The sequence below is a fragment of the Engystomops pustulosus genome, chromosome 7, assembly GCF_040894005.1.
Source record: "Engystomops pustulosus chromosome 7, aEngPut4.maternal, whole genome shotgun sequence".
Classification (NCBI taxonomy): domain Eukaryota; kingdom Metazoa; phylum Chordata; class Amphibia; order Anura; family Leptodactylidae; genus Engystomops; species Engystomops pustulosus.
The window spans coordinates 45,410,078-45,482,166 of record NC_092417.1 but is presented as its reverse complement, the minus strand read 5'-3'; the positions used below and the strand labels follow the sequence as shown (position 1 = coordinate 45,482,166).

At 42.5% G+C, this 72,089-nt stretch overlaps 1 protein-coding gene across 3 annotated transcripts; it reads right to left on the bottom strand.

The window, feature by feature from the left end:
• Positions 1-18,292: 18,292 nt before the first annotated feature.
• Positions 18,293-58,865, bottom strand: PELI2 (pellino E3 ubiquitin protein ligase family member 2). Of its 3 annotated transcripts, XM_072115745.1 has the most exons (8): positions 58,427-58,865; positions 36,310-36,439; positions 27,103-27,180; positions 25,095-25,217; positions 23,302-23,403; positions 22,564-22,758; positions 20,463-20,651; positions 18,293-20,031 (listed from the first exon to the last, which is right to left on the bottom strand). In XM_072115745.1, exons 1-8 carry the CDS (start codon positions 58,501-58,503, stop codon positions 19,465-19,467), a joined length of 1,461 nt encoding a protein of 486 aa, XP_071971846.1. In that variant the 5' UTR covers positions 58,504-58,865; the 3' UTR covers positions 18,293-19,464. The 3 variants fall into 3 exon arrangements, with proteins under 3 accessions (XP_071971846.1, XP_071971847.1, XP_071971848.1); XM_072115746.1 differs by lacking the exon at positions 25,095-25,217 and having other exon boundaries at positions 58,427-58,863; XM_072115747.1 differs by lacking the exons at positions 25,095-25,217; positions 27,103-27,180 and having other exon boundaries at positions 58,427-58,862.
• Positions 58,866-72,089: the final 13,224 nt, after the last annotated feature.

Below are 72,089 nucleotides of genomic sequence, written 5' to 3'. Positions count from 1 at the left end.
CGATCCCCGAGGTGCGTTGTCCGATGAGGATTCGGAGCTGCCGCGATTCACTAAGATCGTGCGTCCAATTTCCTGCATGTGTCGCTCCCTGCTCTGGTCTGCCGGAGTTCACCTTCTTCTACCCGGTGCATCCCGCGCGTTGTCCGAATCCATCGGATCGTCCGTCTGCCCCCCCCCCTCAATTTCTGACGCATGGAATTCGGCGCGTGCCCCACAATTAGCTTTTAAATGCGGCGCAAAACAGTAATTGTTGGAATATCCTACGTTTGTGCGGTCTGCGGACCCTTAGTAAATGTGCCCCATTGCCTTTAACTGAAATACACTGCGAGGCAATCATGATCATATTTGTGTGAATGCGTTTAATAGAAATTCAATCCTCCATCCAGCAGACTCAGCTTTCTAAGGTCACCTCGAAAGACAAGTCAATAGAGCTTTCTTATTGCAGATATAATAAATCCTGGTACAGGGACAGAACAATTTTATGTACAAATCCTGTGCCTTATGCTCGCTCATTTCAAGCATGCAAGATTTAAAGATGTCAGATCAAAGACGGCCAAGTGAGCTCAGAATCAGCTGGGAATGAATCTCACCACCTGAACCTTCCTGTGTTAATGTCATTTATCTTTCTTTATAAGCACAATTCTGTGAAAGTGACGTGTGTGCCAGCTTCCTAGGGCAACGAGATCAGAGCCCTCTGGGTGATAGCTGGAAAAGGGTTAATTCTTGTGTTGTATCCCTTGTGTGTAATAATTATATCTGTCCTTAAAGGGATAGTTTCATGTATAATATTTATGACAAATATTGTCCTTTCCGTGACTTGAGAATCGGGACCACTGACCCCTCTCCCACACACCGGCTGATTAGAGAGTCACAAGTGCAGGTAGCTATATCTGTAGGCTATATCTTCATCCATTTCTATATCTTCATCCCTTGGGGAAATTTATCATCAAGTTTCTCAGGTAAAACTGTCCTAGTTGCCCATGGAAACCAATCAGAGCTTAGCTGTGAAAAAATGAAATCTGAGCTCTGATTGGTTGCCATGGGCAACTAGAACAGTTCTGCTCTAAGAGACCTATGATAAATCTCCCCCTATGTCTATCTTCATCCCTCCAATAGGCATGAATGGAGAGTGGCCGTGCATGTGCTGCAAACTCTCTATTCAGCTCAGCTGGGAAAGGGGGTCAGAGGATTCCCTTCTCGGGATAGGTCATGGGAGAATAGCCACAGGAAGAGGGGGGGTTCACCTACCTACACATATCCATTTATCATATATTTATGACATTTTCTATCCATGTCTTAAATATTACACAAGAGGATATGGACCTTCAGAGGCCTTATTTGAAATGTTTGAGAGTGTGAGTAAAAGTATCTACAGAGAATATAAGACAGCACGGTGGCTCAGTGGTTAGCATTACAGCCTTGCAGCGCTGAGGACCTAGGTTCAAGTCCCAGGGTCAACATCTGCAAAGAGTTTGTATGTTCTCTCTGTGTTTGCGTGGGTTTCCTCCCACACTCCAAAACATACTGGTAGGGTGATTAGATTGTGAGCCCCATTGGAGATGGGGAAGGATTTGGCAAACTCTGTGCATCGCTGCGTAATCTGTGTGCGCTATAAAAATAAAGAATTATTATTATTTTTTCGCCAGCGCCAACCATTATAAAGGTCTATACTTGTGTACACACTACTATAGGTTAGGAAGTTGGAGGTGTGTAGTGCAAACTTTATCTGCACCTTATGGTCCATGTAATCCAGCCAGTGCATGGTCCTTGTTTCACAGAGGACCACAGGCGAGTGCTTCCTGCCTTAATCCCAGCATCAATGGTTCGGCGTCCTCTGCTAGTTTTTATTTGCTTCCCTATAGTGAGGACGTCATATACATCTTAGTGACAGCAAATCACTGGCCTGAGCAGTCTTGTTCCATACATGATCAGTCATGATCCCTACAGTAGAGACGATGAAGCATAACATGTCGACTAGTTTAATGATTAGGTAAGATTGTAATTCATGGATGGCCAAATCTTGGATCAAAAGGTTGTACTGAACATGGGGAGCCCCTATCTATTACATTCATATGCTGTAATAGGGCATAGCTAGACTAGCGGTGCCAAACTCAATCCATTTTGTGACATTATATATACTGTTTTGTACTACTTTATAAGACACATTCAGTGATAGAAACATTTTATGTTACCAAGATAAACAGGAAAGGAAATCATTTGCAAGTGAAATCTGCTTCTCCTCAGTAGATGTTGTGCTGGAGTCTGATGATAAAGTGCGGGTTACACCGCTCTGCCAAATAAAATTATTCAGTGTGATAAATAATGTAAGAAAAATCAGAGGTAAAGACTGTAAAGTATGTGACATGGGTAAGGCTGGGGACTGACTACAGAGACTCTGCCCTTGTTTGGGTGGGATTTTCCGTCTATGACTCTGGGGGATGTCATTTTGCCCGAACTTGGTTATAACCACATTTAGTGATATGTTTTTCATTGTCTCTTCTGCCGTGACCCTCCCTGTCTTATCTGTAATGTAAATGAGGTTATTGCTGAAATCATAGCAGCTTAGACAGAATAAATCAATACATAGTAGAAATAGACAGGATAGGGTTGAATAAAGAGACAGGTCCATCAAATCCAACCTATGGTCCTTGTGCTGATCCAGAAGAAGACAATAAATCCCATAGGGCTGATGCCGATTGGCCCATGGTAGGAAAAAATTCCTTCCTGACCCCAAATATGGCAGTCAGAATAGATCCTTGGATTAACGTCCCATCTTTATAATCCAGTTCCCATGAAATGTGATATATTTCCAATGAAGACCCCTCTTGATCTTGTGTAGGGTCTCAAGCATCACATCTTATTACTCATACAGGAAGGGATCCCCATAATTCCTCTAGATGAAGTAAATGTCTCATCATTATAGTTTTGGCTGTAAAATGATTATTAGAAAGATCTCTGTGCTGGAATCTATGTATTTGTCCGTTGTAATGGTAATGATGCTCACTGCCATATCGAATAACTCCTTGGTATTTTGCACCTGTTCTACTTCCGCATTGTCCTTCTTACACAGGAGCCTGAAAGGTATTGGCCAATAATAAATAATACTTTAACTATAGGTCCTGAATTGGGTCTCCCATATTGTACTTATACAGGTAAAGTGCATCCTGTAGACCAAGGAAACGCTGTTCAGAGTACAGGACATTTGCCCGCCCCTCCTATCAATAATGTTAGAGTGGTTTTTCCAAGAGGGGGTGTGCAAACACTAATGACTACACCACCCCCTCCATCCACTGGAAGTCAGCAGGGCATGGGACATCAGAGGAAGTCTACAGGAAAACTTTACTGGGTTAAATACAGCACGGATACTAAACTTACCCTGGTAAAGTTTGCTATTAGTGGACCACCCCTTTAAATTGTATGTAATACTTAATATGTGGTCTGACTATTGATTTACATAAGAGCAAAACAATGTTCAGCTCATAACCATTTATCTACAACAAAATTAATTCACCATTTCTGTGCCCATTCCTCCAACTTCCACAAATCCCTCTGTAAAATTATACAATCCTCCTCTGCGTTACTTACTTTACAGAGCTTAGTATCATCTTCAAACACATTTATTACAATTCTACTGTTTGTATTATAAGGCATAATGGCTAAAAGAATTGCAGGATGTAGTGTTTTCATTGAGTGTTAATAGTCATCAAAAAGTATAAAAAATGTCTTAAATAACAGTCTAGTTAGAAAAGGGCGCTTTGCCTTTAGCACAACTGAATCATAAGAAATTGAACTGAATGTATTTTTTTTTACTTTACAGGTAAAATCTTTTAACCTCTTTCCTGTGTAAAAAAAGTCCTGCTTTTATTTCTGTGTAGGGTTACTATATTATAACAGCAAAATCTGAACTATATGGTCAAATATATGTTAAAGGATATCTTTTTAGTATAAACATGTCCATTACATTCTGTGTGCATGAACAGCATGTGCATCCGGAGAATTTTTACGTAAATATTCTGATAGTAGTTAGTGGGAATTTAGCCAAAATATGACCCTCCAGAATTTATTTTCCCATAGAAGACACCATCTGGTCATACTTCAGCCCATTACTAGTAAAATACAATTAGATGAGATCAGCTTGGAGCTGCATGGGGTACAGGGATTGTAGCTGTAATGCAGACCCTAAAATGTATCCGAAGTTAATGGGTCCTGGTTTAGGAATGACTCCTGGTTTAGGAATGACAAACTAGCATCACCACTTGTTTGTGGTAATAAAATGTTCTTTTTTTCATTCAGTTGGGGTTATACAGAGGAAATGATAAGTGGTATATGTTTGGTGTATGCGCTCTTATACCTCGTATATCATAAGTGGTAGTTGTCCCTGATTGGGTCTTCTGGTAGATGCTCTCATTAGGCCACCCATGCTTTCCTATGTTTCCGGGCTGCACGGTGGAAGAGACGCCAGCTGCGTTCTCCCGAAGAACCATGTTGTCTTTTCACAGTCACTTTGTGTAATGGTAGAAATGTAACAGATGGCACTTGGTGAACCAGAGGAGACCTTGTGCTCACGCTGTAATCTGTTTGATTTGTTTCCATCTATCTAACCATTGTCAGCATCACGAGGCCATTATTACGTCCTTAATTCTGAGCCAAGTGGCATCTACTGTGCGGACGAACAATCCCAGGGGGGTGGAGTAATGTGACTGATGGGAGAGGCAGAAAACAATCATTGTCTTCACAATTTGTTAAGTACCCGCGGACGCAAAGTGTAAGATTAAATATTTATAGCATTTACATAAATCACAGAAAGTAAAGGTTAGGCACCGCCAGACATCAAGCCGCCACTTTATATGGTAAATTAAATCTGAGACTATTAAATAGAACAAAAAAAATGTAAAAGTAAATAACTAACACTTTACTTTTTGTTGTCAGTAATAAAAAGTATTATTAGATTTTATTTGTCTTGTTTGTTGTGTTAATTTTTTTGCACCCAACACCCGGCGAAGCCAACAGCGCAGGTAATTGCTGGCGACGCATGGACACCACCTTCTTGGGTCTGATCATCGCTTCCTGTAACATCATAGGGTAGTGACGATTTATTCCCATGACAGCCAGGATCTGGAGTGTCACCTGGTACAAATCTACCACTTTACCAACACCAAAGCCCCCCCCCAGACCATCACATGACCTCCACCATGGTGACAGATGGTGTCAAGCATCTTCCAGCATATTTTCAGCTGTTCTACATCTCACAAATGTTCTTCTGTGTGTTTTTTTCTTCTGTGTGTCTTTTATTGTCCAGTCTCAGATTGTCTCAGATTGTCTCTTGCCCATGTATTAATTAACTGTCTGCGCCAGTCACAGCTGCACTTTGCCCGACAAGACAGAAAAAATGTGCACCTAAAGGAGTGTTAGTGCTTAGTTCCACAATTCTATCTGACGTGCGCCACAATTCTGCAAAGAAAATGCCGGAGATGTGCAGGGGGCTCCCGATTCATGAAGAACGTGCACCACAATTCATGAATCAGGCGCACTACACAGGCAAACTGCACATAGTACAGACTGGAGGAAGAGTAAAGAAATCAGGCAATACCTTTATAAGGCTAACTGAGTATATTCGATGGTGATCTTTTGAGAATACTAGTTCTCTTCGTCAGACATGATGTTATGCCTGAAACTGAAAATTCACAGCATTTCATACACACTAAACAGTGATCATCAAAGGATATTAAAAAAATCTTTAAAACAACAGATTGATAAATACAGGGACATCTTATGACAGGACAACAATAAACACACAAAAAATCTGAGAGAGCTGGCAATGCACCATTCTTTTTTGGTGCACTTTGTTCATGCTCCAGAATTGTGGCGCACGATCCGACTAAGCACTAACACATCCCGTTAGGTGCACATTTTATCTGTCTTTTCAGACACAGAGCAGCCGCGACACAGAACTGGCGCAGACACTTTATAAATACGTGTACAAGCAGATTGCACATTATTTTTTGTGCAGAGTCAGACGGAAAACTGGTGCAAACGCTATTGTATCTGCAAAGCAGAAATATCTGTGTCTGACAATTAGTTCAGTCCCTTGATAGCTTGCTAAATAGTGGGAGTGAAAGCCCCGATTATAGAATTTGGATATCAAACTACAAGTATGCAGCCTGCAGCTATGTATCTACACATGTCCATCCATACTCGCAGCTTCACTTCCAGTATCATCCTTTCCATGGAAGGAATGAAAATGCTTAACCGAGCCGTATGATCCCAACACGCCTCATCCGTGTGATGTCCAGGTCATGGTGAATCACGGCACTGCCGCAGGCACCTCCTGTTCTGGCTTTACATGAACAGGATAAAGATTTTCTCTTCCAAAGCCTTAGGCATTATCCATATCACAGGATCTAGATATTTTCCCCAGGCATTGCAGCAGCTGATCCCACTCCATGACCCTTTAAATGGTTTACTTCCCTTTGATATCAACATTAAAAGGGATGTGTGTAATTAGAAATAAAAGACAAAAAAAAAATGGCGGCTTTCTTTCCCAAACAGCGCCAATCTTGGCAGTAGACTGTGCTACTAATTCCTATTAACCTGTCCTATTAACTAATTCCTATGACCTTGTTATAAGTCACTGGTGACTATGATTCCAGGCTCCTGCACAGCGCTCTGTCCAATAAACATGGCCGAACCTAAAATCTGTATTTTTACAGCTTGTCTGTGTAAGCCCTGCTCACAAAGGGTTTATCTATGAGGATACTCATATAATAGACCCTCACATCTTTTCCCCCCTGCAGAAACATTATAAAACATAGAGAAAGGCTTCAACTCTCTCTAAGAGATCAAAATACTGCAAAATATCTGAGCATCTCCTATAAACAATCCATGAAAAATGCATAGCATCCCTATATGGGGAATAAAGTAGTGGGCACATTATGGAGACAATTATAAATGGGAGAGGCACAATAGGGGACAATTATAAGTGGGAGCATTATATAGTGCGAGGACTCACTAGGCAATAAACAGTGTGGGGGGCATTATACAATGTAGTCCCTCTTTACTTCTTCTTAAAGGGGTTTTCTCATTAAAGAAAGTTTAAATCCCCTAGTGATATTGACGCAGCAAAGCAAATTTTTTAACCCATTACTTTACACTTTTACTCAGTTTTATTGCTGTTTTAGCTCCTATCTTGTGACGGTCAGTGTGGACAAAGACTCTCTAAGCAGATACTTCATGATTCTTTTGTTCTATGAAATGCTGTGTGCTGACAATGTGCTTGGATTATCAGGGTACAAGGTTTATCTACACTTTAATTTAGCTTCTGAACATTCTACTAGTATCTGACACATAGAAAAAGAGAGATGAGACAGATCAATGATGAGATCCATGAGATGCATATAACGCACAATGACACACTTTAACCCTGCTACATCTGAGCTATAACAAACACTGTCAGCTCTGCTACATCTGAGCTATAACACACAGGGGCAAATTTACTTACCCGTCCCATTCGCGATCCAGCAGCGCGTTCTCTGCTCTGGATTCGGGTCCGGCCGGGATTTAAGAAGGTAGTTCCTCCGCCGTCCACCAGGTGGCGCTGCTGCGCTGAAAGTCATCTCATCGTGCCGGAATGCACCACCTCGGACCAGGTGAAGGTAAGCGCTCCCCAAGCGACACTTTTTCGGTTTTTAAATGCGGCGGTTTTTCCGAATACGTCGGGTTTTCGTTCGGCCACGCCCCCCGATTTCCGTCGCGCGCATGCCGGCGCCGATGCGCCACAATCCGATCGCGTGCGCCACAATCCCGGGGCAATTCAGGTACAATCGGCGCAAATCGGAAATATTCGGGTAACACGTCGGGAAAACGCGAATCGGGCCCTTAGTAAATGACCCCCACAGTGTCTACCCCCCTGAATAAAGATCTTATCTTGCCTGTAGCTTGTAGAGTAAACTCTGCAGAATGCTGCTTGCGGGAAGTGTCTGTTTGTGAGCTTGTGTTGTAATGGATGGGAAAAGAGAACTGCAGCATGCAAACAGGAGAAGCTATTCATGAGCAGAATCTGCCATGCCCAACCCTAATCAGAAGATTTACAGTTGGATCAATTGGCCCCAGCAGGCACAGCCTCAGGTAATAGTGCATGTCATTAGTTTCTTACTCAAAGACCATGTTTGTACAACCTTTAAGGAATGGTCCACTTTCATAAAATAACTGATAATGTTTGTGTATTGAAAAGTAAGACAATTTTCCAATATATGATCAATTCCTCCTGGTTTTCTAGATCTCCGCTTGCTGTCTTTCTATAGGTGCACAGCTCGGTGCACAGAGCTGCATGTTATAACAAGCTGTGCACCTGTGTGACATCACATGATCAGGGACCGGCGGTCATTTTTTTTTTATGTGCATTTCCCTTTAAAGTTAAATTTTAATTGCATTAAAGTTTAGTTGGCTGCTGTACAATAGACGACCTGAGCGTCTCTCGCCGCTAATTCCTATCTCTGGTAAATGCGTTTTTATTTTACAGCTTGGGGAAATAATTGCAGTTCTCACATCATTTCTTATGAATAATATTAAGACAACATAATCATATCAGCGGATCACAGAGTGAATTCCAATGAGCGGCGTTCTATTGCCATGTATCTCGAGCTGTCTGCCGGCGGAATACATGGAGAAGAGGAGAAGTCTCGTTTGTTTACCAGCAGACTTGAAGCGCTCATAATATTAGGATCTAATGACAGGCTGGGAGGTAATTGAATTTCCAGGGAGGACTCTTAGAGAAATAGGTGTCATGTTTGTTTTTGTGTTATTTATTTTATCGGTCACAGAGCTGCATGAGAAAATCTATTCCTGTCTGCCGAAGTCAGTGGAATGTGTGCAGATAAAACGGGGAGCCTCCTCCCATGCTAATAAGCCTCCTGAGACCAGCCGGAGCCCATTCCTTAATTTCAATATTCACACACCATAACGCATTCCAAACACTTCCATGAGCATTGTTATGCTTAGTGCAGGACCTAAAGGGGCGAAGCATGACACAGCACCAGATATATGTCATGCCACGCCTCCTCAGGTCCTGCATTTACTAAGGGTTGCGCTACTCACTTTCGTTGGACTTTGCACCTTTTTCGGGGTTTGCACGGCTTGGACAGGTATTTAACAGGTGTTTGCACTGGGATTGAGTCGCACGGGGTTGATTTCTGTCACTGCTGCGCTGGCTTTCATGCAACACAAATCGGGGGGCGTGCCATCGGACGATCCAACTGATTCGGACTAAGGGCAGGATTTAACTGTTAAATTGTGTTGCAAGACAATGCACTTGCATGCACCAGGAAGAAGAAGGTGAACTCCGGCAGACCTGAGCGGGGAAGAGACACATGCAGGACATTGGACGCACGGTCTTAGTGAATCGCGGCAGACTGCATTTTCGTCGGACAACGCACATGAACTCCACGAACCAGGTACGTAAATGTGCCCCTATGTGTTGCGTCAGTACGGTCCCTTGCCCAGAATTCTCGTAAGAACTTTCCTTTTCTTTCTTTTTTGAGACTTTTTTTGTGCCTTTTAGGGACATTTTGAAATGAAATTTGTTTATCAACAGTAAGACACATTTATCTTCTATTCCAGATGTTTAAAATGTTGCAAATGACATTTATCTTTTCAGGTAGTTTAAGGAAAATTTAGAAAATGCAAACAAATGACTTGAGCCATTTATGCCACATTTTTGAGACATTTGTAACAAATGTCTCAAAAAGAGATCTGAAAAGAAAACCCATTTAACACAAGGAAAAAGTGAGATTGTTAAATTACCAAAGTAGCAGATGGAAAAAAGACAGGCAAAAATAAACAGAGATAAGATAAATGACCCCCATTGATAGTCTATTGGACTTTACACATGTTACATTTTTTTCATGGTCTGTCGATCCAATCCAATGAGAATCGCAGCATGTGCTACTCTGATGTGAGTCCTGCATGATATTTGCGTACTGGAGTCAAAAGGTGTGCGTGTGTGAAAGGACAACATACAGCGCTCTACGCCATTCCAAGGAAGAAGCTCAATAATGTGAAAATTAGAGACAACTAAGATGACACTGAAACTACAAAACTGGATGTTTGGATGGCATTTGGACTGATTGTCACCAACCAAAATTGTATGATTCCACACTCGCTTCATGGGAACTGGCCTCAATAACAAGTAGAAGGATTGCTAGGAATAGATCCATGATATGGCACCTGTTGGATCCAATGGTAGATATGTGAAAATAACAATGGCTCCAGACACTTGGCTTGTGTAATGCACAGTTTAAGGATTTTCCAACCTCAAATTGCTGTTGTTTTTATCCACGACACACACTCAATATAGTTTAATTTTGCTTTGTTTCACATGTGTGATACTATATTGAGTGGTGGATTACCATTGTCCATTATATCCAACAATATCCATCATGAAGTCAAATCGCATCTGTAAAGCCCCATTCATGCGGCCGTATACTAGGCGTGTGAACAGCAACTAGCATACGCCACCATATAAGTGCATTGTGCACGGCACAGTATGGTGAGCACACACGTGTGTCACCCTACTGTGCCATAGCCAGAAAAAAGATAGAGCACACCATCCTATGGAGAGGGGAGGGGATGTCGAGTGCTCACCGCTCCAGCCGAACGTATGGTGCATGGGGAAGCAGGGACTCCTTGTATCACATGTACATATGTATCTCATGATCAACAATGCTTGCTTTTTTTACGTGGTCAGTCCATGAAATCTGGCCATTGCAGGTCTGTGATACACAGACCGACTACGGCCATCTGACACCCTAACACGGTCCAGGTTGTTCCAATATTCCATCTCAGCCACATTCGAGTGAATCGTGTTGTGGTACTGGATACATTACAGCAAAATGCCTTGTGTGATGGTGAAATCTGTTTCTTTGAGCAAGAGTTGGGACATTTCCTGGAGTACATACTGAAGCAGCCATGTTTCCTGTTTGTATACTTCAGCTATTCTCAGAAAACAAACTGCTAAGACCTCCCAGTGATAAATTATATGAGGTCTCATTCACCAGAACATAATGGGGGCTGCAATGTGGTCGCTGTGTGGAGAGCACATGGTGTCTCACTGCACTGTACAGAGAAGGCGTCCGGCAAAATATAGAAGAGAGGGGAGGTGTAAGGAGAGCTCACCCCTCTCCCTTCTCTACCGGGCCCTGTGCTTCCCCTGGATCCAGTCCTAATGACCACGCAGCCATGTAATTAAGGCCTTATATGGTAAAGGTTCAAACTACGAGATCTATCCCTTCACCGGACACAAAACAAACAAGTACTCATTACTTTTAGGCTACCTTCACGCAAACCACAGATCTCTTGTCTGTTTCATTGCCATTGTGTCTAATATCCTATATCAGTATCTTTATTATACCTGTCCTGTGACATCACAGTGTATAATATCCTTTTATTATGGTTAATATCTACCCCATTCTCAGCCCTGTGTCCCTTTTGTAAAAGGGTTTAAAGAACTCAAATACTGAGGGGCCACCATTGACACCTGCCAATTATTTTAGTATACAATGTAAGCCCAGATATACAGAAAGAGGAAAATATGGCACATGAACATAATGTATTTCATGTATTTCCGTGCTCATGCCCATATTTTCCTGTATCTGAGATGTAAATTTTGAAGCAGGTCCTATTCCTGCCCATATTTGCATCTTGTTCCTTCCCATAGAAGTCTATGGAGCTGTGAAAAGTACTGATGTCATCCGCATGCGGTCCACATTTGTGCATCAGTTTCTGAATAACACAATCAAAGGACCAGAACAAACCTATTACATCATTTGCCAGCCTTCTGGAATTTTTCTGCGGTCCGCAAATATGTTTGACATAAGGAACGTATTTGCATCCTTAGGACTCAACTTCTGAACACACAATGGAGAAAAATACGGACACAGACCCATTGTTACTGTCCTGTAAAAAAAACCCAAAACTACGGGTATATGCAGTGTGCAAGTAGCCTCATGCAGAGATGTTACAGTTTACCATAGTTTTCTCCACTGTTGATGTTACAGAAATGGCTACATACAGGTGTAAAATCTCTAAATTAGGCCTCATTTACATGGCCATAGTATCATAGTATAATATATAAGGCTGGAAAAAGATACCGTGATATTTTTGCTCTCCAGAAAGTCATCCAGGCCTCTCTTGAACATGTACATAGAGTCCGCCATAACAACCTCCTGCGGCAGAGAGTTCCATAGTCTCACTGCTCTTACAGTAAAGAACCTTTGTCTATGGTGATGGTAAAATCGCCTCTCCTCTAAGCGTAGAGGATGCCCCCTTGTCCTGGTCACAGGCCGAGGTATAAAAAGATCTTTGGAGAGATCCTTGTACTGTCCGTTCAGGTATTTGTACATTGTAATGAGGTCTCCCCTCAGTCGTCTTTTTTCTAAACTGAATAATCCCAAATTTTTTAATCTGTCAGTGTATTCTAGTTCCCCCATTCCCCTAATAATCCTGGTTGCTCTCCTCTGCACCCGTTCCAGCTCTACTATATCCTTTTTATACATTGGTGCCCAAAACTGTACACAATATTCCATGTGTGGTCTGACCAGGGATTTGTATAAGGGCAAAACTATGTCTTTATCATGAGAATCTATTCCTCTCTTGATACATCCCATAATTTTATTTGCTTTAGCAGCAGCCGCCTGGCTCTGGTCACTAAAATTAAGTTTACCATCCACCAATACCCCAAAGTCCTTTTCAGCTCCAGTTTTACTAAGTAATTGACCATTTAGAACATAATTGTACTTTTTGTTTCCATGGCCCAAGTGCATAACTTTACATTTATCTACATTAAACCTCATCAACCATTTCTCTGCCCATCCCTCAAGCTTCCACAAATCCCTCTGTAATGCTAGACTATCGACCTCAGTATCTATTACTTTACACAGCTTAGTATCATCTGCAAATATTGAAACTTGACTGTGTAAACCCACTACAAGGTCATTAATAAAAATATTAAAAAGAAGTGGCCCCAATACTGACCCCTGTGGCACTCCACTGGTAACATCAACCCAATCTGAGAATGTGCCATTAATGACCACCCTCTGTTTTCTATCACTAAGCCAATTACTTACCCAAATACACAGATTTTCTCCTATTCCCAGCAGTCTCATTTTATATACCAACCTTTTATGTGGCACAGTGTCAAATGCCTTTGAAAAGTCCAGATATACAACATCCACAGCGTCTCCCAGATCCAGTCTTGAACTTACCTACTCGTAAAAACCAATCAGATTAGTCTATCAGGACCGATCTCTCATAAACCCATGCTGACGCAGGGTTATAAGGTTGTGCACAGTGAGATACTCCAGGATAGCATCTCTAACAAACCCCTCAAATATTTTCCCCACCACAGCAGTTAGACTCACGGGTCTGCAGTTTCCAGGATCGCTATTTGATCCTTTTTTGTATATTGGTACCACATTTGTATTGCGCCAGTCCTGTGGAACATAACCAGTCTCTCTCTCTGTCTATAATCCTGTAATGCCTCATCGCTACCTTGACGTTTTAGCACCTTAAACGATTTATCTTTCTCGCTTATTGCTTTCCTTACAAGACTAGTTAGCCACATTGGCTTTTTCTTGTTCCTTTTATGCTTTTTCCCATAAGGTATGTGTTTCTCACAGGACTTCTTTAGAATATATGAGAAAAAGTCCCATTTTGGGGGGGGGGGGGGGGGGGCTTTTGTCTTTGAGAACATTATCTCAGTCTATGCCTTTAAGGTCTTCCCTTAGTTTCTGAAAATTTGCCCTCCTGAAGTTTAGAGTGTTGGTTTCCCCTTCACTAACGCTCTTAGTAAAGCCTAATACAAAATCAATGATATTATGATCACTATTACCCAGGTTCCCCCCAACCTGTAGTTTTGATACCCTATCAGGTCTGTTGGTTAGGATAAGGTCCTGCAGTCCCCCCCCCCCCCCCCCCCCCTCTTGTTGGCTCCAGGACTAGTTGCGACAGGTAATTGTCTTTTGTTGTTGACAAGAACCTGCTGCCTTTGAAGGACCTGCAGGTTTCTGCCCCCGTCAATATCTGGCCCAGACCAGATCCCAGGGCGTAGCACATGGCTGGGTGGAGACAGGAGGGGGAGTGAGTGCTCACCACCCCTCCCCTCTCCATTGAAAGCTGAGAGCCCGCTCAACAAATCTGGCAAAAAAAGGACATGTCCTATATTTTGTGGCACCATGACCGGAGTGCCATAGACTTCTATGGTGGCCGTGATTTGACCACACTTTGAGCGAACAGATCACAGCCACATTTACGACCGTGTGAATGAGGCCTTAGATCATGATGCTTCAAACTGCTCTTGGCAATTCCAAAGAGTCAGAATGCCCCTGTTCTTTGAATAGGTGTCTTACCCTAAAATATCAGGTGCATATGGCATTTTCCTTTGATGTGGAATTCTGATTTAAACATGTTCAAGGAATATCTTTGGAGTTGGGAATTTAGAAGGATCCCTTCCCCCTTTATTGCTGCATCATACAGTCAATTATCCTGTATATGATCAATCCAAGCACCAGAGACAAAAGCTAAGAATATCTGAGCAGTAAGAATAGAGGCGAGCGGTGATAGCATCTCTCCTGCTACACAGAATTGTTTAACTCTTGAGTCTCCGCGGCATCTTCCACTTTAACAAGTTCGCCTTTTAAAGAGCAGCTGACAAGAAAATTAAGTTTGGTTTTGAGGGTACATAAATATATCTCATATGGTCCCTGTATCTGGAGTATGGTTGACTTAAAGAACCCAGGTGGTCACTGAATCCAATCAATGGCCTCAGCAGTCCATTGCCATTCATGTGGCTTTCTACCACTGAGGCCACTGATTGGTAGCAAAGGTAATTAGACAGAAAAAAAAAAACTAATCAGGAACCACCAGAGCCTCATAGATATAAGCATGCACCGCCAGGATACACATGTAGACAGTTTGTAAGTTTTTTGTCTTCCTGCAAGTTGTTCTTCCTCCCTGCATTAGTGGTGCATTGTCCATGGACGAGGTTTATTTGCCAATCTTTTGAATTGTAAGAGCTAAATGTTTATAGTGCAGTGTAACAAAAGTTAAAAGCTATGGTTAATAAGAGAAAAAAAACGTACCGTATAAATTATGTTATGAGAAAAATGTCTCCATCTCCTGCTTTCAGCCCTCTCCTGCCTGCTAAACTGCTCAGTCTTTAGTGAGGAGCTACAGACACAGACCTCTGGGAGATCATCTGAAGACATCTGTTGCACCAGGGCATCAATTTAATCTTTGGAATAGTTTAAAACCTCCAGAAAACTGTTAAACACTTATTGTTCTCTGGTGCAGCATGTGCAAGGTCTCTTCTCCATCCTCCAAAAATGATAATGCCGAGCAATAAATGGAGCAGATTAGCAAGCAGGATGAAGTTAGTATGTTTAAAAAAAAAAAAAAAAAATTATATTGTCACCACAACTAGTTATTTCCTTTTGCTCACGTTAAGGTGATCATTCACTTGCCAAATCTGTCAGGTACACTGCCTGAAAAAAAATAAAGGGAACACCAAACACAATGCAACTCCAAGTCAAGTCCAATTATGAATCAAAACCGATAGTGAATCAATATCTCCTGCTGTTGTGCAAATGGAACAGGTAGAAATGATAAGGCAATTAACAAGGCAACCCTTATAGAGGAGTGGTTCTGTAGGTGGTGACCACAGACCATTACTACTGTTTTGATCCTGGGCAGCACGGTGGCTTAGTATGTAACCCACCAGCCTTGCAGCCCCGGGTTCAAGTCCCAAAGAGGTCAACATCTGCAAAGAGTTTGTATGTTCTCTCTATGCGTTTGCGAGGGTTTCCACCCACACTCCATAATACATTGGTGGATTGATAAGATTGTGAGCCCCATTGGGACAGGGACCGATTTGGCAAGCTCTGTGCAGCGCTGCATACAATTATTATTTTGTCTGTTTTGGTCACTTTTACATTTTGTCACTGCTATCCGCTATAGAGGTGTCTAAACCCACAGAGGTTGCTCAATTAGGGCAGCATGTCAATGCGAGCTGTGACAATAAGGTTATCTGTGTCTGGATAGCCGCGTCTGTCAGATACCAGGAGACAGGGCAGTACACCAGGAGATGTGGGGTGGGGGGGGGATTTAGGAGGGCAACAACCTAGCAGCAGAATTGCTACCCTCTCCTTTGTACAAGTGCAATAGCCCTGCAGAATGACTTCCAGCAGGCCCCTGTCCAAGAAACAGAATCCACAAGGTTGGTGTGAGGGTCCAATGCACACAAGTTGGAGTTTAGTTACAGATCATGGAGAACATTCTGGTGGCTGAAACATCCTTCAGCAAGACCGGTTTGGCAGTGAGTCAGTAATTATGTAAAGAAGCATTTCACCGGAGGACCGCACAGTCCTCCATGTACTGGCCAGAGGTAGCCTGACAGCCATTAGGTCCCATGATGAGCTCCCCAGACCATATGCAGGTGCAGTAGGCCCTGGAATCCTTCTGATGCATGACAATGCTTGGCCTTGTATGGGTGTAGTGCGTTAGACTATCCAGGAGTTGACTGATGCTTCAATCCACGTCTGGTAGAACAGCCGCTGCCTCTTCACTCAACAATAAAAATTTACCAATATAATTTCTGTATCAATTCCTCATGGTTTTCTAGCTCTCCGCTTGCTGTCATTCTAGAAGAAGCATCATTGTCTACTTCCTGTGGTCATGTGATGTCACACAGGTGCACCGCTCGTTATATCACAGATCAGAGCTGTGTGTTATAATAAGCCTTGCATCTGTGTGACATCACATGACCAGGGAATGTTTAATTTTTTTTAACCACAGGAAGTAAACAATGAAGCTTCCTATAGAATGACAGCAAGCAGAGATCTAGAAAACTGTGAGGAATAGATACAGAAAGTATATCTGGATACAGATCAAAATCTCTCCTGGTCATGTGATGGAAAGCTTTTCCTGGGTGACGTGTTCTGCACATGCATCCCAAGTCCAGGACAGATTGTCATGTATTGCATGAGCGTAAATTATTGCATTTAGAAGGGAACGGAAGACATCAAACATAATTCTGCAGAAGTAGTGACCTACAGATTCCATGCATGATCTGATGGTAAGCACAGCCCAGACTTTATTTGGAAACTATATGGATTGCAGCGTAACAGATGCAGAGGAATCATACAGGTACATTCAGAGAGCGAGGACGTGGTAATGAAGACAAGAGAATTCATGGGAAGGGTGACATCAACTTATTATGGAGTCATTGCATTTTGTTGCTTTTAGCCCTTGCACTGTGATGCTGTCTGAACAGTAAGGACGTGTGCCCCCGAGGAGTACCTGAGACGCCATCGCTGAAGACATAACGTGGCAAAACATGAAGGATGCAAAGAATTTTAAAAATCCAGAGTTCCAAGCAGATATTAACCCGCAAAAAAAAAACGTACATTTTTTTAACAAAAGGATAATCAGAGGGAAAATTTGTCCTCAAAGTAACAAGTTGTGAGAAATCCTGAGTCGCCTGGAGACATAATGTTCTATGGCCGACGCGCCCCCAACTAAGTGGTAGGAGACTATGGACAATTTTATTCTAAACCGTTCCCCTACCGTCCATAGGCTGCAAGTTGTAGATTGGTCTCGGTCCAACTTAGCTATTTGACAGGAGGAAATCCACCCACAATGCAAATTTGTGCAGGGAAGCTAGAAGACGTAATCTAGGGACAGTTTACACAAAGTTCTAATTCTTTTTTTTAAAGGAAATCTACCACCAGGATGAAGGAGTGTATACCAAGCACACTGACATACTGGTGTGTGCCCCCTCTGGCAGGATCTTAGCTTTCTTTGCCCTTGTTTTTAAGAAAAAAAAAAAGGCTTTTAAAGTTATGCAAATGAGCCTGAGGGGCTCTGGACTCCATAGATGTTAAAGGAGCCTGGAACCCCTCAGGCTCATTTGCAGCATTTTCAAAGCCATTTTTTCTTAAAAATAAGGGCATGGGAAGCTAAGAGAAGAACAGATTCTGCCAGAGGGGGCACACACCAGTATGTCAGTGTGCTTGGTTTACAATCCTTCATCCTGGTGGTAGATGTCCTTTAAATCTCTATGTTTATTTCTGCTGCAGATTCGGACCATGGATTTTACTCTTCTATTGTAGAAGGGCGAAATCTGCAGCAAAATCTCTACCCTACTGGATTTCTGACAAATACCTGTGGGCCACTAAACTGAGGGCACATACACATGACAGCCGACGTGCTTTCACAGGTAGGAATCAGCCGGTGTGTGCTTGGCTTTTTTTTTTTTTTGTGATCTGTTTACTTCAATTGGGTCCATGAAATCAGAACTCTATATCCGCTCTGCCAAAAAATAGCGTATAACAAATATAATATATATGTGCAGAATCATATCAATGCCCACAGTGAATTTATTTAAGGTCCAATTGTATTAGATTTTGAACAATTTATGCAAGAGTCAGGGTCCCATAGAAATTAACAGAGGTAGCGTGCCAGCACAACCGTCCCTCCGTTCAAGGGATCCACCGCTCTAGTGGTCGCACCTTTACCAATCTACAACTTATCCCCCCTCAGCTGTGGAGAGAGAATATGTTTTATTAGTGGTCAAATCCCTTTAACATTGAAGGAAAGACACCCAAGAAACTAACCACCGCCAATAGGATTGTTCCGGGGTCACAGAAAATAGTCTACATCATCTTGGCAAACCCCATCCGCAGACTACACAGAAAAGAATTTCTATTAAAGGCCTGGGCTATACTGCAACTTTTTATAGAGCCGAGTGACAGCTGTGTCCCCCTGTGTTACATACAATTTAAAGGGGTTTCCCAGAGATTGATCAACATGGCTGTTTTCTTCCCAAAACAGCTCCTCTCCTGACTATGGATCGTGCGTTGTATTGCAGCTAAGCTGCATTCATCTCTACACGGGCGACATACAACACAGTCATAAGCTATGGTCAGGCGTGACCCTGTTTTGGAAAAAAAGCAGCCATGTTTTCCAACCCCTTTAAGTAGTGGTAGCTGTACAATAAGCTGAAGTATGATCCTCACCTTTAAGAAAGGCTATCACCAAAAACCTCTGCCAATGAATTAGACAATTCCTTGCATCAGCAAGGGAGAAAAATATTTACCAGAGCTTGGGAAAAAAAAAAAATCCTCTTTCGAGCAAAGAGTTTGCAACAAAACAGATGTACACATATTAAAAAATTATATCCGTTTTTAAGTTGCTGGTGTACATGCCAAAAGTATTGACATCCGATCAATCGGAGGACACAAAAATGTCAGGTATCTGAGCCCCTTTAATAAAATAAAAAAAAAGAAAAAAAAAAAAAAGAAAAAGAAAGAAATTTCTAGTATTAGTGGTGAAAATTTCACAGTATTTTTCTTTTGTTTTTTTTTTGTTTATTTTTTCTTTTATTAACAAAATGTTAATCTCTTGTTATAAATAGCATCAGTCAATGGGGCCCTGGAAAATAAGTTTTACGCAGCTTTCTTCGCCAGTCAGTTGTGTTGCACAGAAAGGACAGGCGGCGTGAAACGCATGGGTACCGTGAGGAAGTGGGATCTGTGACCAATATTTGGCAGATTTTTCTGAGCAGACGTGTCCACAAGGACTAAAAGCGTGCGTAGGAGGGCCAGCGTCTACATAAAATCCAGCTTCACACCCGAGCCAGAGAGGCACATATGGACCAACAGTTCTGCACATAGGGCACTCCCGCTCGTTGGCCTCGGTGTCACTTCGATGACCCCAGTTGTGATATCCGTGCACATGGCCACAGGTAAGGTAAGCCCAAGGTTGCTTCTCCTCCACTACATCCTTGCGGTTAATACTTGGAAAAGCTAGAGTGTTTAATCCAACCGGACACTGAGGCCGGGCAGCGTTAATCTCCTGTCTCAAGGCTTCAATGTGTTTTTGGGTCGGTGTATGAAACAAGCCATCTGCTGTTCTCCACAGGAGGGTGGCTCCACACAAGTCAATGAGAGATCCATCCTGAAGAACGTTGGTTTCATTCTCCACCTAGTAAGAAAGTCAGAAATAGATGAGCAATTTCATACTTCAATGGACAATAGAGGTGGCCCCCATGACCAGCATATGTTACAAAAACAAAATCTACATTTTTGAAGTCACAAGGAAACAAATTTTCAAGCCAAAACAAGATTAGGAAACGACAATAAAAGTTCTGGCTAATATTTAAATGTATTCATCAACGGTGATACTAGGAATTTTCCACCAATAACACTAACACTAGTGAAACGTCCACCATTCAGACTCTTCTCCCCTAATTTTAAGGGGATTCTCTAAATCTAAATTGAAGGATTTGTTTAAAGGACACGTAGAAATGTCTGAACGGTGTCCATATTTTTATTTGGACCCCTACTGGTTATTAGAGACAAATTAGTATGTTTAAGCTTAAGACACCAAAAAATATAAAATAAATAAAAATTTACCAGTTTTCCTCTCTGCTGAGCCGACCTGGTTTCTCGAAGTGTATAGACATCACCACATACAGAGATCTCCCTCCAAACGCCAGGTTTGGATTCTTCAGTAAAACCCCCTTTCGGATGCATTACCAGAACTCCATTGGTGGTTAATCCATCCATGTGACCATCGGGATTCTTCCATTTCGCGGCTTTCTCCTACAGAAGAAGCAAAACTCCAGTCAATGTCTGTCAAGATAACAGTTATATTCCTGATACAATTCTTGATTAAAGGCGTTAGCAATAATTAGGAAGGTGTTTTCCCACAAAAGAAAATTCTCACATTTCAATCTCCTAGTGATGTTAACACAATAAAGATTATTTTTACAATGTTACTCAGTTTCATTGCCATTTTAGCTCCCATCTCTCCCTCGGCTTCTGACATTGTACGAGCTCTGCTACATCTCCCAGATATGTGCCTGCCTCTCCCTTCCCCCGAGTCACTTATCTCCTTGTAGTTTGCAGCCTTGGCACTTACAATCTCCTGGCATAAAGTGATCAGTGCTGTCTGCCTGTAGCCCCGCCCCCTGCACGGAGCTCAGAGATTCTCAGAGACAGAAATCTCATCTGCACGATCTCGCACAAAAATCTAAGTTGGAGACCCGACCCCAAGTCAAAAGTTACAGGATCGTGTCTAGGGGCAACTGAAATTGTGTACAACAGGACTGATATAGACTGATATCTGTGAAACGTTGCATTTTTGTTAATAACAATGAATTAGAGAAAGTGTTATTTTGTTATCCTGTGTACATCTAAGAAACTTGTCTTTGTGGGAATACCCCTTTATTAAGGCAAGTATAAGACCTTAATAGGGTCACCCATTCTATACTTACTCAGAAGTAGGACTCGGGACTTCCTATAACATCCCATGTCCTTCTAGCTTCCATCTAATGGTGGGGGCAGTGTAGACATTACAGTCTCCCTTCCGTAATAACCACTCCCATCTTAGTTGCGGGAGGGGCAAGCCAAGGACATTGACACATTCCTTCAACCACTGACATGGGAGTTTTGATTCTCCCTGCTCTGCGATCATGACAACAAGGCCCTCTCCGTCTCCCAAAAGACAGCAGTACACATGACGTCTCAAAAAGTCGTGAGCTCTGCAGTTTGGCTCCTGGGCAACTATAAAATGGGTGAACCTATTAGGAAGCTTTACCAGGGTTAGTGTAAGTGGCATTTTACTGGGAACCATTGGGATGCCCCATACGGACAACCATGGACATGGTTACGAGAACGACTGAATATTATTGTAAGAAGTATATGAAGTCATATTTGTAAATGAAGCTTTTCCAACAATAGATGACGATCAAGTCCTAGATCCACGGTAGGTTTTCCAAAAGATGCATTTGTGACATAATGGCTAGCAATGTTACATGGTCTGTGGTATAGATAAACTCCTCTGGAAAGATTCCACGTGGCCAATTATCTCAGAGACGACAGCTGCCCCACAACCATGATCAATAATTCAGTCAATGTACAGCAAGGGTTCAGCGCAGGCAGTAAGGGGTGGCTGCTGGAGGGATCAATTTCTCTGTCAGCCCAGAGACTGGATTACCAACACGGAGCATACAACAGATACCTCCTGTACAGGAAATACCAGGTTCACACACACAATATTCAACCCACCACAAAGAGATCCCCAAATATAATAATAGCCATGGGTAAGGCTTATGGTGCCATTTTTGATTGCAGGTTCCCTTTTAACTGTTTAAACCCTGATCTGCTCTGGCGTTGTGGGCCTGGTCTGTCCAGTTAGCTTAACGGAAGTTCCATACCGGTGAAAAGAGCACAAGATGGCGCTCTGTCCTGTGTTCCACTGACTTCTATGGGACTTCCGGATCGGCTTACAGTATGACTGAAATGCGAAAGTCCACGCGCCATGAAGCAGATCAAGGAAAAATTCTGCTAAATTGTGGGAGGGATGGGTTGTCCAAAAGCAGACCATACATTTGTCCCTCATCTATTATTCAATTATTATTATTATTATTCTTCTATTACAAAAACCCTTTAGGGCCTCCTATACTTTCCCCATAAGCTTCCATACAGAATTCAATGTCTGATCAATACTTACACCAAGAAAGATATTTTTAGAGGAGTCGAATCCTGCTGCAAAGATCCTTGCGGTGTATGGCGGATTCCGATCGCAGACAATCCTGCAGGCAAACCTGGAGATAGTACTTTGTGTTATCTGACTCTCATCATTCTGGTTCCCGGATATTGTGTCCGTCACAACAAAGTCAATCGGGCTTTCTGTTGACCTTCCGATCTGGAAAAACAAACAGCCTTGGATTTACACAAGACAAAAAGGAACATGTACATTTCTACAGCAGTGAGATTAAGGCTACATTCACACTAACGTATGGGGGACGTATATACGGCCGACGTATATACGGCCGATATACGTCCCCCATACACTTCTATGGGCGCACGGCACCGTACCGTTCCGTACCCGGGAAAAAGATAGGACCTGTCCTATCTTTTCCCGTAATACGGCGCCGTGCGCCATAGGTTGCTATGGAGAGGGGCGGGGGTGAGCTGCGCTCACCTCCTCCTCCTCTCCCCGTACACTGCCGTTGCCCGCTCCGGTACGGTACGGGCGGGCAACGGCAGTGTGAATATAACCTAAGTACAGAAGATCTCAAGCTTTCAATCCTTGTACTGGGGTAACTCAAAGGGATTGTGGATCTCATACAAGGAGTCCTTGTGTGGGGGTCTGATGCCTTGATGAATTTCCGTAAAGAACTTATTTTAATCTAGACTTTTGTTTTTTGTTTTTTAGAAAAAAAAAAAAAAAAAGATTCCTATTCACCTGAAACATATCTGTGTCTTTGTCATGAGTGTACTCCACGACGACAGTCTGGTTTCTGGAGAGCGTGTAGGAGATGCTGTGTTGACCTCTAGTGCTGATCGCCTGCCAAGAGGAAAAGAAGGGAAAATATAAATAAGTTTATTGATCTCAGACACTTAATGAGGCGATTTCTCAGTAAATGTCTTCATTCCCACAGTTAACTTCACACAACGAGTCTACCAGGAGGGAGGGGGAAGGAAACAAACTGGTTTAAGTGCGGCTGCTGCTATATATCACAACACAAGAAATGAGACCAAGTTGCAATACCATGTATGGACAACAGTGGTGCTCTTTCTAGAAAAAATAACTAGATCCTTTTCTAATCTCCACCACCCCTTTAAGAAAGGCTTATGTTGCCGGTTGCCCATGTTGCATGTATGTAATCCATAACCGATGGATCACTTTTTTTTCTTTCCTTCTTCACTGAATGTTTTCTCTTCAGATCGTTTTAATGACCTGGAAAGTTCACTTGCCACGAATCAATGGAGTATGAAAACATTGTAGCTTTCCTCTCCCTCCCAGTTTAGGAGCTGAACTTGGAACACCGTATGGAATAGCTAACCCTGTGTAGTGCGAGTGTAATTCCATCTTTTATATCATTTCCCAATTATAAAAAGGACAGGATCTACAGCCACCTAATCCTGCTGCCCATTGTAGAACAATACCTTTCCATTACATAGGCGCACACTTACCCCCAACATGGCTTATCCTGAATTATATGACCAGTATATACTATGTAACAGTGAACCTTTTAGAATGCCCAAACTACAACTAAAAACCCACTTATTAATCACAAAGTGCCGATACAGCAATTTAGTCAGCAACTTCTTGCTCCCTGCTCTGCAACAACTTTCAATCATTTCGGGGTCTTGAGGACTGCAGTAGTGTTAAGTGAAGGAGGGGAGATTCGGATTAACATCCCCTTGAAGAGGAAGAATCGGGAGGTAGGATAATCCAGGCCTCTCCAAATCTCCTTCCTTTTCCTGCAGTCCAGGACGTGTTGCTTTAAGATAGCGCTGAACCCAAGCTACTCAGGACTGCAGGAGGATGCCGAGGGGCACTAAACCTGTCTAGGAGTGTTGGGTCACCGGTCAACATATCCCGCTGTATAAGCGTAAAGTGGCCACACTCCAAAACATACTGGTAGCGTGATTAGATTGTGAGCCCCATGGGGACAGGGACTGATCTGTGCAGCGCTGTGTAATCTGTGCGCTATATAAATAATTATTACGTTTGTGCCATAGGTTGTAGGGACACGTTGGCAACCCGCCCAATGTATCCATACAACATATGGCAAAATCAAGTTGTGAACCCAGCCTCGTCCCATCAACTTCACCATCTTGAAAGCTTAGCCTCACTATAATCCTGGGCACACGGATAAGCCTGTATCTGTAGGTCACGGAAGCCATACAATCCCGATGGCATTGGATAAGGTTTTTCTCCAGTCCCCAGTGTTCACGCAATGCATAACAGTTTCAGCACCATAAATATGCTCCCTACTGTCAGCTAGCCGACGAGGGCCACCCACTTGACACTATAGGGTCCAATAAGTCCTTTATTATAAATGTTTAAAATTTGGTCAAGAGGGCTGAAATACACTCGAGACAGAAGGTACCCCAGGATAGATAAATAGAGCTCTGCCATCTGGTTATCATATATAGATCATTGATGTTACAAGTGAACGTTATCCAGCAAGAGGAGGAAACCACTAAATATATTAACAAGATTTCCAAATGAAAACTATAACTGCATACGAGAGCTGCAGAGTGACTGTAGAGCTGCTCACAACGCGTTGTCCCTCCGTGTAGAGGCTCTATAAGACCGCTATTATCAGCGTTAAGTACAACCTCCATGGCTCCACGCGGCAGCCGGCTAATCTGGAAAGCAGATGAAATTAACCAAATGAAATGCCTAGGAGAGATAGCGCTCGCTTTGTAAATAATATTTATGGCTAAACGATTCTCCGTAACTGAATCCTTCATAAATTATGTACCATCCGCTCAAACCCACAATGGGAATTAATGAATGCGAAGGCGATGGAGAGAAAATCGATTACAATGTTAATCTTGATGGAGAAAAGGAATCTGTGGGAATAAGGCACCGTAACATTTATTAGTAATATTAATTACTTATCCTGGGAGGGACCAGTGATGCGATAGTATAAACCTGTAACATGTCCACTATTGGGGCAGAGAGAGGTCACACAGGTCAGATATGCACCTCCTCTAAAGGACTCTGAAGACATCTGTTCTCACGGGAGGTGAGCTGCCATTAGGTTTCTGGTAGCAACTTACATCTCTTCTCCCCAGACACAACACATGAATGCACAGACTGACATGACCGAGTGTGCATGTGTACAAGGAAGATGGGAGGTGAAGCTGATGTCAAAGTGTGCTGACAGCTTGTGATACAAGGGAACCAACCTTTCCTAGCCAACAGAGCTAGAAAGTGAAGGCTACCTAGCAAATCCGGTCCAACCTTGCTTGCTTGCTTCAGCTAGGGACATGGCAACCTACATTTAGGAGCTTTGTTAATACAGATGCTTAATATAGAACTATATTAATATATAATTGCACGTTATTTAAAAAAAAAAAAAAAAAAAAAAATGTACCTATGAGAAAATAATTTCCAATAAAATTTAGTTACCGTATTTTCCGGACTATAAGGCGCACATAAAAGCCTAGGATTTCCTTAGAAATCCAAAGTGCGCCTTATAGTCCGGTGCGCCCTATGTATGGCGCAGGGCAGCGGACCATACTTACATAGGTCCCCGCTACCGGAGACCGGAGACAGCAGATCTGCTGCGTGAACTGCAGACCGACGCGGCAGAAGTTGTTCGTGCCGCGTCGGTCTGCAGTTCACACAGGAGATCTGCTGTCTCCGGTAGCGGGGATCTATGTAAGTATGGTCCGCTGCCATCCTCCCCCCTGAAAGGACCCCCTTCCATGCTCACCTCTCCTGTCGCTCCATCTCCGCTCTGCCACGCCCCCGGAACTCCGCCACGCCCCCGGCCACCCTGTGCCTTATAGTCCGATGCGCCTTATATATGGAATAATTCCATATATAAGGCACATAAGACCGATGCGCCTTATATTTCGGTGCGCCCAATGGCCCGGAAAATACGGTAGGTTGTCCCTTAAAAGGGATAGTTGTCCTTGGATACGACCACCTCTACATTCATCAAGCAGTGGACAGCTCTGCCCGACCACCTGGATTCAGAGAACTTGTCCCTTGCACAGACGCACTAGTAACCTGTGGGCTGTGCAAGGGACAAGTTCTCATGCATACGCTATATTTCCAGGAAGCCGGGTGACTTTACCAGTTGTTTGGGCATAGTTTGGGACAGAGGGGTGAATAATAAGCAGCCGAGTGACGTGCATAATCGTGGAGCGGCAGAGCCATGAGGCGCTCAGGTGACGTGAGCCTGCACCTCAGACTCATTTACATATTTTTATCATGTCTTTTTCACAGATATACGTGACCATTAGCTGCAATCTGTGCCATCATCCACTAGAGGTAAGGAGCAGGCATAGGAGGACAGTCTATCGGTAATCTGGTGGTAGATGTCCTTTAAGTGTACCATTTTAAATAGGCCATGGTTTTGTCCATTCCTATTAGCTACATCATCATGAATTTTAACTCAAACAGACATTATTAATATTGGAGAAACACATTGATTGTTATTTAGTCTAGTTATTACTACTACTACTACACTAAACAGGACTAAAATATTCTTATTATAAGCTCTATATCCTGTCTCACCTCCTCCTCAGGACTGGGTGAGATTGCACAAGCCTGACAACTACCAGCTCTGCTTCCTTCCTCCTGTGTACAAGGATCCTGTGAGCCAAAAATGGAAAAAATTAATCTGTGTTAAGGAAACCTAGGAATCTAGAGCCATCTACACTGATTATCTAGCAGTAAACCTACATGAAAAGCTACATCAAATCTGGTTTTTATGCGTTTCATTGATGCAGATTTTTTTACCTCTTTATGTCACCTAATCTGGTATCATGGTATAGATTTGATTCACATCATCACATTCCTATAGACTTCAATGAAAAAAAAAAAACACACACACACACGTAAAAAGTGAGTGGATGTACAGAAGGAACCAGGTGATTGATGCGCTGCCTTAGGGCTCATTCACATGGCTGTCTGCGGGGACGTACATGCGGCCCCATAGACTGCAATAGCGGCGCGGCGCAGATACGGTGCCACACATGTGCTTGCTCTATCTTTCGGCGTGTGTGCGGCCGTGCGCTGCTATTCTCTATGGAGGGAGGAGGGGCCACCTCCTCCTCCTCAGCGCACGGCGGGCATACCGCGTGTGAATGAACCCTTAATTCGACTAGTTACAGCGTCCTGCCAGCATTCTGTGATGGTTCAACTGGAATATATAAGTAATATACTTTCTGTTCCCATCTTTTCCCTCTGCCTTTCTTCCTTATTTAAGCAGTTTGTGTAAATCAGCTTTCTGTCCTGTATCCACTTACAGCTGAGAGATAAAGGAACCTGATAAAGTGTCTAATTACTTACTCTTTACAGACAGTCTCTAGATAGTCTCATCTCTTTAGAGATGATTAATCAAGGTAAATATTGTCCAAGTCTGGAAAAAGTAAATCATTAGCCTCCTTATCTACCTGAAGTGCATAAACCTCAAGGCTTTCAGATTTACTGCTCGCTGCAGGAGTAAGAAGCAGAATAAAGCAACAGAAAAGCTGCTTCACTTGATGAAGTATGGTATGCTACAATGTTTACTATTATCACCTGCTATAGTCATTACTTATGCTTAACAAATGCTAAATCTAATGCTGAACAGTATTATATTCTTGAGTATTCTTTGCACGTAAACAAAAAAGTTTTATATCATAAATATGTGTTCCTATATTTTGTGGCATAAGCCTGTTGTGCATCCAATAGCAACATGGGTAAAATAAATTAAAAAAAAAAAACATCTGATATACACTTACATACATAAAAACTGAAAAGGGGGGAAAATTTGCTCAACATTTAAATCCTCGTAAACACAAATGTGGACATTCCTTTCCCAGTAGGACCAGGAGCAGTACGAGTTTTATAGGTCCAAGCTAAAATGAGCTTCCCACAGAGAAAATAGACTTTACTGAACACAGACAGCCCGTCATTTACTGACCACAAAGTAACACAAAGACGTCTATAATGCTTCATGGTCATAAAAAGGTGATAAAACACAACACAAGCAACTGAAAAATCTTTATTGAGGAAGCTTCAGATTTTGTCAAGACTTATCCTCTTTTTTTTCCAAGTTGTTCTGAATTCTCGTAATTTTAGAAGGAGCAGAGTGACAACCAATGTGAAGGAGACGACATGAGCTGGGAGGTAAAATCCACCAAACCATGGATATAATGCAGCCACACCATCACGGTACCAGCACAGAACTAGGTCTAAAGGGAGCCGGTCGTCATATAAATGTTGTGCTATCTGCACGTAGTATACAGGCGGTCCCCTACTAACAGACCACTTTTTTCCATAATTTACTGTACTTTAGCCCTAGGATAAAATAAACAGCTATAACAGTTATCAATGGTGTATGTAATTAAGCTTTATTGTTAACCCTGGTTCGTATGACAATCCAACATTTTTAAAATCCAATAGTCATACACACCCAAAAAACGTAGCCTGAAGCTACAATTATAAAGTGGATGCTATTTTCCATTACGGGATTGAACTCATATGTGGTAAATACAAAGAAGGGGCCTGGTGAAGGATTGGGGAATCCAATTTGGCAGGTGGTTTGTAGGGCAAAGTGGTTGTTGTGGGGTGGAGGCACAGGTGGATTTGGGATCACCCATATGAGAGCTGTCCGGGGGCCACATTTACACTTGCCGCTGTCCACAGCGCTCATCACCTGCACGACGTGGCCAGTGATGCAGCATAGCACCCGGTTACATTGTGCATAGGGTGCTTACTGTGGGGTTGTCCTGGCATCACTGGATGCCTTGTGTAGGTGATGAGCACTTCAGATACAGGCAAGTATATATGTGGCCACAGACAGCGGTCATACCGGGGGATTTGGGACACTAAAGCACAAGTATTTATAGTTTGTTTAGTGTCCAGAAGCCAGCTGACAGGACCTCTGTAAGTGCACAGCTCTGTGTGAGCAGCCCCAGCAGCTCCTGACCTCTCATCTATGCTGCAGTAGGCTCCATTCTGTGAGCTGCCTCACTCCTCGTTCTGTTTCCACTGTTACCCGGGCTGAAGAGGAGGAGGGGCCGGCACTGATCGGCTACTACTGTCTGTGCAACACTATATTCTGCCTGGCCAGAGCTCCAATAATTAACTTTGCCAAGGCAGGGGAGATGGTACGCGTGCCTCCAGAGAGGGCTCTGTGTGCCATCGGTTCGCCACCACTGCTCTATAATATAGAGCATGTTATAGAGCAGGTGGTGGTTAACAGATTATAACATAGGAGACTATGTACAGAGCATGAGGAGGTGAACAGAGTGAACAAGGTGGCCTATCTGCAGGAAGCATGTTATAGCGCATGGGGGATCTGGTAGAAATTCACTATATAAATCAGAATAAACATTGCATCCTGTTATAATACAATCATCTCATACTTTATAACTGTAGATAGGACACTATGTACAATCACCTCAGTTACTCCTGCTCTATAACATGCTGCCTGCTGAAAGAACACTATGTACAGAGCAGATGCTATGCATAAAGTGTTATAGAGCAGCAGGAACTGAGAAGAGTAGTGGATAAATAACATTACTACAGAAACAGCATCACCCCTTCCCACTAGCATGGCTGCTGCAATCTATACTTCAGCTGCAGGGGTCACGTATATGTATGCGACTCCATCATTACTGGACAAGTTTAGACAGTTTTTATGATTTTAGAAATGTATATTATAAAATATAATATATTAATATATAATACAAGAGAATGGATAGGAATGATGATAGATCCTACAACAGCTGCAAGGCCACATCTCAGCAATATGGAATTATCTGGACAAGAGGAGAAAATATAGAATTATCACTTTGTAGAACACCAAATAATATCCTTCACTTCTTGCCCCTGGGAAGCGGAGGCATTCAAGGTTATATGTGATCAAGGCAGAAGGATCCCTTACATAGCAGAGCTCAATCATAATCTCCTTTGATGGTAATACCTCCAGAAGAACACACCTTTCACAGAGTATTATGTAAAGCCGCAGAGGCTTAGAAGAAAGTCTTGGGGTCTAAGAAAGGTTAAGAACAGGGTGTGTGTGTTCTGGGGATTCAGCGCAGAAGTCTACAAGTTGTGGAAGTTATGCCGGCGGTTGGGAGAACTCCTACTCATGTTCCCTTGCCTTGGCCGAGAACCATAAAAACAATGCAGTATTGTTTAGTAGAGGCAAACACCACTAAACACTGCTGCAGATCTGTTTCATGTAAAACGTCAGCGCACACCCCGAAATGTATCCAGAGTGTCGCCAGGAAAGTTTAACACGCGAGGACATATTCTGAAGCATCTCTATTTAAAAGATCCAGACAACAAAGCCATTAAAGGGATGCAAATTCCAATGCATTTTAAAGGGAACCTGTCAGTTACACTAATCCACGATAACTAAACATATCATTGAAAACTGCTAATACACAGCAGTACAACCATCCCTATATTTTTACCCCCCATAGCTGAAAAATGGCACAGGTCTTTAATTAGGATGACTCGCCATCCATGCACATGGCTCCATGTAAATCTGTCCATTGTCTCTCCTCTAAGCAGAGTCTGGCATATTCATGTTCTTCAAGTTCAGCTGCACCTTCAACCTTCTCTCAGGAAAGGGAGGGACGTGGGCTATGTCGACTCACTGAAGAGAATTCTCAAGGGAGGGGCGAGCCACACACACTGCCACTCACTCACACCTGAGGGAGGGGGAATGAAGTAGCCGAGCTGAGTCACACTAGGCTGAAGAGAAAGTAGGTCCTTTGTCAATCAGGAACCTGGAGGCACGGCTGAGTTACAAGAACATGAATTGGGCAGCACGGTGGCTTAGTGATTAGCATTACAGCCTTGCAGTGCTGGGAACCTGGGTTCAAGTCCCAGGGTCAACATCTGCATGTTCTCTCCATGTTTGCATGGGTTTCTTCTGGGTCTTCCAGTTTCTTCCCACACTCCAGAACATACTGGTAGGTTGATTAGATAGATTGTGAGCCCCATTGGGGGCTCTGGAAAGCTCTGTGTAGCGCTGCATAATTTATGTGCACTATATAAAGGAATTATTATTATTATTATTATGCATAGATGATGTTTTAAAGTCCCAGTGTCTGTTCCTAAATTTTCAGGTACAAGAAGAAACAAAATGGGGATAGTTCCTAACAGAACACAGTGTGGCACATTTACTTACCCGTCCTGCTTGATCCCTGAAAGTGCACATCTGCCACAATTCACGAAGATCACGCGCCAGAGATCCTGCATGTGTCGCTTCCCCGCTCAGGTCCGCCAAAGGTCACCTTTTTCCTGGTGTATGTAAGTGCATTGTCTTGCTACACAAATTGAAACTTAAATCCTGCGCTCAGTCCGACGGCCCACCCCCCAGATTTCTGTCGAATGAAAGCCACAATCCCATCTTGTGCGACACAATCCCCAATTAAATACCCGTCACAGCTGCGCAAATCCTGAATATTTCGAAAATCCGACGAAAGTGCGATCCGCAGTCCGTTAGTAAATAAGCCCCAGTGTGTTCCTAAATTTAGCAAAGTATCTATGCATATTCATGTTCTTCAAGCCTAGCCACGCCTCCAGCTTCCTGATTGACAAGGGGCATGCTTTTTCTTTAGTCTAGTGTGACTCAGCTCAGCTACATCAATCCCCCCTCCCTCAGGAGTGAGAGACATGCTGCTTTTTTAAAGGAGGCGTTTAGTTAGTGTGGGTTAGTTTAACGGACAGGTTCCCTTTAAGACAATTACTCAGTTTTTCCTGAGCAGAACCAGTACCCCCTGTTATTTCTCCTCTGGAGAGGGTCTACCTAATATTCTTCAATAGGATTACCACATGATCACTGTGTTATCACTTATCTCTTCACAAAGAACAGCGACAGGCATCTTATAAGAAGCTTTGCGCTTTCTACTTGGATGACCAGAGGAATTAATCTCCAGTTAACGGTTCTGCCTAATTGTTTTGTCATCTTCTGGAAAAATAAAAACAGAGCCCAATTAATCTCATTGCCGAGTCTCTCGCTGTCTAACATATCCTCATTTTCCAGACAATAAGGAGGCTAATGAGATATTGAGAGGACTCTTTCCAGGGATGATTGTGTAAAGGACAACTCAATGATCACATTATTTTGAGTTTACAAAGCAGATTTGGAGAACGGATGCCATCATGGTTCAAGTGTATAAATCTATATGATAATCCAGCCCCGTATTACCTCTGGAGACGTCAGGTTAGTTAGCAAAACGTGTAGGATGGGCGGGTGGGGAACTAGAATAAGTTTTTAGTTCTGTGCCACCACTAGTGTAGGTATAGTGCCTGATATAGAGTGATTACAGGGAGCTGTGTGATTGGGTGAACTTCAGTTACCTTTAGGCATTTAGTTGTATTGTTATCGGTGTGTGTCTCATCTGGTGTTACTCAATACCTTATGTCATGGAGACAGAATTAAAGGGAAACAAGATCCCTATTAGTAAGCAGTAGTAAGACAACTAGTGATGCAAGTAGGATTTTTAAAGAGAACACAAATTTTAATTTGTACACTGGTAACGTTTTTTCCCCCATCTAAAAGCTGAAATCAAGTTTTACCACTTTGGAAATAAGTCATAAGGTCGATGTTAGGGTTTTAATCTGTAAGTACTTTACAAGCAGCACCCATACACAGAAGTTCGGCCATGGCTGGTACTTCTGCTCAGATCACTTGAATTGGATTCTGGTACATCAGCCCTGCATGGACAATGACGAGAGACTTTTATTCTGCTGCTAGGGATTTCACGGATAGGACCAAACACAAACATTGATGGCTTTTCCTGCAGGGAGGGTTAGCCTAAAATTCCCAATTCCAACACTAACTTTTTTTTAACAGTTTTGTCAGGGTTCATAAAGAGTAGTGTCCTCATATGTGTAAGGCCATCTGCACACAAACATTGAGCAAGGACAAGCCCAGTTTGGGTCTCAAAACGTGTATCATTTTAACATCTATATATGATTTTTAATATATGTTTTTAATACTTCTTTTAAATAAAATGCTTTTAATTTGTCCATGACCTGGAGCATCCAAATAGATTTAATGTAAATCATACAGAAATATTATGCAAGGAATCCCATGAACAGTAAAAACTAACAGTAGCAGTGTTTAAGTTCTGCTGGCAGACTGGGAGTCCTTGCATCCTATTTCGGGATGGTGCAAGTTCTCCTATCAAGTGCCATGTGAGGTCCGTGAGATTGGATTCACAAGTGGTTTGTGCAGAAAATTTCTCTTAAGCATTAATGTCTGTGTGAGTAAGGCCTAAACAGTCTAGGTACGGTTTTTGGGACCATTACCTCAGGAGACCCCTGGCCAAGCAATGCCGAATATACGCTTGTTACACACAATTTATCTTCCCATGTAACAAGACCCTTGGACACATAATATACATGAGATACCTTATAACACCTCACCATGAGGTGGTCTTAGGTGATCTGTGTCTTTACACATCTGTGTAGTGTAACAAAAGATCACAGACTATGCGAGTGACGTAAGGAGCTGACCTTATATCTAAGGTATGTTAAAAGGTTAGAAGATCGCCTTCACTGCTTAGGTGCCAGCTCTGGTCTCTTCTCCTATAACAGATGCTTTGTAATCAATGAAACACATTGTGACCGTGCCAATATGTCACCTGAACTACCCAAGGGGACAAGACACTGTCTAGACTAGACAACTTGGCTGTACCTAGGTCTAGGACTGCGGCTCCTCAATATTGTTAGAGCATGGTGCCCTCCAATTAGAACAGAATCCAGGGACTGATCAAGAAAAATGTACCCGAGTCTTATAGTTCGAAGTCAGAAGGATCCAGCATTGCCAGACCCTTCTGAAAGCTGCCCTGGAGATTGGGTGAAGCGCTGGCAAAGTGTTTTCCCTATTCCTGAGAGATCAGAGCCACCACGCTGCTCTCATCATCTGTCTTGAAATGACACCAACATAAACACACACACACACACACACACACCCCATATACATATACATTTTTTTCATTCCTGTTTTATCCAGACTTCTAAATATACATGGCAAAATTTAATTGCCAGGAATTAACTTCAACATCGGGCATTACTAGGTGCCGATCTGCAAACAATAGGGATAAGTAGTAAAACACACAGTGATTGAGACAAAAGATGCGCCAGACATATAGGGCCATTAATATTGGATGAGGAAAATATAGATTTTTTTTTTTTGTTCCTGGCAAATGAATCAGACCTTCCAATAAACTCAATTATGCATAAGCTTCTTGCGACCTCAGAAATGTCTTTTAATGAGAATGTAATGCAGGTCCCATCTCCAAGGGGGCGGTTCGGACTTCCTCACATTATCCACAGATGTTTGGGTGGAATTCACATGTGCAAGTGTTCAGATCACATTCCAAATATAGCATTAGAAACAACTGGAACAAAATGTTCATGTACAAATCCTGGACAGCAGCAGAAACAAACAGAACGCAGTCCTGCATCATGTCCTGGGCTGTGTCAGCGTCCAATAACTTTCTCAAACGCACAACCACTCCTAATACAAGTGAGAGCAATCAGGAGGAGAAACTGCTTCACAGAGGCACGGTCTGCTCTCCCGACTGGCACCAATCATAGCACCACATTATAACCATCATCTTTCTAGGAATCCAAAAATTATGCCAAATGTATATCCAGCGCAAATGGGTTGTCCCAAGATTCCCCTGCCCATATTGGTTATCCAACAACAAGTATTTACACACAATCTTTATACTGACATTTTTGGCATATTTCATCAATCACACATTGTTGTGTACAAGCATGTACAAGTCGAGATGAACAAAGTGACCAACAATCTCAAAACAGAACAAGTACAAACGTAAAACAATAAATCTAATGTTGTCCAGCACCCAATTTCTCCAGTGCCAACCTGAGTATGGAGCGGTTATTGTACTAGTTTATTATCTGTAGCCAGGCCACCAGGGAATGATGGGTGTTATAGTACCCCCACAGCATATCAGGTTAGAGAGCACTGAAAAGGGTTTCCACTCTTTGGGACTGGTCAAGATTGGGAAAAAAAAAACAAAAAAAAACAACAAATCCCTAGTTTCTGTTTTAAAACCGGTCCAGAAGAGTGGCACGGCGGCAGGCATAGCCATCGGGTCGGGCTTAGATCCTGACCGTGGTGCCATCTGGAAGCTGTTTGAATGTGGATTTCCTTCATGCACTTCAGTTTCCTCCCACAGACCAGAAACATATTGGCAGGTTAATTCGGACTACATTTTTATAACTGCTTAGAGTAGATGTCGGCGAGTGCAGCCAACAGCATATGGCGGTCTATTTCTCCGGAGAAGGTCTGAGTATCCGGGTAGTATTATCTATTCGGCATCTACTCAAACACAGGGTGCATCTGGATGTCATATATTTCCAGTGTTTGAAACTCAAAAGTATTTATTGCAAATAATATAGTAATTGACTATGGGCAACCACTACATGGAGCACTAATGTAGAGCTCCAGCACAGCTGACTTCACTCCTTCACAGAAATATTGAGATGGCCGCTTTACATTACATTTACCTACAAGCCATCTGCAACCTCAGCATCCGGGGCGCTGAAGGAGGCACCAGATACCCTCGCTGATCCCATTCATAGGATTGTTGCAGGACCAGGTGTAAAATAGAAAAGGTTCCACGCTATAAAACCATTGTTGGTAATAAAGTGATCGTAAGGAAAACCTTTAACATTACACGGGTCCATATTGGAATGCATTCATCTCATGCTTCCAAGTAACAAAATCTCACCCACCTTAGAGGCCTGTGGAGTGGAGATCACGTGAACGCTGCTGGCTCTGACACCATTAGATTTAGGCCGCTTATACAGTGCAAATCTGCTTTTCCTTCTGCCTCTGTCTCCATTAGGAAGGCAGCCATTGTACCTAAAACAAGAAAGGCAAAATAGGGGTTAAAAACTTTGGGCGATTGAGGGGTTTCTGGAAATTGTGCAGTCTCCTGTCCCGAATAGGCAGAGGCGTTTACATACAGTACAGCTGACAGAGAACAGAATTTTTTATAATTAATCTTGTTAAATAGAAGGCAATATGAAAAGTAATATTTCACTTAAAGGAGAGCTCTAGTCATAATAACAAAAATGTATGGACCGAATGGTTGTTATAAAAGAGATAAAATGTATCCAAATAATCCTCCATGACCCGAGTAGCTAGAGCATCGAAACAGAAGTTTGCTGCAATGTAAAAGCAAAAGTAACTGATACATTGTTAGGGCATTGTTTTCTCCTCCCTTTATTCAAATGACCCAATTCTTTCCATCATTCCACACATCGGAGTGCTATATCAACTTAAAAAGGCTTTCCCACAAACCAAATTAGGCCCTATCCACAGGTACGGAGCTCAGCATCTCAGTCAGCTCCATAGAGATGTCTAGGGCAGCCCGGGCATTCTCAAGGTCATCAAGGTGTGCGACGGATATATTGGCCCGCCGTTCTCGTGATCTGTGGGGGGTCCCATTACCGAGACCCCCACGATCACCAAACTATGCAAATTTGTCCCAGGGAATAAAAAAATTAGGGTTCCATTTAAGATTTTAAAGCCTCCCCCACAGCACCCCTCCCTAGGAAGAGTAGAGTTTGGCATCATTGGATAGATTTATAAAAAAATATTTGACACATTTAATTTTAGTTCTTCGTACCCAATGTGTATTTTGTGAGATATTCCATTGTCCCAACCTTTTTGTTACAATATATATTATATATATATAGCCCAAATATTCCAAAGCTCAAGCAACAAGGACTACAAAAACATTGCAGTCATCTGCCATCTATACATCAGCCCTATTTAGTCGGAATTGACTTGATGCGGAGGTAAAATCCTGGTCACCATTTCTGTATGAGCTGTAACATCATTCTAATTTCATTGGCGGCATCTTTACAATATTCATTTACTCTTCCAACCCTATGTTTCTATAATGGAGTCAAGATAAACACATATTTGTAGGACTAGAAAGAGGAGTCACTCTGGATTCTAGAACAGCCTTAACATCTCATACATGGAAATGGGAATGGCTTCTCAACGAAAAAACAAAAAACGAGGCCTATTTTAAGAAAAGTATTTTGGCTCTGGTAATTCCGGGCCTATTCTTCAGGTGAGAGCTGACAAGACTTGTTTCACTTGAAGAATGAAAAAGGACAAGGTACATTAGTCTTCTGCTCCAGAGTTACTGATCCATGACGTAGACGAAGAAAATGAATGGAAAGCGTTTGTCTTTCGTGTATGGGGGTTTTGACGTGGAAGATTTAGAAGTCTAAACACACATTTTGGGAATTCCTCTGCCACACACACAGCTTAAGCGCCATAATAAAACAAAGCGTGTTCTGACAAAGGAAGACCTGGAGCGCGAGCACAAAGGAGCCATTGATGTTGAGAACGTTTCATCCTCCAGTCAGATTTTCGGGAGTGATCAGACGGGCTGCTCAGAACATGTCAGGAGGAAGACTTCCTCGGTGTGCGTTCACATGAACAGCTGTGCTACAGAGGAAACAGTCATTAACCTTTATTCATGTGACCGCATGTTCCCCAATCCTCCCCATCATTCCACACAGCCCTCCCCAGTCATCTGTGAGCAGAGTTCCCATGAGTCCTAGAAAGGTCCCATCACACAACTTGAAATTTAATCCTTGACAGATTTCTCCGTATTATTTAGAACTGTGTTTTTTGTGGAGCCTATGTTGTGTAAGTAACAAAGGAGATCACGTGTGTATTTCTAAACCCCTACTAGGAAGACAGATGCAAAAGGGGTTCCCACGACTTTACATTTGAAAAATATATCAGATTGATAGGAGGCCAAAAAAATAAAAAATCAGTGGGGGTCTAACCATCAATAATAAGAGGGTCCCATTCTCCAATATCAATTTTGATGCAACCTGCATTTCCAGTAGAGCCATAGGGTATGAACGTAGGGTCAGGGAGCATGCACAACATGTCTTGTTTGGGAGGACAGAACCACAAGCCGATCTCCATCCTATTATTTTATCCTTCAGCTTGTGGATGGAGGATAACCTGGAGCTAACACAAGTGAGAAAAATCCTTGTAAACAGCATTCACATCTTCCCGACTGAGTAGTGTAAGGCAGCATTCACACATTAAGTTTGGATTGTGTTAAAAAAATGCAATTCAAGCAGAACAGGGATGGGCTTAACCCGATCGCCAATTGCGTTACAACTAAAACGCTTGCAATCAATAAGGAACTCCACGTGTTTTGAATTGCTTACATGCAAAACACAAGAGGCTTGTAACCAATTGCATATGTGTTTCAATTAAAACACATATGCGATTGGGCCAATCCCCTCCCCATTACGGTTGAATTGCATTTCTAAATGCAAACACGATCTAAGGCCACAGGGACAATGAGCATGTATATCCTAGAAAATACTCCTGAAGTACATGTCAGACATATCCATAGATTTGTACGTATGGGATACCAAGAAGAATGTAACGGCAGATTACAAGTTCCACGTACACGTCGTGAATTCTAAGGCCACAAGAGTCCAGAAATATTTCAGTCCAGATGAACATAGGTAGAAATATTACTTTTGCTCAGATACTTCATTTTGGTTATTGCTAGAGTTTACACAAAACTCTCCAAAGTAAGAGGCAGTCTCCCCCTCACAGGGGCCCATGCCTGTATAACACACAGGTGTCGCAGCCCTTGGAGATCCCCGCAGCAGTTTGTCGCACGTTCAGCTGCGGCGCCTGCCAGAATCTCTTTTTGCTAACTCTGCCATTTACATCCTCTTTGGATTGTCACGAGAGCCGGAGCCAAAATCTTTTCAGCATGTTTTGGGATAAGTGGCTTAGGCACAGGCTAGATATCCAGTTGGCTCAATGAAGATTATGCATTCAATGTTAATTAACACACCGGCTCTTACTTACATCATTTCCCCCACGTTTCCAATCCTTTCGTTTCTTTGTGACCCAAGAAAACACGAGCAGCACAGGATAGTATCACGTCAGGGGGCTGTATGAGTCAATGGCCGGGCCTTCTGCAGGAAACTAACTAAGACAGGCCTGCAAGCAACAGAGCTCTCCTTATGTGGGTTCTGCACATTTTCTAAATGTTTTGCTCCTGGATGATAGCCCCCAGCCATAGATAAAGAGGTCTTCCTCAGAACAGAAGATCACACTTTTAAGATTTGGCAGAAATTAAAAAAAAAAAAAAAAAAAAAAATATTATCTAAACCCTACACTCTCAACAGGCAGTACCCAGGTACAAGGGCTACTACCTATAACCCTTGCTGACGATGATACACCAAATTAACTACAGGCATTCCCTGGGTTACGTACAAGATAGGGTCTGTAGGTTTGTTCTTAAGTAGAATTTGTATGCAAGTCAGAACTGTATATTTTATCATTGTAATCCCAACCAAATTTTTTGGTCTCTGTGACAATTGGATTTTAAAAATGTTGGGTTGTCATAAGAACCAGGATTAACAATAAAGCTTCATTACAGACACCTGTGATAACTGTTATAGCTGGTTATTGTAGCCTAGGGCTAAAGTACAATAAATTACCAAAATCCAGAGGTCCGTTTGCAACTAGGGGTCGTATGTAAGTCAGGTGTTCTTAAGTAGGGGACCACCTGTATAAGGGTTTATCCACATAGGACAGTGATGGCAAACGTTTTAGAGGCCGAGTGCCCAAACTATAACAAAGACCCACTTATTTATCACAAAGTGCCAACAAAGAAATTTAATTTGTGATTTATACTCCCTTCTCTGTGACAGTTTTCATTGATACCAGCACCCTGAGGACACCAATAAAGCAGAAAATAGTCCCAGGTAGAGCTGTCACTTTAATATAGCTCTGTGCACAGCAAGTCCTGGGCTGTCTGGGACTGCAGGAAGATACCTGGAGCCATCTCTGGTGATGGCCTGAGTGCCCACAGAAAGGGCTCTGAGTGCCACCTCTGGCACCAGTGCCATAGGTTAGCCATCACTGACATAGGACATACGGTCACAGATGCGTTGCAAAATTGTTACATTATGCAAATAGGCAATGTATTTATCTATACGTGAAAAAGAGCAAAGATCTGCCTTGTCGCAGGTCAATATCTGCTGAGTATGGATGAGACTTTTTTCATCCTAATTTTCCATCCTAAATAGTGTGGTGGGAAAACTGCAGCACATACACGAAGCCTAACTGGATACAGCATGGTTTGGGTTTTTTTGCAATTAAAATAAAATTAAAAAAAAGTAATGTAACACAAGAAAACTGCATGCAAATCCGATTAAGAAATGCACTGCGCACATAACATATCCTTATGCACTTAGTGTAGATTAAGGTCGGCTGTCGACGAACATGTGTACCCCATGGAAACAGATCCGTATACTGGTCAGATACCACTGAGCACACACAGTGCACAGGACAGGAGTCCTTGTATATATGCCAGGACTACCTGTCTGGTGGCCAACCTACAGCACTGGTATTGTATTTACTGTTGAAGGGAACCCGTCATCAAGAACATCACTCATACTTGAAGACTGGTTCCGATGACCTATGGCATGTTAAATTCCAAAATGCCTGCGTCAGCAAAATGAATAAATCCAGTGCTTTTTAAAACGAGTAATTTTTACATTACCTGGCTCCCTACCAGCAGTGTGTGGAGAGTCCCTGGGAAGAGGGTGCCATATACCCTTGTGTCCATAAGGGCAAAGGGCATTTTATTTTTAGAGGACCACAGACCCAGGGGCCAGTTAGCCACATGCAAGCAGCAAAAACAGGTTGAACAATCACAGCAAAGCTTTGTTTCACAAGCACCCTAAAAAAAAAACCAAAAAAAAAAAAAACCACGATAGCTGTTGTTATGGGCAACAAAGGCCGGTTTTTAGCCACAGCTCCACAGCAGTTTGGTGGTAAGCTTTGTGTGGCACACTACCATCCCATTGCTGCCGTATGGAAACATGGCATAGTATTCTTCCAGAAAATTAGCACGTCTGCCTCCATAATAACTATACAAACCCCGTTATACACAGCTCTGATATTAATGTCCAGCATACAGATCCTAGACAGGAAGTCTGAATATGGGAACCTCACATTTCGGGTAGTAACCGAGTTTATGACAGGAAGGACCTCTAAATATGTTAGAAGGATAAGAAACAACCACCAAGAGCTGTAATCTCCTGTTGTGGGGTGGAAACTATTGCAAACTCCAAGAAATAAAAACACATTCTATTCTAGTCCCGAAAATCATATGTAATTTTAAGTACAAAGAAGATCCTGCGGAGCGCAACCACCAGGGAAAACAAGGAAGCCAATTGTCTAACAATTCAGGTTATTTCACCGGGATCAAAGGAAACAAATGCTCATCGAGACAGAAGAGGTCTTAGAAGAGAAAACACGAATTAGTAGCGTTTATGTGCTCATTACTGAGGTATTTATGCTCCTCTTCTTCCTCACACTTGATGTAAACAGTATAACAAATGTCCTCTCACTAGCCCACCCAATAGTCTCAGGGCGATACACCAGTATTCCCGGAAATGAATGGGTCACAACTACAAAGCAATCTGGAACCAAACACACAAGTGAAGAAACAAAATACTTTGATTATTGGCGGCAACTCATTTTATGACACACCTTGGATCATTTATGCTTTGTTTTTACAATAAATCTTTAGATTGATGTGGGACCCCTAACCAATAAGCTGCTTTCAGAGTTAAAGGGGTTGGAAAACACGGCTCCTCTCCTAAAGCTGTGCATGGTATTGTGACCAAGTCCCACTGCTTTGTATACAGCTGAGCTGCAATACCAGTATAAGTTATGATCAGGTTTTTGGAAGCCATGTTTTTCAACCTCTAGACAACCTTTAATGCACACAGTAAAGGCAAACTACACAATGATATGAATCCCTTCCTGACCCACATCCATGGCATCCAGATCCTTCACTGCTGATGAGATAGAATACATTTTAACTGTGCCGTCTACAGCTAGCCGTCTATTCCTCGTGGAGTAGGACTTACTGGTTTTACTATAATCCCAGGTCATGTCCATAGGCTTCTTGAAAGTCTAACACTGATGTAAAAGGCAGCTGCCTTATTTAAGTGGAGAGATCGCTTTGCCTTTAGCGCAGTGGAAAATATATTTGCGTAATCTATACACAGAGAAAGGGACAGGAAGTAAAACATCTCTGTAGACAAGAGTCATTCAGCCGATCAGCGATCCGGTATGGCCAGTACATAGAGAATGGAGCATCTACTGTTCCAATCTATGGATGTAAATTGCCAAAACCTGCTGATCTTTCCTATTTCCTATTCTAACATAGGTAATCAATAACTTTCATTCAGATAACCCTTTAAGAGATTACTGTATTAAGGGGAACTTGTAAGGGCATTTTGAGAAATTAACAACCCATAGGTCCTTATGTTGTCCCAAATTGTACTATGAAAATAATTACATCACATAACTCCAAATATGAATGTAATGTCTATGATTGCTACTATTCCTGGCACACTTCTTTAGTAAGGCCAGAGCAGTACCAGACCTATAGGTGCAAATCCCAAAATTTAGTGAACCCCCACACCAACGGGGCTTATCAGACTAATCACATTAGGGCCCGTGGCTGCTGTTGCACAAAGCGATTTTCTGCTATTTACGGATAAATCACTGTAAACACTGGCGCCGTTGGCCCGACATGCCAAGCGCAGTTCAGTAATCCTAAATTCAGAATCACGGGGGTCCCAATTGTCAGACCCTCAATGATCTGCTGTGGATAAATAACAACTTGGGACAATGCCTTTAAAACACAGATTTGCAGTGATTTGACAGTAAATGAGGGCTACGGGGAATTCATCAAGGCCATCGCTACGTGCTAACTTGTACACAGAGGTTACAGGTGCAAGGAAGGAAACTTTTTATGCTAATTATTTTGTTTAAAGCAATGGAACAGTGAATGTGAAAATTGCGCCCAAAACATAATCTGCTTGGAAATAGATATGCAGAAAATGTTTTGGAATTAAAAAAAAAAAAAAATAAATATATATATATATATATATATATATATATATATATATATATATATTAAATATTATTATTATTAAGGTGCTCGTAGACATCTAACAGCCAACTATTCCCTCTACATTATACATGCATGCTCAGTTCAGGCGAGCATGCACAGGTGGTGAATGAGGAAAGGGGACTGAGCCTAGAGGCGCTGCCGAAATAGTGCGTAAACGATGATGTGTACATGGAACGTCAGAGTTATTTCATTACTGACAACAGTGGCGTCTGACTGCCATGAACTACATATTTCGCCAAGTTGTCCATCACGTATGTATCGATTCACAATCCTTCCCCAGCACATCGAAGCCTTCATCAATCCCAGACGCGGGCAGGGAAACCACAACTGATCTCATGATATACATCAGCGCTGCAGGCTAAAAACAACATTTAGCCAAAACATTTCAGAGACGTCCGATTTCAGCTCAAGAGACTAATGAGCATAAGGAATAATCTCGGTTTCATCGCAACAAAGCTAAAAATTCTACCGACAGCCACCACATGTCCCCGATTTTGAAGCAGTAACAAAAAAACCTGGTTGATCAAGATGTGAAAAAGCCAAAATGAACACGGCTCAGTATCAAGCGGTAGCCAGTAATGGATATTTGAGAACGGGAAGTAATGCAAAACATCCCACATTTCCCAGCAGCTTTCAACAAGTCATTTGTCAAGTTACAAAGCAGGTGCACAACTACATTAGGAGAATTTCATGGTGGTTAAAAACCAAAAACAGATTTGCACATGAGCACCTAGGACACTATCCGGGCAATTCGCTGGGTTACTGAGAAGATTACATTTACAGGGCAAGGGTTAATCATAAAACCTAGTGACAAACCAATGCTAAAACACTGGTGCCTTCAAAAATAAAAGCTCAAACATGTCCCATAATGATCCAGGTTAGTAAACTTGTGGCAGGGTGGTGACGGCAGTGTAGCAGTTTACCCTCCTGGTAAGAACATCTTCACCATTAAACGGGTTTTCCCAAGGAGATTGCCAAATATGGCACTCGGTAATCTCCGCTAGTTCCATAGAGATGAATAGGGCAACCCGGCCGCAAATCTCGGAGAGATTGAAGGAGATGAAAGGGCCCATCGAGGGTACATTGGACCGCTCCCCCTTCACCGTTCTCGTGATCTATGTGGGGGTTGTGTCTCATCACTGAAGATTTTTTATCCGATGTTTGATAAACTCACTCCACTTTTCCCTTCAGACAACTTACATCAAGTGAATCCAGATGTGGTAGACAAATTTATGGGGCGCGACTTTTCAAATGTCACAAATGAAGGTGCAAATCCACTCCAGTCCTTCAGTGGAATAGGAAACTCTTTAGGAACTAGTAGTAACAAATGAGCGCATTGAACAATAAAGGTGCATATCCACTGCAGACATTAACACCTCATGTGCCACACTTAGCAAGCTGTGTAAGCCACTACCATAGCTTTGACCTGCAAGAGACATCTAAAGGGCTCCTAAGAGTGGACTAGGATCCAGCCCAATGTGATCTGCCCCATAGTGTAAATGTATCATGATGGGAAATTTGATTCTGTTTTGCTGGCGTTTTTGTTAAACACCAAAATTATATAAAAGTGTTATATAAAGACCTAAAAAGTCACCAGTTTCTTCACCTCCCCCTTACTGGAGCGAGATTGTAATACATTTACAACTTGCACAGTTGCCTTTCCAAAACTACTTCATAGTTTAATGGGGGGTGTAACCCAACGTTTCTGGGAAGCGTTGAAAAAAAGGCAAAAGCTAACTGCACGTGTGAACGCATCTCGAAACACACAAGGATCATTAGAGCAGTAAAAAATATTTAAGAGGATGTAATAAAAATGCTCTAAATAATAAACTATGAAAAGAAAGGTTACAGAATTATTTGAGTAGCACAGAAGGTCCCCATTCCAGCTGAGCTACAATAGCTGACCCTTAACCTAATGTCATAAAGCCCATTGGGATATTCTCCAATATGGCAGCACATGGAGCAGAAACAGAAAATTTCATTGGGGGGGGGGGGGGGGGGATTTGTTACACACAGTCACCATGTATAACAATACCCACTTTGATGAGGCTATCTGGTTCTGTGCTAACGCGATATTGGAAGTGTGAGCATGTAGGAGTTTGAGTTGTCCTGACATGACTTTGTTTCTAATCAAAACCTTTGTTTCCATAGAAACGGAGAATTTTGCAGCAGATCGGGAACTACTTGGCCCACCTAGTCTACCCCTCTCCCTACCTGCAATTTTAAGATCCAGTGAATTCAGGTCTCACTACTATTTTGGTCTTAACAAGCAGACATCCTTGAAAGTAAATGAAAGCAGCCGATGCTTTATAAAAGTGCTAAAAGTTGGATCAAGTAGCTTCACACAAGGTCCCGATGTACCAGGTTATACAGGAATACTGTTCTAACATACAGATGGGGGAGATCACATGGTAAAACAAAAACTTATTATGTACTTATTATGGTGAAAGTGTAGTGGTTACTTATGTACCTCTATTTCAGACCTGCAATGAAACCCTAACCATGAAATTATTAAAGCGTAACTGTAAAACTATAGTGAATTTTTAACAAATTATTATATGCAATTCCCCTTTTGATGTCTATTTTGTGCTGCTCATCCTTTTCTTTCCAAAGTTATGACATTTTCTCTTCTGAAAATGTTTGACAAATCTCTCAGAGATAAAGTGGGCGGAGATTAATGCCTGTCAGTCTGTGCCCTCAAGCTGAGGCCAGTTAGTTTGCCCACAGATCCCATGATGCCTTGTGTTCTCACTCAAAGTAATTTAGCATTAAATCCATTTATTTTCCCCTCTAAATCCACTGTGCAGTGTTAGTTTAAATCCACTGAACCCTGTACAATGCACATACAGGATGTATATGTAATATACATGTAATAAGTGGTACAAATCATTAGTACATGAGGTCTATAGTCTGTGCTGTGTGAGCACAAAGGGTTAATAGTTTATCTGGTCAGAGGCGATACTGCCAATGGCAAGGGGAGGGAAGTGAGCATTGACAAGAGCAGAGACAGAGAAACTTCTGTAGAATCACAGACTAAGATGGAGGGATTGATAGGGAACAGGGAGATCTTGTAACTCACTATTCTGTGCAGGAGACATCTGCATTCACTATTCTGCATGCTTCCAGCTCTGGTACATTCACCGAAACACGACCTCCTCCCCTGTGTGCAGGGAGCAGCAGCTCCTCCCCTCCCAGAAACAAAGTGTAAACAACATACTGATTCATAAGGCTCATCAGCACATGGAGAGGAGGCAGCCATTGCAGCAATGAGGTAATCTTAGGACTATAGCAAGGAAACTACTGCATATAGGTAATAAAGAGAATAGGCAAACTTATTTTACATCCTAAGAGCTATTGATTTATGAAAAATAAAAAACCTTTACAGTTATTCTTTAATGGAATACTCCAGCATATTGCACATAATACATATTAATAGAGATAAAATCATCAAGGGAAATATTAGGTAGGGATGGAAAGAATTTATCCTTGGCCTCCTTATCTGTCTGAAAAGGACAGAGCTCAGAAGGCTTTTAGAAACACTGCTCACTTTAGGAGAAAGAAGCAGAAAAAGGCACAGACAAATGACTACTATCCCTTCTTGGATAAATAAAAAATGCTGCTAGTCTGATCTCCCTTGATCCTTTATTCGGGAATTCCACTTAAAACTCTGCCTTAATAAACAGATTTCTCAGGCGTCCCTTTAAGAACACTCAGGTTTACTAAGAGTCAAACTCCTGCCTTATAATGGAAAATACTGTTCCCTGTTGGATGGAAAATGCTGCTGAACATTCCAGCTACAGAAGGAATCACACATCATCTACACCGCTGGATAACAACGTCACAGGGAAGCGAGAATTACAAAGCTGGGGTGGGCTTTTATTATTAGAAGGACTGAAAAAAGACCCCTGGCCACAAAATTAGTCATCTACATTTCATAATTTGGAGAATTCTGAAATCTCCACATACAGGGCATTCAATATAACAGATTTAGGGGGGGGGGGATGGTTACATAGTTAAAGAAGGGGTACTGTGAATACACAATAAGTCAAATAGGAGACATACAAATTCCTTTATCTGTAGAAATAACGTTTGCCATGAGACCTCTTGCAGACGGACCCTCTCGCTTAATCACATTTCTTTTATCCTCTTAGACATCTGGGTTGTGTTTAGGAAACATGTTAGGGCCAAGAGTCATGAACACATTTCACATTTTTAAGAGAATCCGTCACCAGCACAGGCTCCTGGAATATAAGAGACTATGTAAAACCTTGTAATGAAGCACAACAAAATGTTCTCTAGGTGTGGGGTTCACGATGTAATATACAAGTCCCAATCACTTAAAGGAAATCATCAAAATCAGGAATGATAAACCAGGGACAATTACTCATAGATCCAGGCATTGTGACTGTGGTAATTCTTATATTTCTTATGCATGGCCTGCTTCCTTCAACTTGTAAAAATATGCTAACAAGCCTTAAGGGATATTGGAGGGGAGGGGGGTCTTAACACAGCCCCTCAGTGCTACAGCTTCACAGGCAGTTACACTGTGTAAGAGCACTTCTCCCTCCCACTGCCTGCTGTAATCTCCCATGTGGTGGGGGGGATGGCTTCAGCACAGTGTAGCGGCCTATGAAACTGCAGCATGGAGGGGCTCCGGCATTGGCCCCCCAGAGCCGTTCAGACTCATTAGCACAAATATTCTGGATTTTGCTTGTTCCTATAATTAAAGGAGATCTACAACTTGCTAAATTTTTGTTAAATTATGGTGCACAATGTCGCAGCTTCTGCTCTTTCTATGGATCATGTCCATTTTCCTGGTAGGACAATTGTTAAAAAGTTATTAGAACACTTAATAATTGAGATATACAGAAAGCAGGACAATATTTTTTGGTGCAAATAACTCAAAAATCATGTCACATGTTATATAGAAAATCTGCCCCTGCATTGAACCTATGTGTGAGCATCACATGGTCAAGATAAGAAATCTTTGTTCCGGATGCTCATCTGGTAGCCAGCGCCAGAAGTGCCAAATTTATATTAAACATAAAGTGTGTGCGTATGTTTGTATATGCATATGTGTGTATATGTAATATGTGTGTGTATATACACACACACACACACACACATATTATACATACATACACTATTTGTTTTGCAGGACCAGAAAACGACAAAGTCTGGTGTCTCTCCGAAACGCGCTCATCCAGATGTAAAACACAGCAAACTGACCGGCTACTGAACTCTTATGTGTCAGCAGAATAGCGAGCAGTGTACATAAAGGGTTTGTCTTTCTATTACACAGACCAACAGAGAAAAGGGGGGTGAAAAAAAACGGTGCACATTGACCTCCAGGCTGCCTGCAGATGTCTGACAATCTGTGTTTCTGAGTCTACTCTGGTAAATTCTGGTCCTTGCAATAGACACACAGATGGGACGGAAAACTCTGTGGATACAAAGACACAGAAGGGGCCAAATGCCAATATTCAAATCCACCGACTCATTGTTTGCTTTAGGACACAGGAATTAAAATTAAAAAAAAAAAAAACATGGGATATAAATCACTAAGACCAGTCTAAACTAGTAATATTATGTCAATGGATAAAAAACAACAACATTCTCAATATTGCAGTGTACCTGTTATTTCATGCCTTATGACACCAGCGCCATTTCTGACCATCATATTGGAAGCCTCACACTGCATGTTACCGCTGTATCCTCTCATACAAGTACTGCGGAGCCGAGGCAAAATCACCACCAAAATAAGGAATATAAACTCCACCTGCCTCACAACGTATGAAATTTTTTCCAACTCTGCAGACATTGGAGGAGATAGAAAAGTCTCTTCCTCCATCACTTGCTCTCTATAGACTTCTATGGGAAGCATTTCGTTCCTCTGTGAGTGGACAGATCATTTTGTATCCCAAGATAAGATTTGGCCACATTCAGACATCTTACGTGTAGCACATTATGGCTGCAAATGATGTCAATTTCTTCTTTCCTGGGTGAATTGTTCCCGAGTACATTAACCAGTTAAATGGGTTGGCCACTTTCAGTAAATATTATTTGTGAATTAAAAAGTTATAAAATTTTTAAATTTACTTTTTGTATCAATTCCTCATAGTTATCTAGATCTCTGCTTGCTGTCCTGCTATAGAAAGCTTCTCTGTTTACTTCCAGTGGATAGAATCTGTCTATGGTGATATGATGGACACACAGGTGCATGAGCCGTTATAATCACTGAGAGTTATAGGAGTTGTGTGATCACGCCTTGAGCACCTGTGTGTCTATCATACGACCATGGACAGATTACATCCACTGGAAGTAAATAGAGAAGCAAAGCAAGCAGAGACCTAGAAAACGGTGAGGAATTGATACAGAAAGTATATTGAAAAAAAATTGTATAACTTTACCTTACACAAACAATATCAATTATTTGGTGAAAGTGAACAACCCCTTTAAGGACCGGCCCATTTTCAGATATTGCATTTCCATTTTTTACTTCCTGTATTTCAAAAGCCAAAAACTTTTATATTTTTCTATTTAGAAAGCTGTAAGATGGTTGTTATCCGCAGGACAAATTATACTCAGAGGCACCATCCTATACTCCTTGGAATCTACTGGGAAAAAACAAAAAAAAAAAAAAACACACAGTTGCGTCATTTTGGATTTACGACTTAACTACGCTCAGTACGATCATGAGGATGCAGAATTTTTTAAACTTTTTTAATACTTCGGTCTATTGAACTGTTTAGAATGTCATTTGTGGCGGAATGAGACGTTTTCATTGATGCTATTCTGAGAAATGTACCACCTTTTATATCACCTTTTCATTTACATTTTTATGGGTCTTCTGAAGGTTTTTTTTTCCAGTTACCAGGATCACCACAGCAATAAACTCACTAAATAAAAAAATAATTAAGTATTTTTGGACGTGTGGACACACAACACGTTCATGATTTTGTTTTTCAATTTATTTGTATATGCGTTGTACGGAAAGGCGGAGTGGGTAATTAAAATTTTGAAAAAAAATTTTTTTTATATTTTTAAAACCCATTCTAATTTTTTATTCTGATTTCTCATGCAATAATATGGTATTGCAATATATTGTAAATATACAATACTTTTATCACAACTTACCTCCACCTGGTTATAATAGCGAGTGTTAAATGGCAGCCAAAGGCACCTCCTATAGGCTGCCAGATGTCATGGCCACCAATCAGCAACTCGTGAAGATGCTGATGGGCTGCTGATTGGCAGCCCCCATGTGAAGCCACTATTTAGATAAAATGGCCGTCCTTGACCACAGCACCTAACAGGTTGACTGCCGTGATTGTTGCCCACAGCGAACGGGGCAATTAGTGCCACGTGGGGGCTTACATGCAGCGTTTGGGGGTTTGGTGTGTTCTCCGTTTTGCGGTATGAGGTGAAAAACCTTTATCGAGACTTTAATTTCTGAAAACTATTCTGAGTAAATATGTCTAGGGTGAGCAGAGAAACTAGCAACCACTCGTGTGACAGCTGAGCCGATACCTGTATAAGCAAGGATATGCTGCAACAGTAAGAAAACCATATGTGCCCACATGACTCCTCTATGGTTATTTTGATACATCCCTTGTCAAATATTGCACAGAAAATTGAGTCAAACTTGGTAGAGAAGTTTGTGATTGCCAACATTGATCATTTTGATAGGATGGAGAATGCAGCCAATGTCTAGGGGGCTCTTCAAACTACAGGTTAATGGCAGAAGTCCAAAGACATATAGCTTTCATCTGCCCCATGTTGTGCCACCAGCTTTATTCCTCTGCCAGTTCAGTGCATTGGCCACGAGTCCATGGGTGCTAGACTTTCATCAAGAGACCTTGATAGTCATATGTCCATTGAACCTACCAGAGAATAAGGAACACATCAATGCAAAGTCTGGGACAAAGTTAGACCATCCGCCACAGAGCATATGGACATAGGGAACTTCATTCAGAAATTGGTCAACAATGTTGACTTGATGGCACCAAGAGCTACATCATCTTGGAGATTCCCTTAATTTTTTTCCAGACACGACAACCCAATACACAAGGTTTTCTGGGCAATTTTATATCTACGCAAGAATAATTAAGATAAAACTGGCTGGCAGCCAATCAGGTTCTTAGATTTTTACCAGTCTGGGGAAGTCAAAAAGTTGTTTGGTGGTCTAAGATTTACACCAAATTACAGCTCCAGTTCTCACGTAGACTAGTACATGTGAGAAAGTCACTAGTATCTAGAGTTTCTGAAGGCCAATCCATTAAAATTAAAAAAAAAAAAAAAAACGCTTATTGGCTTTTTTAGATTGTAGCCAATAAAAGGCATTCATAGAGCAAAACCAATGTCATAAAACGCATTCGCCTACCTAGACCAGCCTCCTAGCAGTGAAGCTGTTAACAAGTCTCTCCCAGGAACAATTTGGAGCCTTATTAGCTCCCAACTGTATTATTTACACTGATAATTATAAAATTGGCCCAACATCACGCTCAATTACTATGATACTTCTGGGCCATAAAACAAAGTCAATTACCTTAATCCTCAGAGAATATGATTATCCTGTTGAAAACCAAAACGTCTTGAAGGTTTTAGGTAGATTACGATTTCTTGTGCTCTCCCTTTTGGCACAATCAATCATCGACAGACATAGATTGACCGATCTCTTTGGTCTCGTCATACACATGCTGTCACAAACTTACAACTCCCAGCATGCTCAAGCTATGCTGGGCGCTGTAGTCCTGCAACTTCTCCCAAAAAGCCATAACCCTATGTTGTCCTCAACTGCACTGGAGATGAATCAGTCGAAGCCCCTCCGCCAACCCCAAACTGGTCGGGTTAGAGGGAGCCAGGTTGGATACTATTCAAATATATTTATATAGTGATTCCGTATAGACACATATGTATGAAGAGATGCCAGCCATAATCTAGGAACTCGGCAGAGATAAATATATCAAAACCGCCCCCAACAACAGATCTACTGCGTAGAACGGCAATTCTGATCCTCGCTGTTGCTATATCGACAGACAACAACTACAGCAAACACAGCTGACTTATAGATGAAAAGGGAAGGATATCTATAGAGAAGACTACAGATTATGCAGGGCTACCCATCACTCCCAGCTATCAGCCCAGTATGTACAGCAGCCACCAGACTGGTTCATGGTAAAAGTTATCAGTCCATGTTACCTATGGAGATAGAGCCCCCAGACCTAACCACTGATCTCACGCAATGCAAATGTGAACAGGGCCTTAACAACTTGCTCACATGGCCTGGAGGTTGTCAGATCAGGGTGTACCTGCCTCTAAACAAACGGGCACAGCACCCACATATGTGTGGCTCAGAACTAAGGAAGCACCAGAGTAGGTAAGCATAATTCTTTTTGTTTGTTTTTTTTTTAACCCCAGACCACCTGTATATTTTTTTTAAACACACAGACCACCCCTTTAAAACACTGCAAGTTGTCTACACAAACCATGGAGGTCATTTAAAAAAAAAAAGTTAAGTACAAAAATAACAACCTAAAACCACAGGTGCAAAACCATGTGTGGTCTACAAAAAAAAATGAAGTGTGCTATTCTCTTTTTTCAAAAGTAGTCTTGGGGATACATTAAAAATAAAAATGTGCAGATGAAGTCTAGGCTGCCCAACTGGGAACCCACCAAGACTAAGCGAAAAGGTCCATAAAGAAGCACTAGGAAAATTGGTAGACAATATAATTCCTAAGTGTCATATACAGCCCTCCTCAGGTGCTGAGGTAAGATACAACAGAGTATAGCATTGCTATATCCCCATGTAGCCTTTTAAAAATGCCTTTGTCAGCATTCTGAAGCATTTCAGCACTTTATAAAACTATTTCACATTACCTGGCTCCCGGCCAGAAGTGTGTGCCGAGTCCCAGGGGTTTGGTTGGGGGAAATTAAGTACTGAAATGATTAAGAATGAAGACAAAGGCAGCTAAAAAACACAATTAAGTTTTTCTAGATGGGACATCTACCACATCTCTTTTGCTACCTTGGCAACAGCCTTACCATCAAGCATGACTTTCAGGAAGCCTAAAGATACAATGTGGGATTAAAGCCAAAGCGGTATACCTATTCCAGAAGGAATACATTTGCCACTGTAGACAGAACTGTTCCTACGTGGTTGTGTCTCTTCAGGACAGTGTAAGAAACTGGTTTGAGGCTTTTGTCTGGGATCAGGGAATAAGAGTTCTCCAAACGTTCCATAAACGACTAATGTGTTTATATGCTCATTCAATAGAGCTATAGTCTAACTATAGAGGATCCGTTATAACAGCTGGACAATCACCTTTAAAAAGGAACCAAGTCACCAGGTTTGGCACCTTTATATTTATAATCTATTGCTGTTGAGGTTTAGGACCCCAAATACAAGAACACCTCTTTGATTCATAGTAACAAACAGTTTTATAACCATAAGACCTGCACCTGAATGTGCGCTTTTCACGGGCCACAAAAAAAAAAAACCGTTTCAGCCAGCGTGTCATCGGCGTGTGAGGTCCGCAAGTCCAAGCCGCAAACACAGACAAGAATAGGACCTGCTCTATAATTTGGAGCAGTCAGTTCACACATGGGGCTGTCGAAATAAGTCCATAGAAATACACAGGGCAGTGCGGTAGCCACTTATGTGCAAGGGGCCGATAGGAGACAAAAGGGTTCAAGACTTCGAGCACGGACAATGTAGCTTCACCGGAGCATGCGCATGTATCAGGGTCATCTTCCACAGGTAATAAATCGCCAAATGGCTCAGTAGACAAAAGGTCACCTGGTGACGTCCTGCCCCCGAGGGTGGGGTAACACAGTGAGTTCACACTTACAGAAATGATTCAAACCAGCCAAACGCCTTTTTAAAAGCATGCGTTTTTGTAATGACTCTTACAATGCGTTTTGAAACCTACAGTGTGAACGCATCCTAAGGCGAATGATTCTGAGCAGACTATTCTATGGATTTTATATCCCATGGCGCTCTTCAGCTGGGGTTACGTTATTGCACCAAGTATGTCCTGACATCATAGGTGGGGTATACATCTGGATCATCATGGTGACTATATAGGGCTGTACTATATAGTAACACTGCCGCGAGTATACATGGTTTGTGACCTCAGCCCGTGGTGCTATAACACTACCCTGTATCCCAGGATGCCCATGTCACAGAGCATTTTGGGAATACACAGGAACCACGTTCTCCATGTTACCGTCATCAACACAAGCACCATACCTCTTCATCTAGAAGCTCAAACTTTCCAGGAGGCTGCAAAACTTCTCAAAAAAATTTTACTTGCTATAAAATCCTCATTTCTAACCATATCCAGGAGGAAGCAAAGATGCAGATCAGCAGACGCCAATCTGTAAGGAAGTGTGAGCGTACCAGCATGTGGGCATTGGAGGGAGTGCCACACAGACGCCCAGCTACCACACATTTCTGCAGACGAGGATGTGAACAATGCAGCCATCTGCGGCGTTATTTATGACCAGCGTTGCTCCACGCTATTTTTACACGTACATTTATAAACACGACTAGATTTAGCGTAAAGCGAGCGGTGCCAACCACTTGACTGTGCTCGCACAGACGGGCAGCTCTATATTTGGTCATTTCAGTAGCAGCTCTGTAATATTTACTCGATGCCCGTTCTGGACTGGCACAGAATGCAGAAATTCTAGGAATTATAGACTGGTATAATTATTGTACAGAAATGGAATCAATGGGACTCCAAAATCTGACAAACAAACCCTATAAAAATAAACCCTTGACTAAGGGGGATGTATTTGTCCCCTGCAGCTTTCCCTAAAAACTAATATATTTTACGTCAGATGAATTTTCCTGTGGACCAATATATTTCAAGGCAGGACTGGGGTCTTTGTAGGATACAGTGTGCAGCCCCAAATGCTGCAGCTGAAAGCTACTATTTCGTAGAACCCCCTTAGCGACGTGCCAATGAATTTAAAGGAAAATCTACCATCAAAATCCAGGAACTTATAGTACCAGGCCCTATGACTATCAGTCATAGAAGGGCTCCTGGGAGTGTTACCAGAGCCCCTCCATGCTGTGGCTTCACAGGCTGTTACATTGTTTTATCCTGCCCCTCCTCCCTCTGTCTGATGTAATCTCACCGCAGCAGAGGAAGTTTCAGCACACAATGTGGGGTAGGGGGTTCTGCTCCGGCTCACTGTAACAGCATGTGAATCTACATCATAGAGGGTCTCTGGTACTGCCTCCAGGGACCTCACTTATTAGCATAATTTTAAAAACTCGATTTTAGGAGGAAGGAAGCAATGGATAACAAATTTAAGTAGATTACTACAGTCACAGAGTCTGGACCTATGAGTGTTACTGCTTTATCCTGCTTGAAGATTTCCTTTAAAGGGGTTGTCCAGCTCATACAATTGACTGCTGTAAAATAACAAACGAAGGCATGCATACCCGGGTAGTCATCCAAACTCTATTCTGGCTTCCACTGATCATGTGATGGAATCAGTGATCGACATGATCATGTGACTGCTGCACCGGTAACCTCAGTGGATATTGTAGTCAAGTGACAAATGACAAAACAATTGGTCGGGGGAAGGAGAACAGAGGGGGGTATGAGGTCATGTGATGCAATCTTCTATTGCCATACATCCTGTATGTGTAGACAGGACATTGTTCACACCAGCTGCTAAACAAAAGATCATTTTAGGTGCAAGATCTGTCTGACTGCTTATCACATGGGCCAATTATTGGGAATGACATTTGTGTTGTCCCCATTCACTCTGGTTACACACGGCCACATCTGATACACCAAATATACAGGGCGATTTTTTCATAAATCTCTTCTTATGGCAACCAATCAGAGCTCAGATTTCATTTTCCCACAGCCATTTATAAAATTAAAGCTCATTGGTTTCCATGTACAACTAGAATGGTTTTAACCTCAGAAACTTTATGATAAATCTCCCCCCCACAGACTGTATGTCACCCATGTATCCATCACATGACCTGTGTGTCCCGGTCACATGCTTGGGAGGAACCCATAAGACGCATCAGTCTCTATACAATACGGATCAGGGACAACATATTTAAAAGTTTTAGAAGACTTAGTTTGTTTTGACTATAAGTGAAAAATAATGTAACCCAACGGAAGGGATTTTCCTTTCCGAATTCCCGTTTGGAAGCTCAGTATTGTCTTTAGGGTCATTAAAGGTGTCGTAAAAACTTAGCAAGTTGTACCCTATTCACAGAAGAACGAGGTAATCTTTAAGGGCCAGAATGCTAGGACCCCAACCAATTCACGAAAGCCCCCCCCCCCCAGCAGTTTGCAGGAAAATTGCTGAGCACAGCGCTCAGGCAGTGAAAGGGAGTGTTGGAAATAACAGAAAGTTGTGCATTGCAATTGCCAACACTTCTATACTATTGAATGCTGCTTCACCCATTATACTGGACACCTCGAGATTACAGGGGTCCCAGCAGTTGGATCCCCACCAATCAACTTGTGGATCAAGGATAACTTACCAAGTTAATGCAACCCATTAAATAATACATAAACACTGCAGAAACTGTATCCCATGCATCTATCAATCAGGGCGTTTTTGCATAAATCTGGTTATTCATTTTAACGTCCATTGTGCTGATTGGATAGAATCCAAAGCATGTGATTTTTAACCGTTTATTCTCTGGTTTCTCAATCTTAAGATGGGTAACTAACAGGACCTCCAAGTCAGCGCCCCACACATCTCATCCTGTATCACACAAAGCCCTCTACTAGACATATTTGTATCACATAAAAGTATGAAACAAAAACACAACAATGTATCAAAAGCCACAAAACCTTGCTTTGTTTCACTAACACTCAGCAGTACTGCCTGCGTCTAGGGACGTCCCATCATTGTGATAGGAGCACAGACCATGTCTATATCACATAGATATGTCTGATCTACTGTATATGTATGGGACACTGGGCCAGCAGGGATGTTGCTGCCCTCTCACCACGCTATGGGATGGCACCTTCACTTGGACACGGCAAGAGTTAATAGCAGAGTTAGCAGAACACGCTGTGGTTGCCAGCTCTGCGACAATGTGCTGTCAGAAATAAACCCGGCCCTGGGCTATAATAATAGCTGAACTATAATGGGGGAGGTCACGGACTGGCAGCGCAGAGCTCTACATATCACCCCGCAGCTGCTGCAGAGCCTCTTAGACAGGACCAAACAGACTTAATAGTCGGAAACCTTCTACCAAGCAACAATGAATAAGCAGTGGCCAACATTATCATATAGCTAGACAATGAGTGACCAAGTGGCGCTATGCAACTTTTACACTTTGAAGAACTGCATAGAAAAGTTATGGTGAAACTTTGTAACAAAGCCTATAAAGATGGTGACGTTCTTGATGGTGAACAATCATAGCGCATCATGTAATGAAAGGGAACGGATACTACAAACAGCTAGCAGTTTCATCAATATTCACATTTATTTGCTCGCGTTACTACACATTCTTGGGGACACCTTAGACGCAATTCCCTTAAAATGCACGTAACTTTACTAAAATGACGCATCAAAGTGGAAAGAGGGTGCATGTCTACGTTGCGATGAAGGTACACCTGCGACTTTGAGGTGGGTAAGAAGTTTCTACGGTCATCCTGTACCAATAGTCTACTCCAACTTTAGCGGCACAAGGAAAAAGTATACAGGAGCAAAATGTATATGATGCAGAGAACATCCATATTGTTTATGTCAAAGTTGCAGGATGGCGCCAGCAGCAGCACATGAGCCCCACACACAGAGGCCTAGAGTGGGCACAGAAGTGGGTCAGTAGGACAGATATCACTTACCCCAGCACCACCAGCTCCCCGTACTTGATGGGCTCCTTGTTAGGGGCGCAGTGCTCCTCCTGACTCGGGGAAAACATGGATGATCCCCCGTGAGCGGCCACAATCCCCTCCACAATCGTTAACGCAACCCCCCGGGGAGCTGCTCGGCCGACTTCATAGAGGCTGCCTCAGCCAGCGGTGAGTGGCGCAGATACGTATCAGCAGCATCGGCCACGTCCCGGCCAACGCACACTCCGCCGCCGCCAGTAACGGCCGAGCCGGGACACTCCACTCCACAGGTCACGGGGGTGCGCGCCGCCAGCCGCCCAGCGCAGTCTCTGCTCGGATACAGGCTGATCCCGCTAGCCGTACAAGATGCTGCTCCCCCTCCTCCTCCTCTCCGCCCTCCTGCTCTCAGGCTGCGAATGACTCGCCAGGCCGACCTCCTTCCTCCTCCCCCTCCAGACAACAAATGGAACCCCGCTGCTCTCCAAGTGCCGTGGCAACAGGACACCGGATTACCCCCGGGGGGGCGAGGGGCGTGGCCACTCCCGATTTCCACCCTCCTTACCCTCTGCACGTTTTTATATCATTATTCCCACTAAACATATCATCCTATTCATAATTCTATATAATACCAAACACAAAGCCAACATTAAACGCGAAACCTTCATCCGCTACCTTATCAACTCCCCCTCCGCCTCCGTCACTAGTGGACGCGTCCATACTGTTATGTAAACATAGAGTAAAATGGGCTGGGAGCTCTTAAAGGGGCCGCTCTATTTTTATCCGCAGATACTTTCTGCTGCCCCCTTTGCACCTGCAGGATTTTATTTATTTTTTTATTTCATTTTAATCTTTTATTGTATTTTTTCCCCTCAGTCTTCATTATTATTTCATGGCCTGAAGTGTAGGAATAACATCTGTTTCATATTTCTCCTACAGGAATAAAAGGCGATGAATTACTGTTTGCAATCTGTTATATAAAGCATCTGGTTTAGATTTGGTAATAAAGTGTTTTGGAAAAGGGAAATTTGGCAGGTTAGTTCTATTCAGCATGTAATTTTTTTTTTTTTACAGGTTTTCCGGATTGGATAAATTATGAGTCCCTCTCATTTGTACCCTTATCTAGGTGGAATATGCTGTAAGGATTTATTGTAGACATTAGAAACCAATCAGCCATATAGGAAATTGCAGGCCATATAGGTACGGCTGTAATCATATGTTCCCAGAGACAACCCATTCAGGATTAATTCACACGCTGCAGATTTTGCTTCAAATATTTCTGTGGCCGTCCCATTCATCTCAATGAGGCTGGCAGAAAATCTACATCCTTGCCTACAATGCAGCCCCATTAACATAAATAACCATAACAATAACATGCTTGGGCCACCATTTTCCCTATGATCCTCGCTCCCTGCTGATGTCATGGGTTTGTCGGTAGCATTTAAAGGGTTAAATAGTGATGAGCAGACCCATCCCTTTAAATGCCACCATTGTCCCTATTGGGTACCATGAACAAACTATTGTTTGAGCTTCAGCCATAATTAGCAAACCCAGACCTGAATGGGTCCACTTATCACTACTCATGACTAGAGATGAGTGGACCTGACCTTCCACAATGAGTTTGGCCACCCCCAACCTGAACGTTTTGCCGGATTGGCGATCAATCAGTCGATCTGGTAAATTTATTCCCTTAACAACAAGCCCAGGCTATCATTGTCACAGGTAATTGGAACCAGAACATCGGGTCAGCTCATCTGTACTCATGACTAACCTACATGCTGCAGGGGATCCAACTACTATGGCCCATAACAATACTAGTAGTCTCTATAAAGAGGCAATTAAAGAGCAAGATATAAAGAAAGATATATATAATAATAATAATTCCTTTATTTTATATAGTGCCAACTCATTCTGCAGCGCTGCACAGAACTTGCCAAATCAGTCCCTGTCCCCATGGGGATCACAATCAACCGACCAGAATGTTTTTGGAGTGTGGGAGGAAAGCGGAGGACCCAGAGGAAACCCACGCAAACACGGAAAGAACATACAAACTCTCTATTTATAAGAGAGATAGATATGAAAAAGATATAATATAGATGTAACATATAGAGCCGTAAGATATGAGCGATAGATAGATAGATAGATAGATAGATAGATAGATAGATAGATAGATAGATAAAGGGAGAATTGAAGAAAGTTCACATTTCTCACCTTACTGCCATTTTGTGGAGATAGAAAGCAGAAGGGCAGCACGGTGGCTGATTGAGAAGTGCTTCTGCCTTGCAGCATTGGGGTCCTGGGTTAAAATCCCATCCATATCCACATCTGCAAAGAGTTTGTATGATCTCTCCATGTTTGCATGGGTTTACTCCAGGTCCTCCAGTTTCCTCCCACACTCCAAAACATACTGGTAGGTTGATTAGATTGTGAGCCCCATTGGGGACAGGGACTGATTTGACATGCTGTATAATCTGTGTGCACTATATAAATAAAGAATTATTATTAAAGCAGTTGGTCCAGAACACTTAGGTGATGTGTATATGGCAGGTATAACTGTTTTTAGCTGCGCAGTGTGGGAGAGGGGAGAAGGGGAGGTGCTGTTATTAGGACAGACATTGTCTCCCTGTCGGAGGTTTTCTTTAATAATTATCATTTACCAGGAGCCTTCTCGGTGTCAGACAGCGCTCTTACAATGTGAGGATCTCTATAAGACACTATATAATTAATACACGCTGGGTACAAAACATCTGCAGATTATGTAACAACCAGTCTTGAGCAATCTAACTTCTCTTCTATTTCTTCCCTTATTCTGGAAATGTACGTAAGGTCTTGATGTCGTCCATACAGGCAGCATTTTTACATAATCTTCTTTATGATGTACCAACAACCATGATAGGAAACCACAGACATTTTTATGTCATCGGTGCTTGGCATCAAGTGTTCTTCTTTCTGCAGCTGCCCTTAAAGGGGCAGTCATTGGATACGTCATAAATGCTGGATAGGTGTGGGTGACATAAACAAGCAGACCCAGATCCTAAAACATACCCTGCGTGACCAAGTGACAAAGTCTCTCCTATGGTGTGCAGTCGTCACCTTACACATAGACCACTGACAATCAAGGGGTGCTACAAACACCTTAGGGTGACTATATAACCAAGATGACCACCCACAGTTGTACATAGATCATTTATAGGATTTTCATGGTGTATGAAGTTTCATGTCACAAGTAAAACTACGAACGATCCCTGATAGATCTACAGCTCCTATGCACAGAGTACAGAGGTTGTTCCTGCTTACTCACATTATACCCACATTGTCCTATAAATATGTCCACTGTAACCAATATGGTAGGCACCAAAATTACAATAAACAGCAAAGTACACATAAGTCATAGATTGTTAGCTCTTGTGATCAGGGCCCAAGCTTTCTATTACTACATCTGACCATGTTACTACTCTGAAACATTTTATTTTGTATGCAAATGTCCCCACAATCTGTAAAGAGTTGCAGAATATGATGGCACTATATACATCAAGACATATATATGAGATGATAAATAGATGTAAATGTACCCTGCTCATAGTCTGCCTGTGTCCCAGTCCACATAATGACAGCAGGGAGGGCAGATGCTTTCTAAGCTCATTCCCTCCCCACATTACATCTCTGTTGTTTGCTGTTTTGGCTACCCCTTAGTTAATCAGATAAAGACCACCCGTAGAGAGCAGTAAAAGGCAGAAATGACCAGGTGGCAGCCCATTCTGTGGATCACAGACTCCTCTGACCTCCTGCCCTGAGCTAATAACTCTGTGAAAGGAAGAAACCAAAGTGCTGCTAAGTGAGCCTATAGGGAGGTGTTATTTGCATGTGAGGAGTCTGTCTCCGCTTGTTACTGTATATTTCTGGTAATCCTATATTTTCAATAAAATCAGGGACTGATTGTAACTCCTAACACTGCCACACCTAGAATCCATCCACGTCACATTCTGACCACAGAACCCTATGGATACTATAAAGTTTAAGTTTATATAGTGAAGACTGTATCCAAATGTTGTCTATTGACGTTTCAATCTGACTTTTCCTTTAGTTTATGGGCAGGAGGCTCTGGATGTATCCATGAGCCTCATTCACTTCTCAAAAATAGAGTCTTCTTGGAATAAGCTGTGCCATATAATTTTGAAACTCTTTAGGGAAGAGTTGTTAGCCAGGTTTTTTTTTAATATGGATAGAAAGAGTGAAAATAAAATATATGCTGCACACCTATTGTGTTTTTCCAACAATAAGACCAGGTCTTAGATAAGAAGTTTTGTTTCAAAAATGGATTGGGGCTTATTTTCCATAAACAAATGAAAAATCCATGAACAAAAAAAAAATCCACTTTATTCAAATGCAATCATGTCATCATCTTCAAAAAACATCATGATGACTCTCCAAACCCTGAATTCCATTTCTTGTGATTTTATTGCCTTTAGGATCTTTAGCCCCAATTTCTCATGTCAAGTAATAGCACTTTCCATTATCGTGTCCATGTAGCTGCCTGTTGCCATTGTATCTGTCAGCTCTATCTTCCCTGCAGCTCCCTCCCCCCCTTTACTCTATGCTGCCATCAGGTGACAGTCTGGAGGGGGGGGGGGGTACATTTTAATTAGCCGTAACATCTGTACCCTGGTACCTAGAAACAGTTTCTAATGTGGTTTAAAGGAAATCTACCATCAAAATCCATCATAATAAACCAGGGGCACTTACTCATAGATCCAGGCACTGTGACTGTGGTAATCTATATATATTTGTTATCCAGGGCTCCTTCCTTAAAAAATCAACATTAAAACTTATGCTTATTAGCCATAATGGTTTATAAGCTTTTGGTGTTGTAATCAGAGCTAAAAATCGCACTGTAACTTTACCAGTGGATATCTCTGGTTTTGTGAAACACAATTCTTGTGCAATATTAAAGGGTGTCTAAAATGACACCGGAACTGTGCTTCTTGGTGCCAGTGCTCAGATAATGGGGCTTATTTACTAAGGTACGTGCTGGGCACTTTCGTTGGACTGTGTGCCGTTTCTGGGATTTGGATGGCTTTGACAGGTATTTAACAGGGGTTTTCGCTGTGATTGTGTCGCGGGATTTAACTTTCAAATTGTGTCGCAAGACAATGCACTTACATGCACCAGGAAGAAGAAGTTGCACTCTGTTGGACTTGAGCAGGGAAGCGACACGTGCAGGATATCAGGCGCACGATCTTAGTGAATCGCGACACAGTGCATTATCGTCGGACAATGCACTTTCGGTGAACTCAGTCGGACGGGTAAGTAAATGTGCCCCAATATATTTGTAACTTGTGCTTATTTTTATAGCTTCTACAGATTCTACAGTGCTTCACAGAGTTTGCCAAATCAGTCCCTGTCCCCATGGGGCTCACAATCTAATCAACCTACCAGTATGTTTTGGAGTGTGGGAGGAAATTGGAGGACCTGGATGAAACCCACGCAAACACAGAGAGAACATACAAACTCTTTGCAGATGTTGACCCTGGGACTTGAACCCAGGTCCCCAGCGCTGCAAGGCTGTAAGGCTAACCACTAAGCCACTGTGTCGCCCTACTGAGCCACCGTGCCACCCTACTGAGCCACCGTGCCGCCCTGTGCATCTGTGAGGGTTTACAAGGATATCTGCAGGTTTCATTCAGATGTGTGATCTATTGTCATATCATCACTACAAGGCACTATTGTCTCTGGTATGTCCATTGTCTCAATACCTCATTTTTACAGGATTAGAATTTGTGCCGTGCCCAGCCTAGGTTTAATCAGCATTCACCAAATGTAATGTAGTTGTGTCAGATCTTTACGTTTCAGATCAAATATTTAGAGTGCTGAAAAATGGAGCTATTCTGTTTGAATAAGCTGTGGACGTCCTGAGCAGACAGAAGAATGGGATGCATTCAGCGAGCGGACATAAAGTAAACACTGGGTCACTGTACATGGGATGAATGTGGAATGCCATGGCCCAACAATATGAAGAAGGCGCCTATTCTTCACTCAGTTCTTGCTCTGACGTGTAACATGATTAATAATCAGCTTCGTGGCATTATATAACTTGTGTACTTATAGGGGCCAAGATATTCCAAACATAAAATTACATAATCTTCTGCGTAACCTCCTGTGCTACCCACTACTGCACCGCAGAACCAACTCTGCAACATCACATGAATGATGCCCTGTCTATTTCCATGTACTACCCACTGTACTGTGACATCGCTGTGTGTTTTATGCCTGTACTGTGACATCACTGTGTGCATTATCCCTGTACTGTGACATCACTGTGTGTTTTATGCCTGTACTGTGACATCACTGTGTGGATTATCCCTGTACTGTGACATCACTGTGTGTTTTATGCCTGTACTGTGACATCACTGTGTGTAGTATCCCTGTACTGTGACATCACTGTGTGTTTTATGCCTGTACTGTGACATCACCACTGATGCCCGGCCTGTTTTTTGTTGTGTATAGAAGGAGTATTGGGATATAATTTTAAGGAGGACGACTTCCTTAAAATACATTAAAGGAGCAAGAATTGGTGTTTTGGTTCTTGCTGCTGCACACAGACATATTGCTATAAATGTAAATAATATGTAAACGTATAAACAATGCAAACACAAATGGGATGTAAACTTCATGTAAAAGCAAATGCCATGTATACATGACCACAATCTAAGGCCCGTTCCACACTTGCGAGTGTGATGCGATGAACTCGCATCACACTCGCAACGGATGCTGCCGGGAACGCACGGCCCGAACGCTGCACACCGGGAGTGAACTGACATGCTGAGTTCCCGGCAGCATGCGTTGCGAGTGTGATGCGAGTTCATCACATCACATTCGCAAGTGTGGAACGGGCCTAAATGTGATGTTAGCAAAAATGTGATGTAAATGCAATGTGAATGCAAACACAATGTAAACATCATGTTTGTGAGAATGCAATGTTAATGCGTTTACATTGTGTTTACGTGTTCATCACTTTTGCAGTAACATAGCATTTGCATCCACATGGCTTTTACATTGTAAAAATTATGTTAGTGCACATACTACGGTATGTAAACACAGTGTGAACACAAACACAATGTAAATGTGATGTAAACAAATGTGAACACAGATGAGCTTTAAACACAATGTTACCGCAAATGCGAAGTAACACTAACGAGATGTAAAAGAAATGTGAAAGTTAGCACCATGCAAACACAAATTTGATGTTAACACAAATGCAATGTAAACACATAAAACATGTTTCCACAAATGCAATGTACATATGTTTATACGGCAGTAACATCATATTTGCCTTTGCATTACTTTTACAGGTTTTCATTCACATCACATTTACTTCAATTTAGGCTACATTCCATACCAGGGCACATGTTGGCGCCGGGGAGAGGTGGTGATATTGGTATATGGTGCACGGCGCCATGTCCTATCTTTCTCCCATACTGCTCCCATACGGCACCACGCGCCCATTGCCGTCTATGGGGGACATATATACGCCGTATGTACTTCAGCCGTATATATGTCCCCCAAACGGCAGTGTGAATATAATCTAACATTGCACTAGCGTTTACATCACATTTGCAGTAAAATCACATTTGAATTTATATTTCACTAGCATTCACATTGGGTATACGCGTTCCATTTACATTTAGCATTCATGTTGTCTTTATGTTAACACTGCGTAAACGCAATGTTAGTTGACATTATCAGATGTAACCTTATCGGATTGGACAGTATCAGTGAAAATTTACATAACACACGCCCCCTCATTTGCTCCAGCACCTCCTCTCTGACAGTGGAGAGGATTACAATGATCAGATACTGGGACTGATATCTCCACAACTGTAGGGGTTAGAAAGAAAACTCAAAGTGGTAAAAGACCCTCTTTAAGAAAGAAATGAATAGACATGTTCTATTTAAAATTTTGGAAATTGAAAAACAATATGACCTACTATACAATGGAACAAGAGAACGTCACACTTAACTTTTACTTTACATAATTTAAATAACACAAATTTGAATTATACATAGTAAAACTTAAGTTATCTTGCTCCATTGTATATATCACCCATAGATAACGATTGGTGCTGTGCAGTGTCTATAAATAATATACATAATCATCATCCCGTCTTAGTGTAAAATGTGAAAATTCTTTTATTTCTTGTTATTATGTAAGTGTCCTGCACTTGGAATAAATCTCTATATTCACGCCCCAAATACCAAAGTGTTGTGCAAGTATGAGCTTGATTTGTTGATTCGACCCTCTGTCATGTGTTTCTCTGGAACAGAGACTCCAACCACTTTGCGGAAATAAGAATTTCTGTCTAGCAACAACTTGTACAGTACACAAGTTTTTCTTTATCGCAGCTGTGCATAGAGAACTGGAGCCCTGTCAAAAGACTCTTGTGTCACTGATGACTATCTCCGAGCTGCCAAGAAGCACAATATTAAATGTTCGCTTTAACATATGAAAAAAAGAAAAACTGTTTCCATTAAGCTTTTCCTTTTTCACATTTTATATCATTTTGTTTTATTAAAAACATTTTTTTACTTAGCCAAAAAATAGGAAGAAAAAGTTCAAAACTTTAAGGGAAAATAAGTTACTTCTTGAATGTTTGTGTTGTTTTTTTATTTAAAGGGGTTGTTCAGTTTCAAAAATTCTTTCTCATGTAACCTATGGCTCAAAAGAGGTTAAAAAAAGAGAGATGTTCTTTGAGAAAATGAAAGGGTAAAACGCAGGGTTAGACAAAAGACTCTGGGTCCCATTTATTATGCAGTCTACACCAGAATTCTAGCATAGACTGCACATAAATACAGTATATACTCAAGACCCCTAATTTTAACACAAAAAAACTTGAAAAACATATTGACTCGAGTATAAGCCGAGGGTGGGAAATGCATTGGTCACAGCCCCCCCAGCAAATAGCCAGCAAGCCCCCTGTAGTATATAGCCTGCCAGCCCCCTGTAGTATATAGCCAGCCCCTGTAGTATATAGCCAGCCAGCCCCTGTAGTATACAGCCAGCCAGCCCAGTGTAGTATTTAGCCTGCATTATTTGGGCTGAAAAACTCAGCTTATACTCAAGTATATAAGGTACATGTTGCATGTGTATTTATGTATTTGCGCTAGTATTGTGTTGTGGCTCTACTATGTACGGTGCAACACAATCTCGTGCATGACACCTGGGACCGGAGTCTAAGTGGCACCTGATCTTCACCAGTGCCCGTCGCAAAGCGGGATGGTCTTGCTGCGGCAGGATCGTTCCACTGGTGCCACTAGCCCGAGGTGGCAGCCAAGGTCGAGGTACCTTAACGGAAAACAGACTCGTGTCAGGGCAGGCAGCAGACAGTCAGTCCAATCCGGGGTCAGCAACGGGAGGTCCAGGCAGATGGGAATGGGAACACAGGCACATGGGACACAGGAACACAGCAACACAGAAACACAACAACACGGAGGGGCTCTGGTAACACAGGAACACAGAGGGGCTCTGGTAACACGGGAACACGGAGGGGCTCTGGTAACACGGGAACACAGGAATACACAGGAACGCAGGAATATCGCTGGGGACCTTTTTCTAAGGCTGTAAGGCACAAATATCCAGCAGAAGAAACAGGAAGGGGCTGGGAATTTAACTGGGAAGCGGCCTTTAAATCTCTGCGAGCCAGCGTGCGCCGCACCGCGGGAGCTGCAGAGACCGTCGCTGGAGCCAGGAGAGGTGAGTTCAACGGCGGAGAGGCCCCGGGCACACGGAGGTACACAGGTGCACCTGTGACCCGGGACATGGGGTCGCAGGGGCACCCATGACAAGTCATCACACGTGCATTAGATTGGAGGCAGGTAAGCAAAAAAAAAAACAAGAGTTGCCACAGGTAAAGATGGTAGGAGAAATTTATTCAAGAGGGACTGAACCTTCAGGGGATCAGGGGTAGTGGCACTCGGACTCTGGTGGACCTCGGACTCTGGTGGACCTGTGTCCACCGCGGATCTCATTTATATATGGAGAAAATATTTTTTCTTCAAAATGAAGTATCTATCTAACCCTGTGAAGGTATTTTTGGATTTAATATGTTGTGGGGGTAAAAGAGTTTTCATGTTCTCTCTGTGTTTGCATGGGTTTCCTCCAGGTGCTCCAGTTTCCTCCCACACTCCAAAAATACTGATAGGCTGATTATATGATTATATTGTGAGCCTCATGGGGACAGGGACAGATTTGGCAAGCTCTGTGTAATGCTGCAGAATATGTTGGCACTATTACTAAATAAATGATTTATTTATAATAGACTCACTTTCATGAAAAGGGAACTCAGTCTTGGACAAATGCTTAGACATGAAAGCACCTCCTGGCCACTCGTAATATTTTATCCTATGTCAGAAGGAGCTTTAGGCACCACAACCCAACAGCCATTTGATCTGTAAAAGCAGTCACATTTTGGGGCAGATTTACTTACCCGGTCCGTTCGCGATCCAGCGGCGCATTCTCTGCGGTGGATTCAGGTCCGGCCGGGATTCACTAAGGTAGTTCCTCCGCCGTCCACCAGGTGGCGCTGCTGCGCTGAAGTTCCCCGGAGGCGCGCTGGAATGCCCTGAAATTCACCGGCCTATACCTGGTGAAGGTAAGTGCAAGCTCCGCGACACATTTTTTGTCTTAAATGCGGCGGTTTTTCCGAATCCGTCGGGTTTTCGTTCGGCCACGATTTCCGTCGCGTGCATGCCAGCGCCGATGCGCCACAATCCGATCGCATGCGCCAAAATCCTGGGGCAATTCAGGTACAATCGGCGCAAATCGGAAATATTCGGGTAACACGTCGGGGAAACGCGAATTGGGCCCTTAGTAAATGACCCCCTCTGTGTCTTAACTTTTCCAAAATAAGATGCAACTAAAAAAAAAACACCACCCAAGTGAAAACTCACTAACTTTTATGTACCATCTCCTTTGAAAGAGTTTTTTGACAAAGTCCAAAACTCAATGTACTTCTATAAATGCTGAGCAATTACTTACAGCGTCTGTGCCAGTTGTCTATCCACCCCTTGTCTGTGAGATAAAGGAGAAAGTTGATTTATTTTCTTGTAGAAAAAAGAATTTGGTGAATGTGCAGCTGGACCTTAGTTTCCAGTTCATGAAGAGTGGGAAGGACGCGGGTGCTGTGTGTACCACTGTCTATGGACTGGACGGGATTTCTTGAATCCTGTCTTTAAAGTGAGCACAATGCAGATTGTAGAAGAATAGACTGAGCAGGGTGTCGGTGGCAAGTCCTGCTAGTCTCCATGCTGGGAGCTGGAGTAGAGGTCTCTGTCTATTTGAAGGAGGGCACAGAGGCTGCACTGACAAGTCTGTCTCTTCAAGACAAGAAGAGGCCTTTGTAGTGATTGCTACTGTTTCTTCTCTTTTCTATTCAGAAACAACTAGAGCATAGAAAAAGTACAAAAGGGACGTGTAATGTGATAAAATGTTCTGCTTCTTTTTTGGGATCCTCCAGACATACAAATCAGAAGTGTTGTGTTATCTGGGGCGTAAACTTCATTTAATAGTTTTAAATATGTGAATAATACTGAACTCCTCACTGGCGCCGGTTTTTATAGGACTTGCTTTCTGGTGCTGCCAGTTATAAAGTGACCCCTATCTTGGTACTGATTAAAATATGTCTGTTTTCACTTGTTCTATAACCACACTCCAAAAAATTAAAGGGAACCTGTCACCATATTTTCACAAATACAGCTAGTGACAGGTTCCTGTAGAGCCCTATTAACTGACTGACACCCTTCTTTTAGCTAAAAATTGTTTCCTTCATATCCCCATAAATCAACTTTATGTTATATAACTTGGCATCAGGGGGGCATTTCCTGCTCAGTCAGCACCTCCATCTACTCCTCTCTATGTCCCATGCCTTTTCTCTTGTGATCAGAGTGATGTCATCCAAAGTTCTTTACCCAGTTACGTTTGCAAGTCTACCCCATGAATGTATCTGATATAAGAAATTACAGCATCCCTCCATGGACCTCTCTCTCCATCTTTCTCTCCATCCTCCATGGAGGCTGTTGTGATTTCATGTAATCAGATATAAACTAGGGGCAGACATTGGAAATGTAACAGGACCTTAGATAACACCTCCCTGGTCACATGACATAAGGCACCCAAAAATATAACAGAGCTCTTTTCCAATGTTCCACAAAGCAGCATGTCCTAGAAGTGACACCTGTTAATCAGGAACAAGGGGGCAGGACAATGAAGTGAATACTGCATATAACAGACCACATTACTATCATTGGACTCACCTCAGGTGGGTTGGATATAAGTTTACAAACTGATTTTTTAACATTGCAGCTATAGGGAGGAAACATATAGGTATAAGGGCAATGCTTTTAAATCTTAGTTTTTTATTAAGTACCGCATATACTCATGTATAAGCCGAGTTTTTCAGCACAAAAAATGTGCTGAAAAACGTCCCCTCAGCTTATGCACGAGTCAATATAAAAATAAAAAATACTTAAAAAATAATAAACTTATATACTCACCCTCCGGTGGCCCCGATGTGCAGCGCTGCTTCCCCGATGTCCGTGCGGCTCATCTTCAGGCTTCCGCGCTGTCTTCTTTCTTCTGCTGGGCGCCGCCATGTTTTTCCCCGGGGCGGCGCCTAGTATGACGTCAGCATGTCGCCCTGCAGAAGAAAGAAGACGGCGCGGAAGCCTGAAGACGAGCCGCGCGGACATCGGGGGAGCAGCGCTGCACATCAGGGCCACCGGAGGGACAGTATATAAGTTTATTTTTTTTAATGCTGGGTTGGGCTGTATACTACTGGGGGCAAGCTGTATACTACTGGGGGCAGGCTGGGGTGGCTGTATACTACTGGGGGCAGGCTGTATACTACTGGGGGCAAGCTGTATACTACTGGGGGCAGGCTGTATACTACTGGGGGCAGGCTGTATACTACTGGGGGCAAGCTGTATACTACTGGGGGCAAGCTGTATACTACTGGGGGCAGGCTGGGCTGGCTGTATACTGCTGGGGGAAAGCTGGGCTGGCTGTATACTGCTGGGGGAAAGCTGGGCTGGCTGTATACTATAGGGTGCTGCCCTGCAGAAGAAAGAAGACGGCGCAGAAGCCTGAAGATGAGCTGCACGGACATCAGGGGAGCAGCGCTGCACATCGGGGCCACCGGAGGGTGAGTATATATATATTTTTTTTTAATGCTGGGCTGGGCTGTATACTACTGGGGGCAAGCTGTATACTACTGGGGGCAGACTGGGGTGGCTGTATACTACTGGGGGCAGGCTGTATACTACTGGGGGCAGGCTGTATACTACTGGGGGCAAGCTGTATACTACTGGGGGCAAGCTGTATACTACTGGGGGCAGGCTGTATACTACTGGGGGCAGGCTGTATACTACTGGGGGCAGGCTGGGCTGGCTGTATACTGCTGGGGGCAAGCTGGGCTGGCTGTATACTATACGGTGCTGGTTGGCTATATACTGGGGGGGGGGTCTGTGACCAATGCATTTCCCACCCTCGGCTTATACTTGAGTCAATAGGTTTTCCCAGTTTTGGGTGGTAAAATTAGGGGTCTCGGCTTATACTCGGGTCGGCTTATACTCGAGTATATACGGTATATCATTTGGGTGGCTTAATTTGCAACGCATGTTCTCTTTG

Excerpts from the sequence above, each read along its gene's own strand:
- PELI2 (XM_072115745.1), bottom strand. The coding sequence starts at position 58,503 with ATGTTTTCCCCGAGTCAGGAGGAGCACTGCGCCCCTAACAAGGAGCCC. Across the intron at positions 27,181-36,309 it reads CCACTCCACAGGCCTCTAAG|GATCCTTGTACACAGGAGGA; the intron begins GTGGGTGAGATT and ends TTTGGCTCACAG. Across the intron at positions 20,652-22,563 it reads CTAAAAATATCTTTCTTGGT|GAGAAAGCCGCGAAATGGAA; the intron begins GTAAGTATTGAT and ends CTTCTTCTGTAG.